This window comes from Perognathus longimembris, chromosome 2, assembly GCF_023159225.1.
Source record: "Perognathus longimembris pacificus isolate PPM17 chromosome 2, ASM2315922v1, whole genome shotgun sequence".
NCBI lineage: Eukaryota > Metazoa > Chordata > Mammalia > Rodentia > Heteromyidae > Perognathus > Perognathus longimembris.
In genome coordinates this window covers 13,068,455-13,140,543 of record NC_063162.1, presented here as the reverse complement: position 1 = coordinate 13,140,543, position 72,089 = coordinate 13,068,455, and the positions used below count along the sequence as shown (strand labels likewise).

General features: G+C 37.6%; 2 protein-coding genes and 1 long non-coding RNA gene across 4 annotated transcripts in view; 1 reads left to right on the top strand and 2 right to left on the bottom strand.

Annotated features, from left to right (window-relative positions):
- The window catches only part of Dclre1a (DNA cross-link repair 1A), a 16,371-nt gene extending 1,731 nt beyond the window's left edge, over positions 1 to 14,640 (bottom strand). The window contains exons 1-8 of one of the 2 annotated variants that reach the window (XM_048338212.1): positions 14,021 to 14,640; positions 10,897 to 12,555; positions 8,853 to 8,986; positions 7,825 to 7,943; positions 6,353 to 6,493; positions 4,530 to 4,675; positions 3,603 to 3,757; positions 1 to 34 (exon numbers count right to left, since the gene is read on the bottom strand). The exon at positions 1 to 34 is cut by the window's left edge and continues 108 nt beyond it. In XM_048338212.1, the coding sequence (XP_048194169.1) occupies positions 1 to 34; positions 3,603 to 3,757; positions 4,530 to 4,675; positions 6,353 to 6,493; positions 7,825 to 7,943; positions 8,853 to 8,986; positions 10,897 to 12,555; positions 14,021 to 14,486 (2,854 nt within the window). In that variant the 5' untranslated portion in view covers positions 14,487 to 14,640. Of the gene's footprint in view, positions 35 to 3,602; positions 3,758 to 4,529; positions 4,676 to 6,352; positions 6,494 to 7,824; positions 7,944 to 8,852; positions 8,987 to 10,896; positions 12,556 to 14,020 lie in introns of those variants that run through there. The other variant, XR_007209852.1, reaches the window with a different exon arrangement.
- Positions 14,641 to 16,381: 1,741 nt separating this feature from the next.
- On the top strand, positions 16,382 to 65,129 carry Nhlrc2 (NHL repeat containing 2). Its single transcript, XM_048338211.1, has 11 exons — positions 16,382 to 16,624; positions 19,906 to 20,058; positions 31,354 to 31,809; positions 33,188 to 33,309; positions 39,184 to 39,313; positions 53,647 to 53,746; positions 57,099 to 57,330; positions 57,878 to 58,000; positions 58,779 to 58,988; positions 59,984 to 60,203; positions 62,765 to 65,129. Exons 1-11 carry the CDS (start codon positions 16,447 to 16,449, stop codon positions 63,019 to 63,021), a joined length of 2,181 nt encoding a protein of 726 aa, XP_048194168.1. The 5' UTR covers positions 16,382 to 16,446; the 3' UTR covers positions 63,022 to 65,129.
- LOC125346042 lies at positions 44,982 to 46,287 on the bottom strand. Its single transcript, XR_007209851.1, has 2 exons — positions 45,972 to 46,287; positions 44,982 to 45,446 (listed from the first exon to the last, which is right to left on the bottom strand). It is a non-coding gene; the product is annotated as an uncharacterized LOC125346042 (long non-coding RNA).
- Positions 65,130 to 72,089: the final 6,960 nt, after the last annotated feature.

Below are 72,089 nucleotides of genomic sequence, written 5' to 3'. Positions count from 1 at the left end.
TCCCACCACATTTCTTTAAATGACTTTGTAAACCCTGTTGAATAAAAATAGCATAACAATTTAACCGTCAGTGGGGATGGGTTATGTGGAATTAAGTGTAGTGATTAAAGATGTTACAGTGGTACAACATGGGGATTCTTCACGTGGTTAGATTAGCTTGCCAAGCTTGTAAAGAAATAAAAATCATTGAATAAAGTACATAAAATCTTCTCTCCTTTTTTTTATCTAAACAAGCTTAGGGACTGTCTGAGAAGAAGTATGAGGAAGCAACTCTGAACAAAATTGCTATGTGTAAACAAGCTATTAATAAAATATTTATAAAACCCCCACTCCAAATCCTGCTACATAGGGACACTAATAATAACAACAGTAAATAATCATCAGTGCAAACTTATGCCGAGAATACAGACGGAGCAGAGAGAAGACAGAAACAGTTTTATAAGAGTTGCAGTATACTCAACACAGACATAGGCTGTTAGGACAAATGATTCTTTTCAGGTGTTTAGTCTTGTCATCTTTTAAATGATTGGTTTTCAAACTCTTCATGCCATTACAATTGGAAGTAACACATTCTTCTTATAAATTGTGACTAGACCCTCTCCATCTAGGGGTCACTTTCCACCTCAGCTATTTGGAAGGAGATTGGGAGAATCTTAGTCCAAGACCAGATCCATTAGTTAGTGAGATCTCCTTTCAACAAACAAGCCTGACATGGTGACAGTAAACACCTGCTCCAAGTATGTGTGAAGCCTTTGAAATACTATTATAATTATTGTCATTCATTCTATCTAGTTCATTCCAACGTCATAGATGTGATTTGAGATTGTCTTCAACCTCTGATTTAGATCAGTTGAATGTGCTAAAACATTATAACATTGTTAACCTAGATAATTATTTGAATCACCATTTCTTTCTGTTTATTGGTAATCCACTTAGTTATCCAGTTTGTGGAAAGAAATGGTTTTGTCATCTTAACAGAATTCTTTTTCAGATTCAAAAGCTATTCTGGTTAGTAAAAATCAGTCTAAATTACTAGCCTAAAAATATTCACAATGAACATTTCTAGATCCTTAAAACAAATGAGTTCTTAAATAACTTGAGTTACAGTTACCTGAACGTATAATTCTTGCCTGACTTTGGGTAGACATTTCATATGCCTGGAACCATACAATGTGGAGCCTTTTGAGTGTGGTCTTTCACCTGGTGGAATGTTCTCAAGATTCATTCATAGTGTAGCATGTACTAGAACTTCATCTGTTTATAATTGATCAATATTGTTTCACTGATCTATCAAATTTTATTTAATCACTCACTATTTGATTGGCACTTTTGCTATTATAGATAAAGCATCTATGAACACAGTTCTGTGGAGGCAGATGCTTTCAACTGTATGGGCAGGCCTAGAATATACCCAGGACTGGAATTACCAAACTTTTTCCAATGTAGGGACACTATTGTCCAATCCCACTAGCCAAGAGCGAGGGTCCAGATCTCTCCATGTCCTGGTGTTTTGTTCCTTATTATAGTGATTCTTGAAGATGCCAAGCCAAGGTTTTGATTAGCTTCTTGGTGGTACTAATGAAGTACCCTTGTGCATACCTACTGGACATGGCTATACCTTCATTGCTTAGCTCTCTGCCATCTGGGCCCTTCCTACATCACTTCACTGACACAACTCTTGCATGTCCACCAAAGGTGCTGAATTTGTCCCATTACCTTTCTTCTTTCTTTGATTGCTCTGAGTTATGTTACACTTTTGCACACCTTCTGCTTTCTACAACACATGACTCTTCTACAAACTATGTTAGTAGAAAAAAACTGTAAAAAAATAATAGTGTTATGCTCACCCTCCTGAGGAAAAGGAAGTTCATTCTTAGGACTGATTAATCAACATCTCATTAGTGTTCACTTGAATTAGATGCCTCCCAAATTTAAAATATGTTAACAAATCTGGCTTGAACACTTCTGGACAAAACTATGGTGTGAGTGTGTCTGAAATTTTTATGGATTACATACACAAGTAATAGGTAAGAAAAATTTTCACCTCAATCTCATGAAGTAAGGAGTAGCTATACCAGAGAGAATTTCCATTAATGTTTTAAGATTTAAGAAATATACCTAAAATATTCATTTTCTTTATTCACTATGTTGTTATTACTAAGACACAGTAATCAGTATCCTATTTTGAAAGACTTCATAAAAGTCACTTCATAAGGCCAGCCAACCCTAGCTACCCAAGAGGAATAGACTGTTAGGTTCAAGGTATCAAGACTTACATTTCAACAAATAAGTTGAGTGTGGTAGATCATGCCTGTAATCCCAGCTACAAGGGAGGCAAAGGTAGGCAGAGTGCAGCCCACAGCTGTCCCTGGCAAATATTAGACTTTATCCAATAAAATAAAATAAAATAAATACATAAAGCAAAAGAAATAGTGTAGTTACAATACAAAAATGACAGCCAAAGTAACAATACCTTTCCTTGTGTTTTATTTTCTAAATCAAAGTTAATCCACAGCTCTCATATATTCCATTGGCAGGTATCAAAATGTTAGTATATGGAATAAACTGTAGTGATTAAATCTGAGGAATAACTCTAACCACAGTGACATATCCCACTTCCTATATCATGCGTATTTTAGTTTGTAACTTGGCCTTAATGTCAGAATTTTTTGTCACGATGAACTTTCACAACTCCATTTAACCCTAGGAAGTAAATTTTCAACATATGCCGACCTTTAGAAGCTTAACGTTAAAACATAATAGATGTCAGGAGCTGGTGGCTCATGCCTATAATCCTAGCTACTGAGGATCATAGTTTGAAGCCAGACTTGGCAGGAAGGTCTGTGAGACTCTTATTTCCAAAAACAACTCAGAAAAAGCCAGAAGTGGCGCTGTGGCTCCAGTAGTAGAGTGCTAGCCTTGAGCACAAAGAGGCTAGGGGACAGTGCCCAGGCCCTGAGGTCAAGCCCCAGGACCAAAAAAAAAAAAAAAAAAAAAAAAAAAAGAAAGGAAAAAAAAGACTCAAAGAAAAGTGAGAACTTGGGATTCTCTACTCATTTCTCCCTTCATCAGAAGGATCTAGAAAATGATCCTGAAATAGGTTTGGATGAGCACATAGCTGTATACTTTTCCATTTTGTTCCTTCCCATATGCTAGTTCTTTAGTTCTGACACTCCTGAAGGGCAGAGTTACATAAACTAAAAAATATCTAAAAGCAAAAGGTCCCTTGAAAAATTTTGTAGGGCAAGGTTTTTTTTTGTTTGTTTGTTTTTGACAGTCCTGGGCCTTGAACTCAGGGCCTGAGTACTGTCCTGGCTTCTTTTTGCTCAAGGCTAGCAGTCTGCCACTTGAGCCACAACACCACTTCTGGCCATATTCTATGTATGTGGTGCTGAGGAATCGAACCCAGGGCTTCATGTTTACAAGGCAAGCACTCTTGCCACTAGGCCATATTCCCAGCCTTGTAGGGCAGGTTTTCCTGTAGGTGAATCTACTATCATTTCATTCCTAGATGTTCACTGCAGGTCAGATGGGACTCCAGGTCACCATCATCAGGTTACCTTTTCTGGGTCACCCTAAGGTCACGTCTCCTAGATGCTCACCTTAATATTAATTTGCATCATTGGGAGAAGGTGGACAGAAGAGGCGCACATGTCCATAGTGATGACAGAATTAATTTCTGGTATGTTGAGGCACTTCAGTGTTCTGTATTTTTCTTGGGACATGCCCACTTTTGAGCCTAAAACGTCAGCAATGGCTGTATGCAAAGAAACAGGTTAAACATTATGTAAATCAGGTAAAATTACAACTTTTAAAAAAAAAAAACAGTTACTACTTAACCCAATTTTAAAATACAAATTCACTCAATAAAATTAAATTAAACACATTCATATTTTTACTGTAACATAGACAAATGTGTAGATTGTTTTGTTGGTTAGCTGTGTGGATAAAACTGAGAAATTTGAATAATTTTTTTAAAGCCTATTGTTTAAAATGGTAGAAGATGGATGGACAGGGATAGAAGGAGGAAAGGAACTAGACCTCGCTATATCACTTCATATTTGAATACATTTTACGTAATGTGACCATACTGGCCACAGTGAAAAGAAGGCACTCTAGAAGCACAGTACAGTACTAGGTAATTCTGGTAATGTATGCAGGTGTCACTGAGCAACAACTGTCACCCCTGTTCCCTGAAAAAATCAACTGATGGTTATCCTAGAAGAATGGTGCAAGACAATCATGCATTAGTCAGCCTCCAAAGTTCAAGTAACAATGTGGCATGGACATTTGCTTATAAACATCTCATAGACACAAAGGCCATAATAAACACACTTATCAAATGTTTCCATAAAATTAAGCCTTTTACAGTTGAAACGAATCAAATGTTGTCAAGTGTGCCTTCAACTTTAAAGGTCATAGTGGATCATTTCAGGAAATGATTATCAATAGAGACTGAAAAGGCTTTATGCAAAAAGAATATGATCTTTATAATATATTAATGTAAATTAGATACGGCCACCACCCACCTAGGAAGACTTTCTCTTTTCCGATGCAGTAGGTGCCACAGACAACAAGAACACGTGGGTTTAGAGTTACAGCCTCAAAGGCAGTGTTGATGGCAAACTGGATAACCTCCTGCTGAGATGGAAAGGTGTATTCTGGGCTGCAATATCTGTAGTAAGGAAACGCAGTGTGTCATAAACGAACAAGAGGCTACAGACTTCTTTGGGTGCTATTTTAGCAAATTACATAGAGCAGCAGTACAATGTGCTAAAACTACAGCAGTTACCTCCTTTAGTGGTATTCAAATACCTGTAACTGGTATTGTTGATTTATGATAAATTTTCAATTTATATTTCTTTTATTGGTCTCAAACTCCTGAGTTTTTTTCCTTCCAAGAATACTCTCAGCCAGGTAGCTATTTTACCTATGGATTATAAACTTATATATGTATATATATATGCATATACACACATACACACATGTATATACACATTTATAATTGCTTTCTTTGTCAGTCGTGGGGCTTGAACTCTGGGCCTGGGGGATGTCCCTGAGCTCTTCAGCTCAAGGCTAGTGGCACTGTGGCTCAAGTGCCACTTCCTATACATTCATATATATGTATATATACATATATATATTTAAATCCCAATCACTATCAAAGAAAACACTTACTGATGGAGACTACATTTGAACTACCGAATTTTCATTTAATCAAAAATCAAAATAAGAAAGTAATAATGAACTTAATGCATTTCCAGTTGAACCCTTAAGATTCACAGTGTTGATGTCATCTCTTCTTCCACACACACAGAGGAACATGTATTATTTCAGGAATATCACAAATGAAAAAAAAAACAACCAGTAGAAGTTTGACCCTCGGATACTACCTATCTATGTGTTGAAATGAAAAATAAATACTACTTCCTTGAAATGGACTAAATTACAAACACCAAATAAGCATATTTTCTTCTAGTTTTCAAAACTGTTTTTGTTAATGAGATACCTGAAAAGTGGGGAAATTGTTTTTTGCTTGTAAAAATCCCACAGATATTTATAACTGTATCTTCAGAATGGAACTATGTATCAAGTTTTCTTAAAAAATGTATTTTCCCAATTTTCTATACTTAGAACATGCACTAAAGAAGGGAAAAATGAGTTATCATGAAAACACTGGATGTGGGGGAAACCAGCTTTTACTACTGTATACCAACCAAACTAAATTTGCCTTTGAAAAGGTGGCTATTTGCCACCCTCTCAAATTTGGCAAATTGACTATTAAAAAAATAGTGAATATAACTGACTTCTAATAATTACTTTTAACATATATCATACTGTATATCAAAAATCTAGACAAATGTTATCTTTCAATTATACCTTAATAAAGCTGAGGAAAAATATGTATATATGCATGCAATTAAATACTAGTATTTAATTACATACTTAATTAGATATGTATTAGATATTAGACATTTAATTAATATTTAATACATGCATACTTTGGAAAAATAATCTAAAGGGTGTGCTCCTAAATTTGCCCCCAATGTTTTCTTCTTTTCAATAACAGTATCCTTCTATAAGTCTTCAAATTGAAATTTTCAAAAATAATTAAAAAATAAGCTGTAGTCTGTTAAAACATATGGTCATTGTAATTGCCCTTTAGCAAATATTTTTTTCAAACAGTATTCTTCTGATAAATGGCCTTAAAAAATAGTTGGCAAGAGGCCATCATTCTAATTACCTAAGCAAATGCTTAAGTTATTCCTAAAACTCAGAGCAAACACCATGTGGAGAGCAGGGAGCCCTGGAAGGGAGCATTAGAAAGGAGCACTGTGGTGCACTCACTTACGTGGTGTCTAGGTACAGCGTGTGCACTCGGTGGGCAGCAAGGAGAGAGCGCTCCATACTGGGATCCGCCCTGAAGTCTCCAGTGTGCAACACAACAGCACCATTAGGAAGGCAGAAAAGGATCATGACCGCACCTGGACAACTGAATGCAATATTGAAGAGGAATATTTGTTACATAGACAAAGCACCTGAGGCAGGATACTTACTTCATTGCTGACAAGGTAATACTTCATTAGTGGACCACAGTACACAGCCTGTACTAGTGCAAATGAAATGCTTCAACTCGAGGAAATTTACATCATTAAAGAGCTCATGTGCAGGAAGAAGACTCCCTCACCAAGTATGAATTGCTAAAACCCTTCACATTCCCCAAAAGTCAGATATGAGCATTGAAATGAGAGCCTTTGTTCAACTACTTAAAGATGATAATAATAATAAATAACAACGACAACAATAACTGACTCTTTGTATGCCTGATGCATAGACTTCCTCAGGGAGTTCATGCCAAGTGTGTGATCTATGGTGAGTACCCTCAAAAAGTTAACTTAAAAAAAATCAGAACTCAAATTGGCAATCAAAAAAGAAATCGTGGCTAGGTGCTGCTAGCTCACATCTTTAATCCTACTCAGGAGGCTGAGATCTGAGGGTCATAGTTCATGAAGATCTGGGCAGACACATCCATAAGATTCTTAATCTCCAATGAACCAGCAAAGAGGCACAGTGGAGATGTGGCTTGAGTAGTTGAGCTCTAGCCTTGAGTATAAAAAGCTGAGTGAGAGCTAGAGGCCCTGAGTTCAAGCCCCAGTATTGGCACAAGGTAAAAAAAAAATAGCACCAAAACCAGCACACAAAACTGTAAATAAAACAAAAGAAAGTGTATTGGCCTGGATTTAAGGAAAACTAAACGTAGCCTTACTTCTTTCTTAATGGACTAATGTCCCAGAAAGAAGTCTAGCTGTTAGCTGTGTTTTGCCAACATGAATGGTGAGAAGGAAAGGAGGGAAGAGAAGAGAAACCATTTCCAAGAAAAAAATCTTACAAATCTTTAACATCCAAACCTTAAGAATTTAGTTTAGAGGTGGGGGTGGGGAGCACAGGCCCATTCACTAAGTGAATATCTAAACTAAGTGAATATCTACTCCAGCCTGGAGGCTGTTAACTTGTATTAAAACATTAATGAACATGGCAAAAGACTATCTTTTGAGGAACAGTAGCATTAACAAAAGTAGTCTTAAAAAATGAAATGGAGTCCCATATGTCAAGGGTAGAAGTTTAAACTAGATATTAAGTGGGTTGGATAACAGAGAATTCTCATCTCTAGTTCTACAATTGGGCACATTCTTTCTTCCGAAAGTGAAAACATGGTATATTCAAGTTTCGAGAAATTAATTCTGAGGATGTTTCTTAACCATGCCAATGTGTTTTCTTCTAGAATATTTTTAAATGGGCTATTAAGGCAACTTGAACACTCACTGATTGGCATCAAGCAAAACAACTTTGATGTTGTTCACTGTACATTCGGTATCCATTGGCAGTGAATGGATATATTGTTCTTGCACGTGAAGCTTGTTCTTCAACAAATTGCCAGTTACCTGCAAGACAGGATGTATTTACTTACTGATAAAGTAAACACTAAGGGAGCACTATGTTTTATATCCAGTTTAAAACCACAACATCTGGAAGTGGTGCTGTGGCTCAAAGTGGTACAGTGCTAGCCTTAAGCGAAAAAGCTCAGGGACAGTACCCAGGCCCTAAATTCAAGCCCCATCACTGACAAAAAATAAAATAAATAAGTAAATAAAACCATAGCATCTTACTATCTCTGTTTTCCCACTTTGATTACATGTAAGCAAGCCCCTTACACCTAAAATAACAGGTCACTCCCCTACTTGAACACCGTCGGTCTCCCCTTCACCTGCTGACTAGCTTTTCACATATGAAAAGCTCATCCTTCCCAACCAGAGGCACAAAATTTTAGTCGTCTGGCCTTTGTCCACTGCTGTAGGATTTATGTCCTGGAGTCTCTGTGTTCTTGCCATTCTAAGACTGAGTTAGACATAATTCCTAGATGCCTACACAAACTGTCTAGAACCTTCTTTCTTCTGCTTGGCTATGGATACAGACACCTACATTCTAGTGTGGGTTGTGTGCTGGGTAAGGTGGCTTGGACCTGTAATTCCAGCTAATTAGAAGGCAGAGATCAAGGAAGACTACTACAAAGCAAAAGTTAGCAAGACTCATCTCAAACAATAAGCTGGGTAAGGTGGCATGTCCCATTGTCCCAGCTATGTGGGAGGGATAAGTATATAACAGAATGTGAAATATACTTTTTAAAAGCTGGACTATTAACATCTGGTTTTAGAATTTACATGAGGAACCAATTTTCTCATACCTTCCCTAGTAGAATGATATGACTAACAGTCTTCTCTTTTTTTAAAAAAACCAAATTGCTTAGAAATTCACAGAATTCTACATAGTCAGAATTTAAGACTGAAACTTACCTCACTACAGTAGATTGGATAAGTGAAGCTTTTAGACAGCCCAGCATAATGGTCAGAATGGAAATGTGTGAGGAAGTAGGCTGTGCATCCTTCAATCAGACCATACTGAAAGGCATCAACTGTGAAGCCAGTACCTGCAATGAAATGCCACCAGAGCATAACGAGCAAGTTAACAGAGTCCTGGCTGGATGACACTGAGCCTCAATCTCTCATGTCTTCGAATTCTATCTATCTAAATTTAACTAAAGATGAGAATGAGTCCTGTAAAATTTCTATTAAGTATCCCAGTATAGAGAATTCCTTTTTGTGAATACCTTGCAAAAATAAATATAAAAAGACACTAAGCTAAAATCAATTACTTTGGTTTCACTTAATACCTTCGTGATACTTGCATAGTACCTAAAACATCAACAGTAAAATAGTTTAGGACCACTAAATTTAGATCCAGAAATTCTCAATGGGGGGAATATTTACATACTTCCTAACAGACCAAAATGGTTCAGTCAAAATAATCTTGCATTTCATAAAAGTATTTGCCTTTCAAAGAGTCAGAATGAAGTAAGACATAAACAACAGTGCTTGAATTTCACTTCAGGGTATAAGAAAAGAGAGTGAAAAGAAGAAAATAAAATGTTTTAAAAAATCTCCCTAAAGAGAAAGTGCTAGCTGCTCAGTTACGTAATCCTAGCAACTCAGGAGCCTGAGATCCGCAGGACTGTGGGCAGAAAGTTCCTTAGGCTCTATTTCCAATTGACCAACAAAAACCCAAGGGCAGGAGACGCGGCTCAAGTGGTAGAGTGCCAGTCTAGAAAGCACCAGGCCTTGAGTTTAAATCCCAATAATGCAGAATTTAAAAAAAAATCTACCTAGAGAAGCAATAATAAAAAAAAAAAGTTCACAAAGTCTTTCACAATGTGTTCATGAAAGATATAAATATCTAAGTGCTGACAGGCATAATGCAAGTAACTAAACATAACACCAGAACTCTGTTGAGTCTATCAATAATTGGAACACTTGTTTTAGGCACTTAACAGTATAAAACAGTTAATCACAATAATTATTGAATAAAAAATGCTACTTTCTATGTAAGCATTTGGAAATTATGGATCTATAAATTGATAAAGCACTTTGACAAAAAAAAAATCTTTTGAAATCAAGTCTATTTTGCCCGCTTTATTCTTCTCAAAAGAGTTTTTGGTCTCTTGAGCAATAAAATTCATTTCACTACAAATTTTTCTATAAACTCATCTGTGAAGGCATGAGAAATTACAAGAGGAAAAGGCACAAAAACCCAGTTCTAATGTTAAAAATATTCTGATAAATATTATGATATGTACACCTTGTCATATTTTCCTTCTTTGAACTATTTAGTACTTTGTCTTTCCTTCTTTCCTTCCTTCCTTCCTTCCTTCCTTCCTTCCTTCTTTCTTTTCTTTCTTGGCAATACTGGAGTTTGAACACAGCCTTAGAGTACCACTTAATCTCTCCCTCCCTCTCCACCACCACACTTTTTGGGGGTATTTTGAAGATAAAAGTCTCTAAGTTTTATACTTTTTACTTCCCCAATAAATCCATCTTTTTAATTGAAAAAAAAAAGTAAGTTTCTACCTACGCTGGTTTCAAATTGTGATCCTACAGATAGGATGAATAGCTAGAATTAAAGATATGAGCCACCAGTACCTGGTTAATACTTTATATTTCTCATAAGCATTGAAGCACTAACTTTTACTGTAGTTAGGGATGACCTTTTTTCTGCTGCAGTAAGCTGTATCCCAATTGCTAGTCTTTGAGTAGTCTATAATATCTACTTAACAGGTGACTTTTGTCCAGAATATGGTTAACAAGTTTTCTAAGAAAGGTGCAAAGAATGAAAACTAAAGTAAGTAAAAACAGACAAAGCAACACATTAGAGGCTCATGAAAAGAAAAAAAAAAGCATAGATAGTACTAAGGACTGTTTCATGAATACACCCTTGAATAGTAGATACAGAGCTAAGATACATTATGTCTTTGTTGGTTCACTGGGCATTGATATTTCAACTTACCAGGTATTTTCTTATAGAATGGACAAGCCCTTTTTCTTAGCTCTCCAGTACCAGATAAGTCTGGAATTCTCACATTCCTTCTTTGTGGCCTGCCACAGGCTGATTTCACAAAGACTCTGTCTGCATTTGAATGGACTGCTCCAGCTTCAGTTCTGCTACTAAGGTGACCCCATCTCTTTTGATGAGCTCCTTCCTGGGGTGAATGTGACTTTTTATGTCTCTTTCTTCGCCGAGGTGATCTCTCCCCAGAGAGTTCCATGGAGGGCTGACTCTTACTTAAGTTCTTTGCATCAAATTCTAAGTCACTTAAAGATTTTTCTGCTTTCCTCTTGCACTGCCCGGACCTCTTTTCGTGAGGACTTACACCTAGACTCGTGTCTGTCCCTTTTAATGCACTTTCCCTGGGCAATTTTTCCTCTTTTCTTCTGGGTGGAAGTCCAAAGTACACACCTATGTCCATCTGCTTCATTACTTTGGTAGAAGGCTGGCTTGCATGGCACTTAGGAGCAGAGGGTGATGTTTGGAAACAAGACTTAGTGGGTGTACTAGAATATTTTTCTGTATTTAAAGCTTTACCATCTAGCATACCCTTTGAGGCCTTTCTGTAGACACATGCTGATTTGGCACTGTTCTTACTTGGTAGTTCTCTAGCTTGCCTTTGGGTTGGATGGTCTCCCTGGCTTCTGAAAGGTTTTGATGTCTTTCTCTTAAGTAATGGCAAAGAAACTTGATTATACACAGCTGATTCTTCAACTACTTGCTTCTGTTTATCTGGTTGAGATGTGTGAAACTGTGGCTCATTAGGGTATGTGTTAGCTGTTTGATAGTTAAGAGGAAGCTGTCCTCTTAATGCAGGTGCAAACAACAAAAAATAATCATCAGTGCACGTGGATTCATTGTGTGGAATACTGCTCTCAGACTGGGAGGTGAGCTGAGATGAAGCACTTAGAACACTGCAGTTATACAATTCTTCACTATACTCATCTTGAGTTGGGAAGAGATTCATTTGGGAGCAGCTCTCTTCTGGGTCCTTCAGGGAGGAACCAGGCAGACTTTCCAAGTCAGCAGAGCTGCTGTCATCCTCAAGGCTGCCATCTTTAGAGCTTTCAGTAGAAAATAGCTCCTGCTGTGACTCATCCAGCTTTTCATATACATCATAAGTTTCTTCATCACTTTGAAGTGGAGAATAGGAGATTTCGCAGCTGTCAAAGGCATTTTCTGGCAGTGACAAGCTTGTGCGTCTTGTGCTGCTTTGGTTGTCCACTTCTTCCTCCGTACTCAGAGGCAAAGCAACGCCTACCAGTTTGTCTTTCTTAAATTCTGGAAACTGTGGAACCTGTGGTGGTGTTTTAGAATTTGCGGATAAAGAAATCTTTTGATTACTGTCAGTTAGAAGCTGAGACCTTTTTGGACACTGGGATATCAATAAAGAACCATTGGAAACATTTCCTAAGTTCCCAGTTTGCTTTGGATGCTGAGACCATCTTTCTTCAAGGTTACAAACGAAGCCAGGCTTTGTCTCACAGATATTCCCACTTGATGCAGGTGACACAATGAGAAAAGGCTCCTTGCTATCCCTCTTTTGAGCAAGCAGGAAGTGGGTGTATTTCTTATAATGAGACGGAAATGTCGAAGTACACAAAAAACCATCAGGGCACTCTGGAAATTTCAGTGAAGGAAAGAAAAAGAGTATTACAAGATCATCTTTGATAAACTTAGCACTATAACTTAGCCTGCAGGTGGAAAACTATTCGTTTTCCCTGGAGGACTTTTAACACTAGCAATTGCTAACTGCACAATCAAAATACCAGCATTAAAATACCAACACTTTCCGGGGTCCCTGAGCCTCACACCTGTAATCCTGCTTTCTTAGCAGGCTCAAATTGGCGGGTGACAGTTCCAGGCCAGCCCAGTTAGAAAAGTTTTCAAGATGCTTTTGCAATAATGAGCTAGATGTGGTAACACATACCTATTATTCTAACTACCTGGAGGTCTGACACAGATAGATCTCCGGACTGAAACTAGGCTGGAAGCAAGACCCTATATCAGAAAGAATGAGCAAAAATCAAAGCTGGAGGTATGGCTTAGCAACAGTGTGCCTCTGCTTAAGAAAGTGCAAGTCCTGAGTTCAAAGACCCCATACTGCCAGAAAAAAGAAATATTAACACCTAATCCAAAATGTTTTTACAAGCTACTAACTCTCACCTTAAAGCAAAATACTTTTACATCATCTTTTTTTTTTTTTTCTGGCGGGTACTGGGGCTTGAAAACAGGGAGTGGAGCTTGTACATTGCTTTTTCCCTTAAAGCTGCTGCTCTACCAATTGAGCAACACCTCCACTTTTGGCTTTTTGTTGGTTAATTGGAGGTAAGACTCTTATGGACTTTTCTGCCTAGTCTGACTTCAAACTAAAATCCTCAGATCTCAGCCTAAGGTTTCAGGTAGAGCTACCTGGCACCTGGCTATTCTCTCAAAAAAAACCCAAAACAACTTTAAACCAAAACAACTTTGGAGACCTCAAGTATATTTATTGTAATTCAGTCTCCATATGGGCTATGTAGATTTTCTCCATGTTAAATATAACATTTACTTTTAAAGATAAAAGAATAGTAGATAATAGAAATTTAGCATTACTTCTGTAATTTGGCACATTTTTATTATGAGAATCTTAAATCATCTAAGATTCCGTCCTGTGGACTAACATGTTGAGCAGAACACAACCATATTTAGAAACCAAAATGATTTATACTTTTCTACACAGTTCCAGAAAAAGTTCACAAGCTGAGAAAATTATTAAACTTTTAAGAACTCTTATCTCTAAAATGTCAATACCACCAACCTTATATGGTGATTGTGAGGATATATAAAAAGACTGAAGGTACTTAGCAAACTAAAAGGCTCAATGCACATGAATTTTTTTTTAAACTGAGATGTTTAGTAACATTTTTGAAAAAATAAAATGCATCAAAAGTACTTTCAGGTTTACAACTTTCTTTCTAAGCACAGTACTGACTAGAATGTCTCACTTTGGCTGCTTACCTTGAGTTACCGTGAATTGAGAATTGAGATGGTTGAGCGAATGCTGGCTTTTCAGATTAGGAATTTAGCATTTCTATAATCTTACCTATGTCAGAGACTGGTGGAGAATTCAAACATTCAAAAACGTGCCACTGAGGTGTCTGTCCTAGCAAAGAGGAGAAAGGCATCTGGCAGTTTGGACAGTATCCATCATAAACTGGTCGTATCTTTGGGGACACGTGTTTGTTCTTGTGAGTCTTACAGTGCCTGCGTGGAGTACTCTGTTTGTCTTGGGACTGCTGGAGACCATCTCTACAACTTGAATTCTGAGGAGAAGCTGGGGAAGTCTGACAACCTGTTTCCCCAAGGCACATGCCACGGTCCTTCGTTTTCTCTTCGTTCTCTGGGGATCTTTTTTTGCTTCCTTTGCAATTTGATTGGTATTTTCCATCTGTCCCGTTTTCAGTAGCCTTTGGAATATTTTCTGAGCACTTATCTGGATGCACTGATTTGGGTTTTCTTTTTGATTTATATTCCCAGATGTCTTCTTCTGAAAATGTGTCTTCTAACATGGCAAAATGATTTCAGCACTCACAAAACACTGGTCATTACTAAGAGTCCATTTCTTTCTTTTTTTTTTTTTTTTTTTACTCTGTGTGTGTGTATGGGGGGGCCTATCTGTGTGTATGATTCTGGAACTTGAACTCAGGACCTGAGCACTGTTCCTTAGATTTGTTTTTTTTGCTCAAGTCTACCACTCTACCACTTAAACCACAGCTCCCCTTCCAGTTTTTAGTAGTTAACTGGAGAAAAGTGTCTCATAGACATTCTTTCCTGAGCTGGCTTCAAATCCCCACCCTCAGATCTCAGCCTCCTGAATAGCTAGGATTAAAGGCATGAACTACAGGTGCCAGGCTAACGATTTTTTTTTAATAGAATTATTTTGCTGGGGAAGGAAAAAAAGCAACAACAACATGCCAAACTAACAACAATAACAAAAAACCCACCCCATTAACTGGAAGGCAATTTAAAGCACTGGTTATGAATACAGGGGAAAACTACAACCCTTACATTGGACAACACCTGCTGTTCCATTTATAAGACAATAAAACTAAGAGACCTTCTCACCAAAGTAGTATTTGTAAGGTTTTCTACTGTGGATACTACTTCATTAAGTCATCTGCTCTTTTCCAAGAACTGGTTCATAAAGCAAATGAAAAATGGCTTAAAAACTAAACACTAATGTGTGGTGCAAGGTCAACAACTTTATCCTCAGAGGAAGCTCTGGGTAGCTGTCAGGATGTCCGAGTCAAGGAATCTTTGTCTGAATCATTCACAAATCTCTTCAGAGTCCCTAGGCGATTGGCTCATTGCTCCAAACACCAGCCCTTGACCTCGGTTTACTTGAAAATTTAGTCGCACCATAATCAAAGTTGTGATTCACAAAAACCCTAATAGGCCTGATCCGTGACTTTCAACAACTTTAGTTTCCAGGTCAGTCCAGAATCTTCCTCCAGCAGTAGGCACAAGCCCTGCACGGGGAACAAAGTTCAAACACGTGAAGTGGTGCTGGCATTGGGGTCACCCCTGGTCCTCCAGCCCCCAGGGGCCCTGTGTCCAGAAGACGGTCAGCCTTTCTCCCCGGCCTCCATGGTGAAGCCACAGGCCCAACGCCTCCCTCCAGAAGGCTCTCTCTGGGTTTGGGGGAAGGGGGAGGGGGGTGTTCAACACCTTCTAGAGACTGAGCACAGTCATCTCCACAGGCCCCTTCGGGACCCGCAGGCCCGCCCCCCAAGGCCCCTGGCGGCACCGCAGCTGCAGCTGCATCCGCCCGCCGGGCTCCCCGCGCCCTCTGCTCCTCGCCTGGCTGCCAGTGTATCCGCGCCCGCACTTTCAGCGCCGTCAGGGGCACCCAACGCCCTACCCGTGAGCAAATCAAAGCCACTGGCCAGCCCTTCCCAACTTAAAAAAAAACAAACAAAAAAACCCTTCTCGTTCAAGCCGTACCCCAACTTTCGCCTTTACCTCTCCTGTCTTGGCGGGAATCGCCTACTGATAAGATAGCCGTGTCGAATCGGCCGATGCCACTATAATAGTGTGATCTTAAATTTTTTTTCCCCCATTTCCTAGTGTGCCCTTCTACGTCCTAGGATTTATTTTCTGTTTATTTTTTGCTCTTAAAATTTCCCAGTTTCCCGTGCGGAAGGGGTCGGACTGGGTCCCTCCGCACGGCCCCCACGGCCTCGGCCCTGTCGAATCTGGCGACCCGGATGTGCAGACGCTGCCGCGGCGGCGGCGGCCTGGAAGGGGCGGGGCAGGGCGGGCTGGACGGGCGTTTGATTACGCGCCCGGGAACTGCCGCCGTTGGACTAGGCAATCCGAACGCTCACGGAGGGGAGGGGTGAGGAGGGGAGGAGGAGAACGCCGCTGGGGTGGAGTGCGGCCAGGGGCGGTGCGGGGTGCGGTGCGAGCGCCGCTCGGTAGCGGAAGGGCCCCGAGCGAGCGCGTCCCGTCCGCCAGGCCCCGGAAGCCATGGCGGCCCCCGGCGCGCGCGGCGCCGGCCTGTCGGGCCTGCTGCCCGCGCAGACCCCGCTCGAGTACGCCCTGCTGGACGCCGTCACCCAGCAGGAGAAGGTCGACCTGGTCTACCAGTATCTGCAGAAGGTGGACGGCTGGGAGCAGGACCTGGCGGTGCCCGAGTTTCCGGAAGGTGAGGGGCGGGCGTCGGGTGTGTGTGTGTGGGGGGGCGGGGTAGCCCGGGGCCTCCCCCCCATCCCCGCTTCCTGAGGGGGCGCGGCCGGCGCTGACCGCGCGCCGCCGTCCGTCCCCCGGGGTCCCCGCGGGGCCCGCCCCCTGCGGTGGGTTTCCGCGAGGCGGAGTCCCGCCCGCGCCGGACGTCCAGAGCCCGGTGATTGATTGACGTGGCCGCGTCTCCTGCGTCCTCCGGCCGCCCGTCGGCTTTCACCCTGCCCTGTACGACTCTGCCATTGTAAACACAGCCGGGCGCGTCATCCCAGCCCTCCCTACCCGCAGCAAGTGAGGGGCTCTTACAGTTGGGGAAACTGAGGCACCGGGTTGTGTATCTTTTTAAACGACCTGCCCAGCAAAATAACTGCCGGCGTCGGATTGCAGACCGCAGACCCCAGGTTTGCTGCTTCCCCAGGCACTTCTGCAATTCAAAGTTGTGAAACTTGTGTGGCTTCCCGCCCCCCCCCCCCCCCCGGCTTCGAGTTGGAATCGGTTATGTAGCGTATTACAAGGGTTTGCATTCTGTGCTGTTGTGAGCCTTGGGAACATGAGGGGAATCGATACTCCCAGCAGTGCGGTTTGAAATGAAACCGTACTTTCCCTTGTTTAGTTGGGAGTGGCATTGTTTTAGCCTGCCGGGGGTGTTGGCATTTGTCCTGGCCTGACACTGAAACCCATGTATACTTAATGGGTTGGTTGTGGTGGGGTTGGGTTATCTCATGGGAGGTGTATCAGAACCTGACAACAGAGGCTTGGGTGTCTTTCTAGGCCTTTTGTACTCACCTTGAGAAGGGCTTCTTTTTTTTTTTTTCCATTATGATCGATTCTTAGAAAAGAATTAGATACAGGAACACTTACCCCACCCAGGAAACTTCAAAATGTTTCGAATATAAGTGCTTTGTAAACTGGTAATTACCTATCCCAAGTTACAGACAAGCTGGCTACCAGCTAGAATTTGAGGGAGTGTTCTTATTTTCTAGGCTTGTTTGTATTTACAATGAGTGTATCGTATTTTATTACCATGACTTTTGATCCCTGTAACTTTTAAGTCCTGCCACTCATCAGGCTTTGTGTTTGATATGTCTGATATTCTGCTAGACCTGATTATTAGGGACAGAATGCTAAAAATGAACAAAGCATACAGTAACTGAGATAATTAGATTTATGATTTCTTGATTATAGTTTATTGATAAACCAAGAAAATCTCCCTCCCCCCTTTTTTAAAAGAAGAAATAAGTTTGTGGGAGGCCGTGCTTTATACTGGATGGAGCCAGGCAGATCTGGGATTAAATCCTTGTTACTTCTTTTGTTATCGCTATGATTTTTAGCAAGTAACATAACCTGTTTCCTAGCCCCTCAACCTAAGTTGCCCTTGATGGTTTAGAGAAAAGTCATAGAAGACAGATTTATAAATAGTGTCTTGCTATTAGGATGTGAAATATGCATTAACTGGTAGGTATTATGTACTTTTGTATCATCACTTGATCTGGCATATAGTTAACAGTGTTGTCAAAATAGATAATTAAGAACTCACTGTATCCTGAAGTCACCAGTTGGGATTATTTGGTAAAAAGCTAATTCTATTTAAGGCCCCCCCCCCCCGAATTCTGTTTTAGTAACTCCAGTTTCTGTTATTAGTTGTTAATACATCAGTCCTCATTTATGTGTGGTTTCAGTTAAATGGCTAACTAGTCTGAAAATAGTAGGTGGAAAATTCTAGAAAGAAAATTCTAGAAAGAATTGAGCACAGTTCTAGGAGTGTGATGGAATCCCATAGTCCCCACTGTGACCTGCCCTAGAAATGAGTCATTCCTTTTTGTCCGGTGACATGAATCACCCCTCCCAGCATGCTGGTACTTCCTATGCTAGTCATTGAGTTAGTTACTCCATAGTTGCTGGGACATCCAGCAACTCCAGCAACGTCCAGTGTAGTCCTACCAATGGATCGGTGAGCCCTCAGGATACTTCATGATGGTCCCAAAGCTCAAGAGTGATGATACTGGCAAAGAGTCACAATACTTCCTTTAAGTGAAAAAAGAAGTTCCCCACTCTGTAAAGAGGGGGAAAAAAATCACATGCTGAGGTTCCTAAGATATGTAGTAAGAATGAACCTTTTTCCATCAGATTGTGAAGAAGAAAAAAATTCATGTCCTTCAAGTCGGATAGGGCCACAATGCATGGTAAGTAATTATATTATATGGAGAAGATATAAATCAGACAGTTCAGCTCTGGTGCAGTTTTAGGAATTGCTGAGCATCTTAGGATGTGTACCCCAGAGGTTGTATATTTACTCCTCTGCCCAACTGTGGCTTTCAGTCACTATAAAATATTTCCAGATATCTGTATCACAATATAATTACTAGTGTAGTAGCTAAAATTACTTATATAAGCAACAAACTTACTATCTTGATTTCTCAAATTGGTGAAATACATTTGATATTAATTTAACAGAATCTTCTGTGTTAAAATTTTGGATCATAGGTAATTTTAAATTCTAATTTAGGAAAGTACAGATTAATGAGATCCTGTTTTTCTTTGAAGAGAAAGGAGCGTTTGACCATCAATATTAAAGTTGCTTCTGACTTCTCATTTAAAAATGCTTTGTTTTGTATTTAGGGTCTCATTCAACTCCAGAACATTTCAGCCTCTCCTGAGCCTGTCTGATGCATTTTGTAGGCTTCTATGTACATACATTTTGCTCCTTTTTTGATGTCTAGTCATTTCTCCGCTATTTTTAAGCCTGACCTTTATTGTCAGTACCCTAATTAAATATGCATTTAGATCCTTTTGATATTTGGTATTCTCCCATATTTTAACTATGATTTTACCTCCCTCAGAGATGGTTACACTATTTCTGGAAGAATTCAGTAGCTTTTTTTCTTCTACATTTGCAGACTGCTTTGTAATAGCTTTTCCATCCTCAACCTCTTACTCCCCATACCAGGTCCTGTTCCCGCTTCTTCTCTCCCCTCTGGGAGCTTTCAGTCTCTGCCTTCTTGATTTCTTCCTTAAATCACAAATACACATTTTGTTACAGCTACGAAAATATTTCCTGTCCTCTACTTCTCAGGTTTATTGATAGAAAAAAGTGGTTCAACTGCTATAGACTTTAGATTGTGTTATATTTTAAAGTGTTTTGACCATTTGGTCTTAGTCTTGGTCACATTTCAATGAAAAATTTTACATGAATCATATCTTTGTTGTTTTCTTTAACCATTGTAATTATTTTTTTGTACATTTCAGGCTTAGAGTGGCTGAACACAGAAGAGCCCATTTCTGTCTACAGAGACCTATGTGGAAAAGTGGTCGTCCTTGATTTCTTCACCTACTGCTGCATAAACTGTATTCACCTATTGCCTGATCTCCACGCCTTAGAACAAACATATTCTGACCAAGGTATCTGCTCTTTGACTCCTGTCCCACAGACTGTCCTGGCAAGCACTGGAAGGGTGCCTGACACATTTGCTCATAGGAGAGTGGACATTTGGCAAGACTTCAGTGACTCAAGAAGTAATCTCTAATCTGTGAATTAAGGGCTCCGTGTCCTCAGTTTTCACTCTTTTGTGTTTTTGAGACAGGGTCTACACTGTAGCCCAAGCTGGCATCAAACTCCTGATTCCCCTGCCTGGCCACCCAAGTGCATTTCCACACTTGACTTTCATGTGCCTCCTCATGAATGGTTAAAGTTACTGATAAATGGTTTCCCTAAGAACCAGAATTTAGGATTTCGTTTATCTCTGAGGATTAGGACAGAAATTACTTTTTCATGATTAGGTTATTTTAAAAGGTATTTGTTGTTGTTGTTGTTTTAAGATGTCTAGGCTTATCTACATTTGTTCTACCAAAAAAAAAAAGAGGAGAAATCTCTGACCCTAATTTTATGCTCTTTTCACTGTGACATAAAGGTTTAAAGTTCTTATTAAGAAATGTGATTAGGTTTCCATTAACATGGAATGACATGAACTACAGTGGAATGCAAACAATTATAACATAATTTCTCTTTGACCCTGCTTCATTAAAAAATGATTTATTACAGTTAACATTTTCCAAAGCACATTAGGAATTCCTCTTAACAGCACTAAAGATCTTGAAGATGGAAGAGATTATACTTACTACTTGCTGGAAAAGTTTGAAAAGCTATCAGATTCTTTTTTTTTTCCTGTTTACTTCTTTCTAAATACAGCATGGGAGTAAGTGTAGTTGAAGAAACAGTTCCCTTTAGTTTAAAAGAATTGAAGCTGTTTCTAAGAGTGGATAAAAGGAGATAGGACCACTGTGTGAGTCTAAAGATGGAAATAGAATACATAGACAAAGACAAGAGTATCATACAATTTAGTTCAAAAAGACTGTTAAAATAAAAAATGCAAATTAAACTTTAGATGCTTTTGGATTATACTAGATTGTATCTTAAAATTACCAATCAAAAGATTTATCAGGAATTCATATATTCTTAATGTCAAAAATATTCCCAATAAAAAATTCATATTTTTCAAAACTCATCTCTCTAGATTTAAGAAGTATGAGTATTTTCTTCTCTAGGTTTCAAATGTCTGTTTTTTACTTAGGCTAGCACATTTATGAAACTTATATGTATAACTGCTAAGGAAATATGTAACAAATTTGAATACAAAGCACTAACTCAGCCAGGCGCCAGTGCCTCATGCCTGTAATCCTACCTACTTAGGAGGCTGAGATCTAAAGATCCCAGTTCAAATCCACCTCAGGCAAGAAAGTCTGTGAGACTCTTATCTCCAATTAACCATCATAAAAGCTGGAAATGGAGCAGTGACTTAAATGGTAGAGTGCTAGCTCAAGGACAGTGCCCAGGCCCTCAGTTCAATTCCTAGGACCAGCACGAAAGAAAAAGCACTAACTCATATTAGAAAAGATTTCTCAGAGAGACCTAGAGAATTAAGGCAGAAATGGAAAAATGAGTGGGTACAGCTAGAAATGAAAACAGGCTGGATGGATACTCCTGGCAGAGGAAGGGTCAAGTAAACAGGCATAGAAACCCAGTGAGTAGGATTCTTGCTCCAGGAACAGGTCAGTGTTTGAATGTGGCAAGATAAGGGTTTACAGTAAGAGAGAAAGTAGACAAAGGTGGTCAGGAGAGGACAGTGTTACTAAGAGCATCATGTATCATTTTTAATAATTTAGACTTTTTCTTCCATTTCAGATGTGGAAATGTTTTTTTGTTGTTTGTTTGGGGAAGGAGACATAATAAGATTGGGTTTCAGAAAGGTACTGTACACCAGGTTAACCATTTTCTTACCTATGAGCACGCCTACATGACTTAATTTAATTGGCAAACCCCACACCTGAAGCAAAATTACTCACATCTGCCAGTGGGCCCTTGCAATCCCCTGCCATTGTAATCACCATTCATTGAGAAGTAAAATGCTCTGTAAGTAAAAAGAGGATTCTGGAAAGATGGAAAATAAGCAGTAGGACTATGACTAGTAAAGCAGAAAGGTTTTGTATTAATAAAATTGCATTACAACAATAAGATACAACATTATGAACTCTTGTTAATAAAACACAAAGTAAAAAATTAACAGCATTGAAAGAGAAATAAGCAATTCTAAGCAGTAGTAGAATGAGTCTATACCCCATTCTCAATCATGAATAAAATACTCAGGAAATAAGGAACTTGAACAATAGGAAGCCTTACAGGCATGATCAGACTCCCTAACAGCATCAGGATATATTCTTTTTTCAAATGAATATAGTACATTTTCCAGGATACATCATATGTTAAGCCACAAATTAACTCTCAATAAATGTTACAAGATAGATGATATATGAAGGATCTTTCCAGATTGTACTGGCATAAAGGTAGAAATCAGTACTAGAAGGAAAGCTAAAAAATTTGTGGAAATTAAACTTGCTCTTTGAAAATCTAGTGAACCAAAGGAGAACCCATACGGGAAATTAGAAAATGCTTAGAGATGAATGAAAATTTATGGCACACAGAGGCATTGTTACGGTGGGATTTATAAATGTTGATATCAAAAAAAATTCAAATTAGCATCCTAACTTAAATGTAAGGAACTAGAAAACCCAAAGTTAACACAGAATGAAATAATAAATACTTGAGCAGAAAGAAATAATCAATAATAGAAAAATAATACAGGCTGAAAAGCCTTGAGAAGCCTAGCTAGATGAACTAAGCTAAAATAAAAACTCCCATTACTAAAATCAGGAACCAAAGTAGGGAAGTTACTGTTAATTCTGTAGAAATAAAACGAACTATAAGAGCAATATGAGCAGTTGCATGTCTAGACATTGGAGAACTGAGGTGAGACTGATAAATTTCTAAAACCACAAAGCCTACCAAGAGTAAGCCATGAAGAAATAGAAACTCTGAACAGACATGTTTAATGGTATTATTTACAAGAGCTAAGACATGGGAGCAGCTGTGCTGTCCACTAATGAATGAGTGATATGGAAAATGTGGTATGTGCACATGTGGAAAAGGAAGAATGTTTTGACAACCCTGAAAATGTCATGCTAATTGATACAAGCCAATTATAAAAAAAAAACCCAACATATACTGTATACAAGTCCTCTTATAAGAGGTATTTAGAATGGTCAGAATCCTAGAAAAAGCCAGTAGTGTAGCCATAGTTACAGAGAGTGGGGACTGGGGACGTATAAGTATATTTTTAGTTTTGTAGGATGACAGATCCTGGAGGTGGATGGGGGTGATGACTGGACAATGTGAACATATTTAGTATTCCATACTGTACACGTGAAAATGCTTAACACAGCCACTTTTATGGAAAACCCTGAAGAACACAATAATGAGGCTTCACCTGCTTTTAAAATGAATACTGTAAGGTCATATTTGTTCCTGGAGGTGGGTAGGGTCTGAGGTGTTAAGTCAGTACAAAATTCTGCAGACTTGTGAGAGCCATTTGTTAAGTATATGGAATTTGAGTATGAGCCAATTATAAGGTTAACATCAGCCCTAGTGGGGAGTATTTTCATTGTGGCTAGCAACAAATGCTACAAGCCAGGGGAGTTTTAAAAATTGATTTTTTATATTACTGAAATCAAAGAGCTAGCTTATTAGCATACCGTTGAGAGCGCTCATTTGTTCAAGTGATCCCATATACTGAGAGACTACCTCGTTTTTCTGCAGGTGGTTGTTAGACTATTGTTTGTGGAATGCATTTTTAAGCCTTGAAAAAAATACTCTTATAATTTCAGTGTTATAACTTCAGAGAAGGAAGTAGTACTATGGCTCAAAGTGATAGACTACTAACCTTAAGCAAAAGAGTTCAAGGACAGCACCTAGGCCCTGAGTTCAAGCCCCACAACTACCACCACCACCACCACCAAAAAAATAAATAAATAAATAAATAAATAAATAAAACCCCCCTAAACATTACTGCAATAATATGCTACAACATGAAAATCCTGGTAACTTAAAAGCTGTTTGTGTAATGAGAAGATAGGTCAATTCATATGCACAAAAGGAGACATACCTGAGACATTACATGAAAGTTAAATTTGCTTTCTTGTAGCTGTCTCCTTTTACTAATCTGATACGTTTCAGAACATATCTGGAGCAGTGCTTTTTATGTTCTTAAAGTCAGCAGTATACCTGAATTCTTTGGAATATTCAGTTCATTTTACCATAAGTCAAAAGGCCTCAACTGAAGGAAGAATTGATTGTTATTTCAAAATACCTTGAAAGAGTGTCAAAAACCTATTTTCTTCCCTCTGTTACCAGATGTAAGTTGTGATTTTCAGTAGTGACCAGGAACACACAGAAAATGCTAATGTCAAAGAATTTTAAAGCAATGCTTAATAGTAATAAGGTATTTTGATGTTTCCACATTAAAAAATTGTTATTATAAAGGTGATGCACAGAGGGGCTACAGTTACACAAGTCAGGTAAAGAGTACTTTTTGACAATGTCACCTCTTCCTGCACTGTCTCCCTCCCATCCCACCCACAGGTTGTATAGTTCGTTCTCAACATGGTGTGTACAGTGTATTTGTTTACCTTTGTCCCTCCATTTTTGTGCCTCCCTTTACACTCCCAAGGACATATGAACAAACATACAGAACAAAAAGGAAAGAAAACAAAAACAACAAAACAAAAAGAAAAAGCCTTCTTTTCATTTTCTGGAATTAACATTTTTTTTTTTTAAAAACAAACCCTAGGTTTAGTATGTATTTATGTTAAGCTGAGTAAGTCCCATGGTGTCTTTTTTCCATTTGTCCTAGGTTGTTACTAATTTAGTACATAATTATATTAAACTGAGTAAGTCCCTTGATGTCTTCCCCCTCTTTTCTACTTAAGAGTTTCTAAATTTTTTAAAGCTTATTTATACTATATGTTAATGGTATATTATATGGTACCCAAATTTAGCTCAATGGCTATTATCTAAAAAAAGCATTCGCATTTAATGAGAAAACATTTATTAGGAAAACTGTGTGTATTTAACATGTGATTGTTAGGTATATATTGATGTATAACAAAATCTGACTTACTGATTAAATACTAATATTGTGTAGTATGTGCTTTTTTCCTGTTTTATACTTTATTAAAAACTAAAAGAATACGCTCAATTTTATTATGAAACAGTGATTTAATACATACTTTTGCTTTGTGTTAGAGTTTCCATTGTGATACAATTCAGTAATTCATTAGGACTCAGTATTCCATGAAGAGTTGTACTCATGGCCATAGTATTGTGCAGACAAACACTATGGAAGGAAAAGGATGGCTGCCGTTAAAACCAGGGGAAACTGAGGACAAGATCCCAGAGTCCTGTCTCAGTGGAGCCACACAGGACACATTTAATTCTCCCATCTGTGACAGCACCTGTGAGCTGTTGCCAGCCAGGGAACCTTATTAGAGGCTCAGTTCCATGGGATTTCATTTGGGGGTAGTAACATGGACAGCTTCTTGATGGCCATGTTGTCAAGTTCCTGACTTCTACAAGGAAATAGGCAATGAGCCATTCTTACCATTTCTCAGTGTGGTAGGAAGTTTCCCCCAGTTTTTGTACCCAGATACCAGGCAAGAGCCAATACTACATACAGACCGGTCTTTCAGTCAGTCAGGCCGGCTGAGCTAATTCTTTTGTATATACTTTATATTATTTTCTAGCATTCTATTATCTTACATTCTTAAATAGTTTAAAAAAGTCCTATGAAAATATTGGCCAATTTATGGCATATTTCGTAGGGATTTTAGACAGGCATTAGCCTGTCGATTTTTATTGCCCTTTGAATTTGCTTCTGATACCTACTTCAATTTAATGTTCAGTGACTTTGATCCTATCCATTTTTCTACTGTTCCTACTATGAAAAGGAGCTTCCTACTTCTCTTTCTGCTCCATTCCTCATGCCCAAGCCATTGTGGTCTCACCGGCTTTCCCACAGTTCATCCATGTCATCACTGTTTTTGCTGTTAAAACTGTGAGCCATAACTCCATGCCTGCATTTAGAACTCAGAGTATCTTAGTCTCCCATTGTTTTTAATGTCTAAGAATGTCTCAAGTATTTTATATCCCTGTATGTTTACCTACTAGATTATTAAAGAATTATTCTTTCTATTGTAGTGGACCCAATTGGGATCAATTATAATAGAGTCTAATTGTATACCTTTCTGAAAAACATTTGAAGCTTTTTGACATTTTAGAAGCAATTACAATTTGGAATATGGTTTCTTTTTCCTTTCCTACCTTCTTTCCTGTCTTCCTTCTCTCTTCTTTTCTTCCGTGGTTTAGTTCTGATCTTTGTTTTGGAAATAAGTTCCCACAGAGAAGAATCTTATACATGAATATTTATTACATATGCTTAGCACAAAGCAAAATAATTTAGAAAAAAATCAGTATTATTAAAACTACTAAAATTAAGATTCTTAAGACAAAAAAAATGAGAGGAGTAGATATTTTGCAGTTGTCTTTGTGATATATCACTGCAGCTAAGATGATGGTTTTGGTAGTGGTTGTAGTGATGATAGGCAGATAGATAAGAGGTAGTCAGTAGACTATATGATGATGATGTATATTCATAGATAAGTAGATAGGTGTAAGTAAATGTATATATTTCTCTAGTATTCATATCCTATCCATTCTGTATATACCTTATTCTCTAGAATTTTCCTGATATGCTAGTATCTCAGCTACATACAAAACATTTCCAGTTCTTATGGCTCTAATTGTGTAATTGTGTTAGCTAAAGCCCCCCTCTTGTTGGATAGTAATGAGAATGGCAGCAGATGCCTTTTTCTTGTTCCTTGTTATACTGGAAGTGCAGCTTCTGTTCCTCTATTAAGCAAAAGGTTGGTTTTAGTACTGTTACAAGTATTTAATCAATTCACAATGAAAACAACATATTGCTTTAGTCAATTACAAACAGAGTTTAAAAAAGCAACAATAATAAAGGAATGAATCTATTTCCAGGTAAGGAAAATGGTGACCACCTAATTTTGTATCTCTCTAGTGGCCTTCTCCAAACATAAAAATAACTGCGAGAGCAAATAAAACCACACTTGACCTTGCATTTCACAATACTAGGAGACAGAATATTACATGGCCTTTATTCCACATGTAACTGGAGAATAAACAAAATTTCAATTAAAAGTCCTACTACCTTAGGTCTGTGGGTGCTAAGAATAGGGACAGAAAGCCTCAGAGGCTCCAGGAGGAAAGAATGGTTGGAGGACTTAGGGTGCTTTGCCCCAGAAAGAGAACCCCCCTCCCCACCCAGTACAAGGTTTACAGTACCCTGCACAGACGTAGATTTACTACGTCATAGTACCAAATATTAGCAGATTAAGGGCTAAAAATAGAAATCTCAGAGAAGCACTGCTTTTGGGAGATGATTCTGTGGTTTCCCTTGAAGCCAGGCCCCTAAGGGATAGAAGGAAGTAATAGGAAAGGGTCCAGCAGAAACAAAAGAGAAAGACCCACCAACCCTTGGCTCCCAGGATGCTATCCCTAAATGTAGGTGCACCGTAAAAAGAACTGTCAGAAGAGGGCGCTCTCAAACTAGGAACCCTGCCCATAAAATGAAGAGGAGTAGAGCAGATCCCATCCATTATAAAGCTCCTGTAAAAAGCATACATGAAAACTCTCACTTAGGACCACAGTAGCTCAACAGCTATCTGCATATGACCATATGAAAAGATGCATTTCAAAATGAACTCCAAGAAATGGAAATGAGGGTTTTTTGGTTGTTGTACTGCTTGCAGTTACTTCTTTTTTCTTTTCCCTTTGGTTTATTCCTTGATGTCACTGTTTTTATTTCTGTACCCTTTGTCTTGTATCTGATTTAATTTAATCTGATTTGGGGAAAGGAAGGGAATCATTGAAACAGTGAGACAAAGGGTGAACCAATTCAACAGTGATACTCATTAGATACTATGTTAGAAATGAACTTTACAACTTGGGAAGAGAGTGGGAAAAAATGAGGGGGGTAACACTGTTAAAGAAATGCACTTATTATCTAGTTACTAACTTACTAACATACTAACTGTAACCCCTTACTAACTGTAACCCCTCTTTATACCACCTTTACAATAAAACTTAAAAAAAACAACAAAAAAATTTCACTTAAACAGTGACAAAATTGACCAGACAACAGCACGGTGTAACACAGTGCTTCTTACTGGATAAAATGTCTTCAGACAGCATTTAGGAATAATGAAAATCAACTTGAATCAAAAATTGAAAGATCTAGATTAAAAAGGAGGGGAAAAATGTGTTGTTTCAACTCCAGAAAGAAACAGAAAAACAAGTTCAAATTTTTATTAGCAATTAAAAATGAATTACTAGATGCTCAGGGGATAATAAATTAATCTGGAATATAATAAGGGACAGTTGAAACAAAGCAGAGTTCGGGAAAACCTTGAGAAACTGAGCTAAGAAGTAAAAAGGTATAGGGAGAAAATGATTGCACTGCCAGACAGGCAAAGGAGGTCCAACATAAAACTACTTGGATACTTCCAGAAAATCAGAACTACCGACCAAAACTAATGTCTGAAATTAACACCCTTCCCCCCACCAAAAAAAAGTTGAAAATGAGAACAACTTGAATCCACATATTGAAAGGGCATATTGAGTACTAGGGAAAATTAGCTCAAATAAAACGGTTATAGTTCAAACTGAAAAAAAAGACCTTGAGACCTCCAGACAAATAGATGTCAAGTAGACTTCACAAATAACATAGAAGGCAGCCAACAATAGTATTTCAGGGGTCTAAAGACATGCAAATCAGGGCTATCACAACCAATCATTTGTCCATCAATGCCTATGAAAAACAGTTAGTCCAAGAACTCAGAAAATACTGTTAAGTGTACCTTTCTGATTAGGAGAGCTTCATCATGTGGAATGGCTAGGAAACTGCCCCTGAGTGTTGAAGACTTCATATACATAGTCATCTGACTAGGGCCCAAATGAGGATGGGATAGTTTGTGTATTAGTACCGATTTGATCTTATTTGGCATATGTTGGCCCTGAATTCTGTAATTTTATATCATTAGCCAAATTTTGGAAATTTGGACATTATTCAGATATTTATTCTACTTCAGTTTCTTTCTCTTCACCAGGGATCTCATTTACACTGTAGCAGTCTAGATTGTTCCACAGGTGCTTGATGTTGTGCTCATTTCATTCATTCAGTCTCCTCTTTCTCTGTGTTCTTTAGCTTGGGTAATTTCTCCTGCCCTACCTAAAGGGTTCTTTGATCTCTGTGGTCTTTTTGCCATTGAGTTCATTCAGTGAATTGATTTCAAATGTTTGTTTTTAGTTTTAAGGTTTTAATTTTTATTTTTAGTGGTCACCATTCTTCTGTTTATGTTTCCTATCTTTTCATTTACTTCATATAAGTATTTTCCTTTACTATGAAGCACAGTTACAGTTGCTGTAGTCTTTGCCAAGTAAAATGTGTTCTGGGTTTTGTCAGATGTCTTTTGATTGTGGTGTTTCTTTTCTTTGATAATAAGTTATACTACCTTGCTCTATGAGTGAGTTTTGATTTGTTTACTGGACAGTGAAATGTTCTTTATGTAGACTTGGGGTTCTGTCATAGTTCAGTAGAGAATGTTGATAGCTTTGTGTCAGTAGACATTCAAATGAGAAGTTCTCCTCATCTTCCATTATCTGTCTCTCCTGTTAACTCAGTCATTCAGTTTCCAGTTGTCTAAGCATTTGTTACATGTTTTTTTGGGTTGTCTCATGTATGGCATTTATAGGTTGAGCTAATAACTTGGTGAGTGGTGAACTCCTAAGTGGAGAATGGCCTTTTCCTCACTTTCCAGCTTCCCTGGCTCTGTGGGCTACCAGTGCAGTTGGAATCTTAGCTAACTGCTTGACAGTAGGACACAACTAGGGGGACAGAAGGTTCAGCTGGAACCCTTCCATCACACGGGAGGATTTTCTCAGTTTGACCCTGCTATAATTTACCTGCTTTTGTGTATTTTTCTTAGCCCTCAAATGGTAGTGTGGTTTTATTTGATCTTCATGCTGATTGAGTTGTTTGATATATTTGGTATATTTATAGGTTTATTTGAATTTATTACTTCTACTACATTGGTAGTAGTATTGAGCTTTTCATTTGAACCTAGCCAACCACTTCTCAATTTTTAACTTTTCTTTGTTTTTCTAAAGTAGTTTGGGATATGAACCCAGACCCTTGCCCTTAACTAGGTAGGCTCTCTACCACTAAAACCTCCAGCCCTTTTTGAGCTTTTGTTATTTTTCAGATAAGGTCACTTTCTTGCCCACACTTACTCTTGAATTATAATCCTTCTACTTATGCCTTCTTCAGAGTTGGGATAATGGGAATACATCACTAATTCCAGCTTGTTTGTAGAGATGGGGGTATTGCTATTTGTTTGTTTGGGCCTCAAAGTACAATCCTTTTGATCTCTGCCTCCTAAAAAACTGGAATTATAAGCATTAGCTACCATACCCAGCTACCTTCTTGAAATAAGGTATTGGTTGTTTTTAACTTTTTCCCGGTTCTATCCACAAGTATGTTTGTTCTAAGAACTATATGATGGGAATTTTAAATAAATTGAAGACTATGGGAACATAGATTATAGTCATTTTGTTCATCTCTGGTGTAAGTCTTAGGTCAGAAAATTTAAGAGAATACTATGACAATAAATACTCAAAAACAAAATGCAGTCATATTCACTTTGAATTTCCAAGTGATTTATTGAAGGCTGAAAAAAATTGTAGCATCTTCATTAGACAGTACGCTTTCACTGCATATGTGGCTCAAGTGGTAGAACCTCTGCCTAGCAAGCTTAAATCCTGAGTTCATACCTCACTACCACCAAAATAGACAACAGACTTTATTTATTATTATTTTTTCTTTTTTGGTGATGCTATGGGTCAGACCCAGGGCCTTGCATGTCCTAGTCAAGCCTTCTACTACGAGCTACATTCATAGCCCTTAGACTATATTTTTAAATAGCTCTTTCTACTGAAAGGCATAAGTTATAATTCTGCAATAGCATATGAACTTGAGCAAATATTTTTATTTAGAAACCAAGATTGTCATGCAGTTGACATTTTTTAAGTTAACTTATATGTGTGTTTTAATGCAGTTGAAGATACTAATGTAGTTCTATTCTTGTTCAATCTATGGACTTTATTAATAACCCCAAATTTAATGCATAGTATTTCATACTATGTAACATATATTCTTCCCCTTTCAGATGGTCTTCTGGTTGTTGGTGTTCACTCAGCTAAGTTTCCAAATGAAAAAGTCCTGGAAAACATTAAGAGTGCTGTTCTCCGGTACAACATCACCCACCCTGTGGTTAATGATGCAGATGCCAGCCTTTGGCAAGAACTGGAAGTTTCCTGTTGGCCAACTCTGGTCATTCTTGGACCCCGTGGAAACATGTTATTTTCTTTGATTGGAGAGGGACACAAAGATAAATTGTTTTTATATACTTCAATAGCACTAAAGTATTACAAAGACAAGGGGCAGATCAGAGATAAGAAGATTGGAATAAGACTCTACAAAGACACTTTGCCACCATCACCTTTGCTGTTCCCTGGCAAAGTAGCAGTAGACAATGCATCCAATCGACTGGTCATAGCAGATACTGGACACCACAGAATTCTGGTCGTTTTGAAGAATGGCCAAATTCAGCACAGTATTGGAGGTAATGTTTGCTTCTAATTGTGCTATCCAACATGTTTTGCAATTTAAAAGTAGTTGAGGTAAATATAGAGAGGTGATTTGCATTGACCTGTAAACTGTATTATAGAATTATTTTGTTATTTAATATGTAGTATCTGAACTCTTCAAAAAACAACAAAAATGCCACAAAGCTTCTTGTCAAAATGGAGGCAATCATTAAGTTTTGTAGTTTTAAAATCTGTCAGTATGTCTCATCTCATTTCCTAAAAAATTGTTATATTTACTGCCTTATGAAAAAATATATATATATATTTGGATTTTAATTTCTTTTTCCTTTATGCTTGCTTGGAAGGAAATTTAATGCTTAATCCATGCTTCCAATTCCTTCTACAAAAGGAAAACTACGGTATGAAGAACTTGCCCATACCATCAGGGGAGGAGAGGGAGAGCTGAGTTAAGCCAAGTCTTGTTGGCCTCTTGCATTTATGTCCTTATAAGAGACTACCTTGTAACCCTCGTACTAATATCTAGGACACTAGAAGTAGAATTCTGCAAAGCAGTTAGTGACTGCTGGCTGACTTTTCCTCGGGTCATGAAAGTAACAGTTTTATGTCTGTTGTGTTATACTCTGTATGATTGAAGCTACAGCCAGAAAGGAAGCTATAGCAAGAAAGGAGGTAGACGGTACCATTTAGACCAGAATGACTCTATCTTTCTTAAAGTATGTATGAGATATGGTATGACAAATACAATAGATATTGTATGACAAAGTGAATTCATAGGTAGGAAGGAGTCTTAATCTGATGACTTTTCTTGTTCCTTTTTTGGTGGAGGTAGGTGGGGGAGTAGAGCTGAGGATCCAACACAGGCCCTTGGACATGCCAGGCAAGCCTCTACAGCACTGAGCTGCATCCTCAGCCTGGCTTGGGCTTCTTGAATCAAGAAATGTTAGGCTGTTTCTCAGATCTAGGATTGTATGCAACACTCTTAAGTATATGTATTTTTCTAGGGCAAGAATATATAATTTCCTTTTTTTAATCAAAGGAGCTTGTCTCCCAAAATCATTAAAATCATTTCATATAGATGCTATAAGATTTAAATTATTTTTAAATTTCTAGTCCGTGTAACAAGTAATTAAAGTACTTTTAAAATTGTTTGCTTCTGATAAGTGCTACTGAAATACTCTAGTAACTATTGTAATGTAAGCTCTGTCATTACTACAATTTGCTCTTGAGAAAAACATATTTTGAGAAGTATTTTAATGATTAATACTGAGCAAGCAATATCATGTTATTTAATTACAAAAAAATCTCAGCATTAAGTATAGACTTTATTTTTACTTTGGAGGGGTTTACAATCACTTTTAAGGGACAATGTCTCATGTCTATCTTGTCTTTTAGGACCTAATCCTGGAAGAAAAGATGGGATATTTTCAGAATCATCTTTTAACTCTCCACAGGGGGTAGCCATGGTGGACAACATTATATATGTGGCAGACACTGAAAACCACCTTATAAGAAAGGTAATTTTTCATTTTAAGATAAAGTTTTAACACTTCCAATCAATAAAACCCTGATAGGTATGTGCTACTTTAAATGTTAGAAGTTAAACAGCATTGCTTAAATATGTCAAAGTGTCCTTTTTCAGCTTCTATGCAGAGGTACCTGCTTTAGTTTTAATTCTTAAGTATCTTTGCTTTTGTCTTTGGTTTGTATGTTGTTGCCACAGAAGAAAAACCTATTAAGTTCTCTTTTTATCCTTTGTCTTAAAGTCATATGACTGATTCCCCAGTCTGCTCATTCTGAGATATCATCCTAGCCACTAGTTTACAGAGTAATCCTTTTTCCTTTCTTGTTAAATTTTCTCAAATATAGAAAAAGATATATATATATATATATATATTTCTACCTCCAACTCTTATGTTTTGGCTGGAAATATTTACTAGCCAACTAACTAATGTAAAATTGATGTCACCTTGTTAAAAGTTGTATATTTTCTTGTTTAAAAAATATCAATTCAGGGATGGGAATATGGCCTAGTGGCAACAGTGGGTATACATGAAGTTCTGGGTTTGATTCCCTAGCACCACATATATAGAAAATGGCCGGAAGTGGTTCTGTGGCTCACGTGGCAGAGTCCTAGCCTTGAGCAAAGAGAAGCCAGGGACAGTGCTCAGGCCCTGAGTCCAAGCCTCAGGACTGGCAAAAAAAAAAAATCAATTCATATATAAAGGTGAAAATTTCTCCTAGCCATCAATTCCAGTTTGTATATGTATATAATGGGTTTTTTTTGCAAGTTTCCTTTTAATTCCATATTAGCCACATGAATGACATGATAGCATATTCCATTGTTTAATCATTCCCTGCCAATAGTAATATTGGCTATAATCCATTGATCTTTAAGGTGCTACAGGGAAAATAAATAATCAAGTTCCTCTAACACATCCTATAGAATAAATATGTTATTTCAAATACTTCCTTGCTTTTCTGTTTCTTTGAGAATCGACATTTATTCTCATTTTCATTTCTAACAATGTCACCTAATATGCGTGTAGTACCAAGTACATACATAAAAGTATAATATACACTGCATTATGAGTCTCCAGGAAGGCAAAAATGTTTTCTTTACTGCTGAAATTCTAGCATCTAGAATAGAGACTGGCTTATGGAAGGTGTTCAGTAGATATTTGTTAAATGAACTGATGAACAAATAATATCTAATGAAACACATATTCCTACTAATAAAAACAGACATTATGTGCTTGTATCTTAAAGTCTTGGGCTCTCTCACATATTGTTAAGAATATTAGTGTAGGGACTTACTTAAGCATTGATCTTCATAGGACTGAGACTTCCTTTACAGAAAAGTGATTTTTATTGTTGTTATTAAGCCTCCAAAAAGCAGTTTTTTCTTTTGGGAGTTACTTTTGTGCTACATTGGAACGTTACAGACATTCAACTGTGTACTGAAGTAATAAGATAACTAGCCTTCAGTCTTCTCTTGAATGTGCTTGTCCTCTTTAGTTCTCCTGCTTTAGAACTTAATGGGCTTTGGAGTATTGGCCACAAGGCTGCATTTTTATTCTCATACATTTTAGTAGTACTGGCGTAATTACAACTTTAGGTTTCCTAAGTTGTTCTATATTATATTACTCACAAATGTTCTTCATCGTATATAGCTCCAATTTCTCTACATCCTCACCACCACTTGTTATTTCCCTTTCTTTTTCTTTATTCTACTTTTACTTCTTTCTACTGTGTATGAACTGACATTTCACTGTGAATTTGATGCATTTCTGTGATGACTGAAAATGTCAAGAGTTACCAATTGTGTCTCTTCTTTTGAGAAGGGTTTGTTGAGATTTTTCACCTTTTTTTTTTAAATTGAGTTATTGGTCTTTTTAACAACTGAGTTTCAGGAAATCTTTATGTATTCTCAGTAGAAGTTCTTTACCAGATCATTTACAGGTATTTTTTTTTTAACATTTGTTGAATTGTCTTCTTATCCTTTGAAACTAGACAAAAGTTTTAAATTTTGATGATGAATTTGTCTACGTTTTCTTTTGTTGCTTAAGCTTTTGGTGTTATATATAACAATTCATTGCCAAATCCAAGTCACAAAGATATAAATGTGTTTTCTTCTAAAAGCTTTATAGTTATGATTTATATGTAAGTCTTTTCATATCTAAAAAAGTCTTTCAATTTTTTTTTGGCCAGTCCTGGGGCTTGGACTCAGGGCCTGAGCACTGTCCCTGGCTTCATTTTGCTCAAAGCTAGCACTCTGCCACTTGAGCCATAGCGCCACTTCTGGCCGTTTTCTGTATATGTGGTGCTGGGGAATTGAACCCAGGGCCTCATATATATGAGGCAAGCACTCTTGCCACTAGGCCATATCCCCAGCCCTCTTTCAATCTTTTAAAGTCGATTTTCAAATGTGGTGTGAGGTAAAGACCCACTTTGTCCTTATATATGTATATCCACCTAGCCCAGAAGTATTTATTGAATGTAGTATTTGTTTCCATTGAGTCTTGGCAACCTTGTTGAACAGATGTATGTGTTTATTTCTGTCTTCAGGCTAGTACCATATGATTTCAAATGTTTTAGCTTTTATTCAATTTTTAAATCAAAACGTATATTTGCCTTTCCATTTTTTTCTTTTCCAAGATTGTTTTGGCTATACTGTATCCCTTGCAACTCTGTATAATTTTTGGATCGACTTTTTCATTTGTGCAGAAAGCCATGGTTGTTTCTTATGTAGAAACAAATTCTTTTTGAGTTTTAAACTTCTTTTATTATATTGCTGGCTAGGACCTCTGTTGATTTTAAGCATTAGTAGTAATGGGCTAGGGGTAGCTTGTCATGCCTATAATCTTAAAGGAAATGTGTGTACATTTTCTCTAAAAATGTAATATTTTCTGTAATTTTGGGAAATAAAATATTAATTGAAATTGAAATAGTTATATATTTTGCCCTTGATCAATGTGATGACTATTAGTAGACCATTGATATTGAGCCATCATTGCATTCTTAGAGTAAACTTTACTTAGTTATTAATTTTTTTAGAAAATCAAGTTGGATTTGATTATCTAAAACTATATGCAATATTTTAGTAGGCATGCTCATAAATTAAATGACTCTAATTTATTGTACTCTGTCCATCTACTTTTAGAATCAAGGTCGTGTTAACCTCATCAAGTCATCAGCTTTATTCTTTTTCTATATTTTGTAATAATTTGCCTAACAAAATAGCTGGATTTGAACACTTCCTAGAACTCCCTTGTCCCTTGAGCCTGGTGCTTTTTAAAGATGTGGTCTGTGATTTTCATATTTTTTTATAATACAGTTTTTAAATTGAGATATATTTCAAGGCCCAACCCAAACTGCCTATTGTATCAACACCAAGTGGATTCATTAAGAATACAGATAAGGGCTGGGGATATAGCCTAGTGGCAAGAGTGCCTGCCTCGGATACACGAGGCCCTAGGTTCGATTCCCCAGCACCACATATACAGAAAACGGCCAGAAGCGGTGCTGTGGCTCAAGTGGCAGAGTGCTAGCCTTGAGCGGGAAGAAGCCAGGGACAGTGCTCAGGCCCTGAGTCCAAGGCCCAGGACTGGCCAAAAAAAAAAAAAAAAAAAAGAATACAGATAAGGTTAAACTGATGATCTTTTTTTTATAGTCTCAGGAGATTGTAGAGCAGTTACTAAAGAAATAATGCAACAAGGTATCACTAAAAGAAATGAGTGTATTTTATTGTAGCAACAATAAAGGTCAGAACCTTACATTTGTTTCAAATAGGAAAAAATGTGGAACCATATATACTTATTTGTGATAAATCAAGGAGTTTGGAATGGAAATTAATATTTCAATATGATAAAGGGCATCTACACAAAGCAAGTAGCTCCATTTCATGCTCACAATTGGGAACAATTGTACTGACAGTCCTAGTGAGTGGAATGTTTGTCTTTATTTTACAGGGACATGTCATGTATACAGAAAACTGTAGGGAAGCAATGAAACAGTTATTCTCAAGTTTAGGAATGAATATAGGAAGGTTGCAGAAAAAAAGCCCCTTACTACAAGATTGCAGATATTTTTATATACTAGTAGCAGTCATTTGGGAAATGAAACTTAGAAATCTAGTCTATGGTAGCAGCAAAACCTAAAATATTTATAACAAAGTTAACATTCAGGTGAGCTTCCTATATAGTCTGCCTTTTGTATATAGCTCCATATAAAGTCTACCTTTTTTTTTTTTTTTTTTTTGCCAGTCCTGGGCCTTGGACTCAGGGCCTGAGTACTGTCCCTGGCTTCTTTTTGCTCAAAGCTAGCACTCTACCACTTGAGCCACAGTGCCACCTCCAGCTTTTTATATATATATGGTGCTGAGGAATCAAACCCAGGGCTTTGTGTATGCGAGGTGAACACTTTACCACTAGGCCATATTCCCAGCTCCTGTAGTCTGCCTTCTGTATATACAGATTCCATATCTGGATGACACACATATTTTTCTTGCCATTAATCTCTATAAACAGTAAAGCAGGATAACTATTTACATAGCATTTATGTTGTGTTAGGTATTTAAGTAATCTAGACATGATTTAAGGTATATAAGAGAATGTTCATAGACTACAACTACTTGATGCCATTTTATATAAGGGTCTTGAACATCCTTGGGTTATAATATCTATAGAGACATCCTGGAACCAGCCCTTCATAGATTCTAAAGTATTTTAAATTATAAGATTTATTGCTCAGAAAATTTAATATTAGTTATTAATATAAAGTACTACATAGGATTAGTATTAAAGGCTCAACAGTAAGATGTCATTTCTTTCCAAATTGATTAAGGGACTAGTGTCTGATATATAGAGATTCTTACAACTGAAAAATGAAAAGACAACCTTCAGTAGATGACCGAAGATTTGAACGCATTTCTCCAAAGAATACATAAGGATGACCACAAACACATAAAAAGTGTTGGACATCGTAAGTTAAGAAGGACTTGTAGGTTAAATGCAGTGGTAAGCTGGGCATCATGGTGTATACCTGTAGCCCCAGCACTAGGGAGGATGAGATGGGAGGATCACTGAAGCCCACAAGTTTTGAAATCAGCATGGCCAATATAGTAAGACCCTGTCTTAAGGAAAAACAAAAACAACACACCACAATGATGTTTTCCACTGGTGTTTGTGATTCACTTTAAAATGAATAGAATATAAACAGAATAGTTGAATAAAAGAAGTGATACATCAAGTAGAAATGAAATGCTGATAGAATTTTACTATTGCAAAATTCTTTATATTTTGTATATGTGTGCTTGAAAATTTTCATAATGAAATATTAGGAAAAAGTTCTCCCAAGATTAAAAAGTAGGACCTGTCACTTTCGGTAGAATGCGTTATTTATTTATTTTTTTTAGATTGTGAAAATTAGAATCTGTGTGATAACAAAGAACTGTCTAGGTTCATATCTCAGATCTTGACTTACTAATGGGATCTTGGGAAAACTACTCAAGTTATTTTTTGAGTCAAAACCATAGCATATTAAGTCCTACGTGTCAGTTGCTAGCTGAGAATAACTGAAACATGCACCTTTAATTTTAAGAAACATGTTTTTTTTCTTTCAATATACTTTCTAGTTAAGGTGAGGTCAGCAGTAGTTGTGGTGCGAGGTGTGCAGCAGGTGGGTGTGCAGGGGGAGATAGGAAATGGGGGAATGGGTGGGAGGGGAAGTAACAGTGACTGATAGTGATCACTTAAGTAACAATCCCCTATCGTTAATTAACCTTCTTATTAAGTAGTATGCTATAAATAATGCTTAGGTTTTATTGCAGTTCTTTACATACCAAAGAAAAATAAAAAATAATATGTGGTGCATCCATTAAATTTTTGCAGATTGACCTAAATGCTGAGAGAGTGAGCACTGTAGCTGGTGTTGGAATTCAAGGTACAGATAAAGAAGGGGGAGCCGAAGGAGTACAGCAACCCATTAGCTCCCCTTGGGATGTCGTTGTTGGAACACTGGGTATGTAAACACTTACTGTTAACCTTTGCTTTTAAAAAGTAAGACTTTAAAAATTTTGTCCAAAAAGAAATGTACTTGTTTCCTGACTTATATAACTAAAACTGCTATGTACATCATGTTTATCACCTTTATAATAACAGTTGTTTTTTTTAAGGCTTTAAAAATGTTCTTGAGCAAGGTGTGGTAGCTCACTCTGATAATTCTAGCTACTCAGGAGGCAGAGAACAGTAGGATCTTAGTTCCAGGCCAACCCAGGCAAAAACATTACAAGACTCTGCCTCAGCCAATAAAAAAAAACACTGGGTATAGTATTGCACATTTATTATCCCAGCTACATGGGAAGTGTAACTAGGAGGACTGCAATCCAAGGCAGCCTCAATTAATTATTAATTGAGACTCTTTTCAAAAAATAAAGTAAGAAGGGCTGTGGATGTTGTACAAATGGCAGCGTATTTGACTAGCGAGCACAGAGCCCTGAGTTCAGCACCCCGGTACTGCCAAAACAAACAAAAACATCCTGAGATACTCATTTGGCTATTTGGGCTAAATATATTGCTAATTTTCTTATTTATTTGTATTTGTGGGTTAGTTTGTTAATTATAGAACATATATACAATACTTACTGTACTTGATATATGAAAGAGTATAATTTTCCTCTAAAGCTTTTTTCATTTGAGCTGCATCTTCTAGTCAATGTAGTGGTTGTTATCCTTAAATTCAAAGGTAGGTAATTTTAGAATCTTGAAAGATTATTTATGAACTATATTAACTAAGAGTGCTTTTACTCTAGTTAAAAAAATCAAGAAATCAAAGAGAAAGCTGTTTTTAATTTTTTAAATGTTTTGTATAGTATTAATATATTTTCTTTTGAGCAATTAAAAAATTTTATGGGCTGGGAGTGTGGCTTAGTGGTAGAGTGCTTGTGTAGCATGCATGAAGCCCTTGGTTCAATTCCTCAGTACCACATAACAGTAAAAGCCAGAAGTGGTTCTGTTGCTCAAGGGGTAGAGTGTAAAGCTTGAACAAAAGAAGCTTAGAAACAATGCCAAGGCCCTGAGTTCAAGCCCCAGGACCAGCCAAAAAAAAAAAAAAATCACACTAATGCATTAGGCAAATATTGATAATGCACATTATCTTTGTTATCATATTGACTAAATGAAAACCAGAGTACTTTCATTAGTATTTTCATTTCCCCAGCAATAGTGAGATGGGCTGTGTATGTGGCTTCAGTCTGACAAATGAATCAAGAAGTAGAGTACATTGACAGTGAAATTTTCAATGGATTCATGTGCTCTTAGTATATTTAAAGATAATTCAGTTTCCACTTGAGATAATTTTCCCTTATGGTTTCAATTTGGTTATAATTCAAAGACCTTTTTCTGTGTGACTTTTATAAAGCTATTAACATTAATAAAATAAGTGAGTGCAATTCTGATTAATATGTTTAACTTGAATATTTTATGCAAAGACCTTACTTTTTCTATTGTGACTTTTATAAAGATATTAACATTCATAAAATGAGTGAATTTCTAGCAAATATGTTTAACTCAGATGTTTTATTTAGGTTATTTTTGAGAAATATATTTTTGGAATCTGTGTTCTAAACAATAATGAATTGTTTGTGTGGCTCATGAAAGGAGTCGTGTAGTGGAACTTCAGGTCCAGACAATAGGGAATATACATACAGAATTCAAATGTAATAATACAGCAGTTAAAACCCAGTGTCCTTTTTATTACCATTCAGCAATTCTAAACAATTTCCGATTTTTCTATGTGTATGCCTGTATTGAGACTTGAACTCAGGGCCTCACACTCTTCCTTTGCTTTTGCTGCTCAAGACTAGTGCTCTACTGCTACAGTGAGTTCCAGTTTTGAGGTTTTAGAGGGGTTTTTGGTGGTTATTTAGACATAAGAGTCAGATTTTTCTGCCTGGACTGTCGTCTAGCCCCATCTGCTGAGTAGCTTGGATTACAGGTATTGAGCTAACCAACATCTCGCCACTGTCAGAATTTTAATCCCCTCCAGGAGTTATACCACTGAGCTATTAGGACATAAATCTCTAGGATGGAAAGAGTTAGAAAAATAACTGTCAGTACCATGGTCCAAGTGGATGGGAATTCCTGCTTTGGTATGTTATCATTTCTGAAGGGGAGATGAGATTCTGCACGTAAAATGTCAAACCCCGCCCCCCGTGATTTATAGGCAGTCAAATATATAGCAATATAGTCACAGATATTTGCATTTTGCCACATTGTATCCACTATATCTATTAGCAGTTGCCACAGTCATATTACATAGAAATCATCTCAAAACTCATCCAGTCACAAGCCTCTATTTCCTGCTTACAGCAAATGGAGACCAAGCCAGCCTGAGCTTGAGTCCAGATCTGGTCCATGTGGTACTCATTGTCTATAACATAGTCTTCTCTTGACAAAAGACTGAAGCACACAAGGGCAAGCACCATTATATACCACACTTTTGCTCATGGCATGTCTCCTTACCTACAGTTATTAAAACAAGTTTTATAGCCAGGAACTTGTGGTTCATGCCTGTAATCTTTGCTACTTAGGAGGCAGAGATCTGAGGATTGAGGTTCAAAGCCAACCTGGGCAGGAAAGTCAGTGAGACTCTTCACTTCAATTAACCACCAAAAAGCTATAAGTGGAGCTGTGGCTCAAGTGGTGGAACACTAGCCTTGAGCAAAAAAGCTCAGGGACAGGACTCAGGCCCTGACTTCAAGCCCCAAGACTGACCTTTTTAAAAAAAAAAAAAAAAAGTCTTCTGAGCAAGTGTAGTCACAGGGCTGAGATGTGCAGTTTGCCTATAGGAGGCCACAGCAAAAAATGTGGACACAGAATGGTTCTTCACCTGTCACTTACATCACAATCTTCATTGCTTTGTAGAATGTATTTGGTTAAATTCTATTTATTTAGTGAGCAAAGAACACTTAAGATTTTTCTGCAAGCTAATTTTTTTTCCAATCATACCTTATGACATAGAATCTCTAGTTGTTTATCTTCATATTAACAGTGCATCCATTGCTCGCCAGGGAAAATCCTTACTTTATTGACAAGTACTCTTAACAAGTTCCAACTCAAGTAAGTGCTATGAAGGCTTACATCTTTATTAAGTTCAGTTTTCAAGAAGGCAAGTCCTGATTCAACTTAACAGATGATCCTTCTGCATTTAATTTAGAACTGAATATATCTTCACTTCAGGTACTTGGCAAGAGAAATACTATTGATTGCACTTAAGCTTAGAACCTTGCAGAATGCTGCCTAAGAGAAAATGGGTTTCAAGCACTGCCTGGAGGACCTTAAGTTACAGTGGTCATGCTAACTCAAGAGTGTTAAATCTTTCTTTGCCTAGGCATTGTAAAATATGGTGATCATTGCAAAATACCTATAAATGTCGTGATATTTCCAGAAATTCTAGTTACAATTGTGAAGGATTGTTTAGCTTCTCATATTTTCAAAGTAGTATGATACCTTAAAACATTTTAAGAATGAGGACTTTAAAGAAGATCAGGTGTACGTGGTTTTCAGATGATGTTTATAAGCTTACACAACTGTGCATTACTTAATGAAACTTTACATAATGTCTTTCTGTTCCTGCATATTTAATTTAAGATTACACAGTTTAAAAAATATTAGGTAAAGAGAATAAGGAGTTATAAGGAGAAACCCACAGCTGAACGTATATGCTTGACCAAGGGCCCGAGCTTAATAAGCAGTTTTCCTCAAGGAGAGATTAAGAAAGGTACTTGAGGGGCTGGGGATATGGCCTAGTGGCAAGAGTGCTTGCCTCATATACATGAGGCCCTGGGTTCAATTCCCCAGCACCACATATACAGAAAACAGCCAGAAGTGGCGCTGTAGCTCAAGTGGCGCAGAGTGCTAGCCTTGAGCAAAAAGAAGCCAGGGACAGTGTTCAGGCCCTGAGTCCAAGCCCCAGGACAGGCCAAAAAAAAAAAAAAAAAAGAAAGTTACTTGAAATACTTCTGACTATTTAACATACATGTGTAATTTGTAAATATGTATGTATGTATCTTAAATAATATCTGTATATTTAGCTTAGTTTTTCATGACAGTGATAAAGGCATAAAATAGCATAAAGTGTTTTTTAAATGAATTTCATCACTTTTCCATTGTCACTTTAGATATGATCAGAACTTTTCCATACCCTAAAATTAATGACTAGCTATGGTAAATTAATTTCTTAGCAGATGTTTCGCTATATCTCTGTAATGTGGATGAAGTCTGTGTTGACTCCACTGATGCCAGATGGTAACCTGAAAACTGTTTTATGATAAAGGGCAGGACCCCTACTAGTCTCTAAGCACGTTGCATGCTACCTGATTTAGAAACCTTCGCAGAAAAGATAGTGTGCCTGAATCCCATTAACCTCTCATGGTCCTTTAATCAGCATTTTCCTTAGTATAAATTGAACTTTTGTTATACAACTTTAATGGTTGAAATCTATCTAGTTTGCTAGTCAGTCTACTGTGTTAGTGCTTAGATAGTATGTATGCTCTGTTACTGCTACAAAATGCCATTAAAATACTGTTTGCTTTCAAAATAATCAGATGATGCAGAAATTTTTGAAGTGATAAATTTTATGTAATATAATCAGAGCATTTTTATTTTGGAAGAGTTGTTCAACTTTTATGTCTGAAATTTGAGAGACTATAATATCTTGTCCCATTGGCTTGGTGCTGATCAGGTCTTAATGAGGTATAATTCACATAAAGCAAATTTTGTCCTTATTAAGTGGATAGTCCTATGGGTTTTTGATCTAATATTCTCATCAGTCTTTCTACCATCACCATACCATACCAGCTACTGGCAGCAGTGGTCTAATGCTATTCTTTAGTAGTCTTTATGTCTGGCCTTTTGCTCAGACATTTACTCTTTTTTAAAATCATGAACAGTCCACTTGAATGTCTATGTACTTTGCCTTTTCAAACAACTGATGGGCATTTGAGATGAATACAGTAAAGCCTCAATGAACCTTTTTATGTGTGTGCATGTATTTGTAACAAGTGTAAGGAAAGGAGAGTGGGAGATAATAATGTCTGTTACTTCTCCTGGGCAAATGCCTAGGAATGAAATTAATTGCCAAATTGTTTTCCAGAGTGCCTGTTTTCTTAGTTTCAAGTATGTGTCTGGAACCATTGTTTCTGCCTGAAGAACTTTTTCTGAAATATCTTTTAATCCAAGTCTGTTAGCATGATTTCTCTGATCTTTTTCTTTATTTTTAAGGATAATTTTGCTTCATACATAAGTCTAGATTGATATTTTTTTTCTTTTAATACTTTAGGATGTCACTCCATTATCTTATGGCTTGCATAGTTTTCCTCAGAGAGGTGTAGTTTACTTTTACTTTTGTCCTTGCTTGTTGCTTTATAAGTAAGATATGTTTTTCTTCTACTTTAAGGCTTTATCTTTGGATTTTAGAAGTTCAGGAATTATCCAACCTGAAGTTCTTGAGTCTGTGCTTTGGTGTCCATTATCTTCAAGAAACTCATAATGATTCTGTTTTTCAGGTATTTTTTCCCGCCTTCCTATTTTCTTTGTAGTACTTCAGGTACTCATATGAATTTCTCTGATATTATATCAAGGCATTCTTTGTGTGTGTGTGTGTGTGTGTGTGTGTGTGTGTGTGTGTGTGTGTTAATTTGGTAATTCCTCTATCTTCAAGGCCACCAATTCTTTTCTTAGTTATGTCTAGCTGGCTGATGAGTCTGTTGAAGGAATTCTTCATCTTCAATACCCTGCCTTTTAAAAAAAAAGTTTCTATTTTACTCATTTTTATAGTTTATTTCTACTGAAATTTCCCACCTATTTAGATATATTGTCTACCTTTTATTGTCTAGTCTTTTATGTGGTCGACAGTTATTTCAAGTCTGAGTCCAGTAGTTCTAAGTTTCAAGTCATGTCTGAGTCCAGTTCAATTGATTCCTTTGGCTACTTAAAAATGCATGTTTTCTTGCTTTTGTGTTTGACTTCTCATTGTTTACATGAGGCTGAGAGAGCAGTATTTGGGCCATTATTGTTGGGGGTTATGTCACTTTTTCAGAAACTATAGTGGTATGGGCTGTACTATTACTTTTGCTAAGGACAGTGCACCATACCTGTTGGGGCATCAGCTTGGCAGGTCCTAAGAGACCGCCCCTTTCTCCCGCCCTGGGGCTGCCTGGCTGTTAGCCACGCCTACCCCCTTCTGGGCTGGTACCGGAAGAGGTAGCAAACCAGCCTGCCTCCTGTCTCGGAGCAAGCACATGTGTGTCAAAATGGCGCTGACTGGAGCCAGGGGGGAATGGTCCTATGGGCTGTGATCTCCGCCTCTGGGGGAAGTTCCGTGACATCACTGTGATGGACAGCTCATCAGCCTATTGCTAGTATCCAGTTAGTCCCTCCCCTTCCTGCCACCATTACTGTCATATAAACCTTTCCCTTGAGTAAAACTGGTGGGAGTTCCAGAAGCTCACCCCCGAGACTCCCGCGTGTGTCCCGTGTTGTTCTTTAAGTGTGCGAGGGGAGGAGGGTCATCTCGCAACTGCACACCGCCAAGGTTTGCACATTGGGCCGCACTCCAGCTTTCCGTCCAGCGGGATGGGGCGGAACTCGTGCGAGGGTGAAAAGGGTCCCAACAATACCCAGCTTTCCAATTCCTGCAGCTGGGCTGCTATTGCAGTATGGTATAGCTTCAGGCCTGTGTGCTTGAAGGTTATCTCAGTGGCCCCTGGCTTCCCCCAGTGCCCCACAGAGCCCCACACTGGTTCCTCCTCTTCATGCTTGCAGCTTCCCCAGTTACACTGCTGTTGTTAGGTTGCACTGGACCTGCTTTGGGTATGGGGCTGTTCTTGTTGTTCTGGTCCAGCTTCAGTTCCGTCTTGAGCAGGTCATGACTGATCAGGCACTGAGGACAGGAGAAAGGGAGCATTTTCATTGTCTCCATCCCTCTTTGCTGGTAACTGTAGTCTGCCTTGTCTGACTCCTATGGACACATCTTGCTTTCCCCTCAGAATTCTACTTGAGCTCTAAGGGTCTTTGGCAGAAGGCAGCGTCTTGCCCTCACTGGCATCAAGTTTTCTCCTCTGCATTCCCCCAGCTATAATTGGTCTTTTCCTGTGCCCTGGGATGACACTTTGCTGCTTTTCTCCTGAGACTTGAGGCTTTGCTTCATAGGAGCTGTAGAAGCTGTGGAAACAAATCTGTTTACACTACAGAGGATTTCATAGAGGCTGGCAAGAGGGTGCTGGTTACAGCTGCTTAAAATGACGCAGAAATTTGAAGAGCTGAATTTGGTGACTTTCACATTTCATTATTTTATTTCTGTTATTCAAACAATTTCTCTAATCTTTATTGAAAACTATGAGATACTTTATGTTTAAAAATACATATTCTTACTACCTTCCAGCTTTTGGCATCGTCTGTCTTTTTAAAATTATATTTATTCATGACTGTTGAAAGTCATTAATACTAAGTACACTCCTAATTTAAAATTGAAATGTTTGAAATTACCACATTCTCGTTGGAAGGAAAGAAAGAAATACCCATATTCAGTAATGGAACTATGTGCTTAAGATTCCAACTCCAGAATGAAGAGCATAAATTATTAACATGATGCCTATTAGTTTCATAGGCATCAGAAATGCCAAGTCACCTTGCTGTTTTCCTTTTTTAAGTTCTTATTTTGTTCGAAAAAAAACCCCAAAACAAAACAAAACAGCTTCTTCAGCCTTTAATGAAATAAACTACCAGGCAGGGTGAAAATTCCATGCAAGGTAGGATTGCCTGGTGCTAGGCCATGGGCTCCTGAGCCAGACCTCCTGAGGCTCCAAGTTCTAGTAGTTGTGTGAGTTTAGACAAACTTCTTATTTGTGCCTCAGTTTCCTCACCAGTGGGACAGTTACAAGTAGTGTCTATCTCAAGGACTGAGAATTAAGAGATGATAGTGCTTACTGCCTCAAAAGTACTGGGTTTGCTGTTAATCTTTTTTTTTTTAACCTTTTGTTAGAAAGTCACAGAGAAATGCCAATGATCTGAACCAAACCTAACCCAGACAGGCTGGGAACTGGAAGATGTACTTTTAGATTATCCAGCCATAGACTACTTGGTAAGGGCACCAAGACAAAGGCAGATGGGTTTGATTACCTCAGCTTTACAACCTGCATTAGAAAGCTTTAGGTACATGTCTGATCACACGTGAAGAAGCAGTTTGGTTACATACACCAGAGCTAAGTGCCTAAGTCAGAGGCAGAAGGGAGGAAGATGAAAGGCCAGTCAGGGAACTGGACAGAGAACAAGCTCATTTTAGGTCCTTTCATTCTCACCAGAACACTAAGAATCTGGAGTCGGATTTACTGATATTCCAGATATAGTTGTGTGAATGTTCGCAGACTATTTAATCTCCTTGAATTTGTTCCTTTATAAAATGAAAGTGATGGTAAGACTTCTCAGACTTCTTAAGTTAAAGGAAATAATTCATTTACAGTACTTGGCACCATGCCTCTAACATAGCAAGTGTTCTAGATGATTACCGTAATATTACCATCATCATCATCGTAAGTGGATACTTAGAAACTCAATCTTGCTAGAGCTTCAGCTTCTGTACTCTTTTTTCATTGCTTTTGTTTCTAAAGGAAAATATATAAATAGGAACCAAGACAAAACAGGTGCTCACACTTCATCAGTGCAAGGTCTTTGTGTACATAAAAAAAAAAAAAAAAAAAAAAACCCTGGCTGAGCTAGCCCGAGCTGGGGAGGCCACACTTGAGTTTCAGTCCAGTATGTTCAGGCAACATTCCAGCAGCGCTCTCCTTTACCAAGGCAGAGTCTCTGAAAGCTCTTAAGGCTTGGCTTTCCTGGGGTTTTCTTTCTTCCCTCCTTTCCCTTTCCTTTTCTTTTTCTTTCTTTTCCATTCTTTCCTTTTTCCTACCCTTACATCTCTTGACTCCTTTTCTGGCTGTATTTGTTTGAGGCAGGGTTTTACTTGAATTTAAGTCTAAAATTACCGTGACTCATCCTTCTGAGTGCTGGGATTACAGGCATATGCTAACAGCCTCAGTCTTCTGAGGCAAGGACACTCCTGTCAATGAGAGAGTGTGTTCTCAGTGGGGAACAGGTAGAGACCAGGTAGGTAGGAAGTGATCCTTGCAGTAATCTCTGATAGCTTAGATCAGGGGTGGAGGTGGTACAAAATGGCAGGTTCTGGATCTGTTTTGAATAAGAAAACAACAGGATTTATTGACCGATCCTGTGTGACCTGTGAGGGGGAAAGGTAAGGATGATGATCCTGGATGTTTCTTCCAAGAACAGAACATGGGTCTCTCGCTACAGTCTATGCCAGATTCTTGGTGAAGGGACGTGTACATGCTCACTAGATACACCCTTAGGTGCTTGATGTCTTTTAGTGAGACTGTGAAGGTTTGATTCTATTTGTTTGCTGGTATACAAACAGATTTTTTTTTTTTTTTTGGCCAGTCCTGGGCCTTGGACTCAGGGCCTGAGCACTGTCCCTGGCTTCTTCCCGCTCAAGGCTAGCACTCTGCCACTTAAGCCACAGCGCCGCTTCTGGCCGTTTTCTGTATATGTGGTGCTGGAGAATCGAACCTAGGGCCTCGTGTATCCGAGGCAGGCACTCTTGCCACTAGGCTATATCCCCAGCCCCAGATTTTTCTTTTTAATTTAACAACTTGCCTAAATTCACTCATGAATTCTAGTGAGTTCTGTTAAACTTTAAAGATTTTCTGTGTACCTAGTCATGTCATCTGCTAATGACTGGAGTTTTATTTCTAATCTTTCCCTTTTTGCTTTTTATTCCTACTTGGTTATACAAGCCAGCTCCTCCATCTGAAGCTAGACAGAGATAGAAGTGTTGCTAGGAGGTGTGTTCACCTCATTTCTGTTCACAGGAGGAAAGTTTGCGGGATTTCACTGCTAAGCATGGTGCTTGCCATAGATTTTCTGAAAGTATTTTTTTATCAGATTAAATAAGATGTCTGCTGATCCTAGTTTGCTAAGTTTTTATCACGCTTGGAAGCATGATAAAAGAAGTTAGAAGACTTTATTTTAGAGTTGTTTATAATAATCATATAAAGAATTTTGCAGGACTGTATTACCATGCAAAATACTATTCATGAACTATCTGAAGATACATTTAGGATGATACTCCATTCTCCTTGTTTTAGAGGATATGGCACAAGTTTGACATTTATAGCAGACTTCCTTGATTAGATGTATCATTCGTAGTGAAACTGCATTATTAGCTCCCCAAGCCCAAAGCACTGGAGTCCCAGTGGCCTGGCCACTTGTACCTGTATGCCAATGAAGTCATGCTGAAGGGCCAAGAAAAGAAGTTTATTACCTTGGAGCCATGGGAAGACAGCCTTTCATCCCAACTTCAGGGGTACATATTGGCTTCCAGTTAAATAGAGAGGAATGTAGTCAGGTAGTGAGAAAGGTATCCATGGTTAAAACACTCTGAAGTCACAAGTATAGCTCACTCTTTATCCTTCAAGGAATACTGGGAAACTGTTATCCCTTTATTACTGGAATAGAAAGGAGCAAGGTGGTCTCTTGAGTTTTGAGCTGTTTTCCTTAAGATGATAAGAAGAAGGTCGTGCCTGTTTGAGGGGCTGGTTACCTTCCACAAAAGATGTTTCTCACTCAGTATTCTTTCCTCTTCAAAACAAGGTGATTACAAAAGGACTGAAGCAGAGAAGAATAATTCAGATCAAAGGGCACACACCCAAAGTTGGGGGACTTTACTTAATACATAGGATCCAGCAAAAGCTTCTTAAGTTATCTCTTACACTAGTATCAGCAAATACTGAATCATTAGCATAATCATTAGCATAGTAATAACAAAATAAGGAAAGTGTCCAGAAGAAAGTTTACTTACTCAATAAATGTTCTTCGCACACCTGCTATATGTTATGCACTATTTTAGTTGCTGATAATAGAACTGTGAATAAAGCAAAGCTGCTGACCTTGTAGATGAACTTAACAGACAAAAGTGGTAAGTATATAACATGTAGGATAACAACAGATCTATGAAGAAAAAATAAGGCAAGGTAGGGGTTAAAAATTCCGTAAAGGAGGATACTCATAGAGGAGGAGCACAAAGGCACAATGCTTATATGCCTCTGATCATATAAAACGATACTTATCAAAATGAACTTCAGGACATGGAATGAAGGTTTTCTCTTTTTGTTTTCTTTTTCTTTTTGTCTTGTTTGTTAATCTGTCTTTGGAAAGGTAAGGGGACTACAGAAATGGAGGGATAAAGGGTGAACAAATGTAGCAGTGGTATTTATTGGACACTATCTTGAAAAATGAACTATACAATTTGTGGGTGAGCATGGAATGGAAAAACTGGTAGAGAGCAAGGAAATGGGGTGACATTGTCGAAAGAGAAATGTACTCTTTACCTGACTTATGTAACTGTAACCCCTCTGTACATTATATTAACAACTAAAAAAAATTAAAGATGGAGTGTGTGTACGTGTGTGTGTGTGTGTGTGTGTGTGTGTGCTAGATAAAGAGAGCAGGACAAAAGGCTGATTGGAGATGCTAATAGACACTACGATGTGGAGGATGAGTGCCCTAGGAAGAGGAAGCACTCTTGATCTCGAGTTCAAAAACAGCAAGTGTCACTTAGCACCTACCACATGCCACTGGCATACTAGGTGCTTTACTTATCTTGCCTTATACATTCCTTCAATAATTTTTTGAAATAGGCCACAATCTTCTCATTTGACAGTTGGGGAAACTGAGTCACAAATGAATAAATGATGTAATCATGTCCAGAACCATCTGGTTCTGCAACCAAGGAATTGGAAAAAGGAGCTTCTAGTTGCCCTTTTTATTTAGTTGTCTGTTGTACGACCATAGAATCATTTCATAGAGAAGTGGAAGAACTGAGCAGTGGATGTAAAGCATAATCATTTATAGTTCTTCATGTAATACTCTAAAAATATTACTGAATAGGGGCTGGGGATATGGCCTATTGGCAAGAGTGCTTGCCTCCCATACATGAAGCCCTGGGTTCGATTCCCTAGCACCACATATATAGAAAGTGGCCAGAAGTGGCGCTGTGGCTCAAGTGGCAGAGTGCTAGCCTTGAGCAAAAAGAAGCCAGGGACAGTGCTCAGGCCCCGAGTCCAAGGCCCAGGACTGGCAAACAAACAAACAAACAACAACAACTATATATATATATGTATATATACATATATACACATACACATGTCTCTACACATATGTATATAAATGTATACATGTATATATGTATATGTATATACATGTATATATATACATATATATAACTGAATAAATTCTGGCTCTAGAATGTTATGAGTAGAAAACATTCCAAATTGTGTTAAAATTAGTAAGCATGGTTAGTTTTATGCCTTTTATTTACACTACTTAGTGAAGTGTTGTCTTTTGTCTTGTTTGGTTGGCCATTTCCTTAGCTAATAATACCATTGTCTAAACAGGAACATAAACTCGTTTTCATTGTGGAATGAAAAAGCATTTATAATCTTGGCTTTATGGTGGATTTAACACAAATAAACAACTGTAAACTGAGTGCTTTGTTAGCGATCATCTGTAGTAGTACACTCATTGTTAATGCCTACTATAAGATTAATAAATTTATGTGAAAAAATGGTTATACTTTTTATCCCCAGTGCCATCTATCAAGCGCTGTTCTGCATATAGATATATTTTACTCTCCTAATAAAACATACTACAAAATTCAGATCCACATTCATAAAATAATGATTATGGCTGACATTTGAGTGTGGCTGTCTCTCAGTGTTATTTCCAGTGCTTCACATGCTTTGAACCTTTCATTTGAAAGTCATTATATCTAAAATAATGGGATATTTTATTAATTTAGATGTCCTAGTCATTCTAAGAGAAGCAGTGTATAACCCTAGAATAGCTGAAGGAGCAATGCAGTATGTTAAAAATTAATTGTGGAAAGCTTTTGATCTAGTTTTTAAGGTCCTTAAGCAGAGACTGAGTTCCCAGAATAGATGGACACCAGTGTCACTTTCAGTACAATCAGATCTGAGTATGAAAAAGAACATGAGGAGAATTGCTTCTCTTCGGATGTTACTGGATAGCGATGATGAAGCCAGGGAGAGAAATACCACAGTTAAGGGCAGAGACTTTCTGTTGGCCTGCCTGGCTCGGAGCAGATCCTTTATTTGCTAGCTCTGTGAATTTGGCACATCACAAACCTCTCCAGGCCTCTGTTTATTCATCTGTAATTTAGACCTCCTAATAGTAACCAGTTCTTGGGCTGTTGAAAAAATTGCCAGAAATCTCTTAAGTGCTTGGCACATAGCAGCTAAAGTTACTTGCAAACTAACATCATTGTGGGGTTTTGGTGTTAAATTAATATACAATTAAGAGTAACACCAGTTACAGAGAGAGGGGAAAAAATTCCTTCGGGACACAACTATTTGAAGTAAAAGGAGGTGAAAATAAACTAGCCCCACTAAGATATTGCCTTTAGTATAAATTAAAATATCTCCTAAATGTCTTCTAAAATAAAATAAGTATTTTACCAATACAAATAATTTAAGAAATAAAGCTTTGTTGCATTGTAATAAGTTGTAACATCCTCCAATCTAAAAAACAGAAAATTACTTATTTTAATAATCAGTTATATGATATTTTATTCTTAATTGTTTGCATGTCAGCTAATCTCTCTTTTTTTTAAGTTTCACATACAATTAGCCAATGGATTTTTAACTAGCTATTCTGATTTGTCTCTGAGTCCCAAATCTAATACTGAAATGGAAATATGCTTCCCATGAACACTTAGAAGATTTCATTCTTTTGTGGAAACTGGCAGAGTTTCGTTAGAGAGTGTCAGCTTATTTCTCCTGTCACATAAAATAAGAAATCAAATAGTCATAAACATTCTATCCAGAGCTGCAGAGATTGAGAGTACTTGCAGCTATGGATGTAGCTCAGTGCTATGAAATTGTTTAGCTTCTGCTAATCCCCCAGTTTTTGTCCCCAGCATTTAAAACAACAAAAACAACAACAACAACAAAACCTTGGGCTTTTTGCTAAGGAGATACACTAGGTTCCCTGTACATATTTTTTGAATTATCACCCTGTGTACCATTTGAAGAAAAGAGGGAAACTGGTTATAAAATTGTTGCAGGTAAAATTCAAATCTAAGGGAAAAAAGTCCTCTCACTAAGAGAACAGAAAACCCATTTTCATGTTTTTCTATCATATGATTTATGAACTTACAGGTCCTGCCTCTGGATTTAGGTTTGGTAATTACTGCTTACCTTTCTACAGGTTCCGAGGACCAGAGAAATGATGTTCTGTGGATAGCCATGGCAGGCTCCCATCAGATATGGGCACTCCTCCTGGCCTCTGGCAGACTGCCAAAGAAAAAGTAAGTGACAGCATCTCTGCGCCACCTGCCCCCATGGGGTTCACAGAGCTACTTTCCAGGCCCACCCTCACAACACCCACGGTACTCACCAGGATGTGCCAGATTGTGCCTCCATAACAAGCAGCCTGGATGCTCAGTGGCTTAGAACAAGGCCTTTTCGTGCTCACTACATACCTTCACTGGGGAGCAGTGCTCTGCCACCCACTCTTAGGAGCCCTGCCAGGCCAGCCATCCTGGCAGTGAGGGAAGAGGAGGTGGTGAGTCACTCGCTAGCTCCTGGAGCTTCTGCTCAAAGTGACACATGTTGCTTCTACTCCTATTTTATCAGACACAGTAAAGTTCTGTCTTGCTGAGCACTCAAAAAGAGAACTGGAAATACTTGGTGGGCCCTACTCTTCCTATATAGTTGAAGTATCTGCAGTTGTTCCTTCAAATAGTTGAGTACCACATAGTAGAGTGCATACTACTCGGGTTTTGTAGTCAGGCCTGAGCTTGAATCCCAGTTCTGCCACATATCTCTGTGCGCAACAGCATAGGCCTTTAAAGCTCAGTGTCTTCTTTCACGTTACCTTCCTGGTTTGGATGAGAATTAATACTCCATGTGAAGAGCTCAGCACGAGGCTTTGCACACACAGGATTCATAGAAAGTGAAAAGGTAGTATCTACATCGTCTCCTGTCTGCTCCAAAGAGCCTTTGCCCCCTCACTCTCCAGCCAGACTGAACCACACTCTTCTCTGAGGCTTCACATGAAGTCACTTCACTGCACTATATTTTTCTCAGCCTCCATTTTGCCCCATTTATTTTTGTGGCCTCTATATGTACTACAGTATCGGCTACATAATTGGAGCTCAGTAAATACTTCCAGTATAAGTGAATGAATGAAAACCATAGGCTAGATCAGCACAGGTCAGATCAGCATAGAAAGTAAGTGCTGCTTATCTTAATTATCTTTACCAACAGAAAGGTGCCATTGTGTCAGGTATTCCAATAGTGTGTATGTGTATGTGCGTGCATGTGTGCATATGTGTGTGTGTGTTGCTTTGGAATGCATTTGTGTAAATGTTCTATAACATTCAATCATGCACCTAAAATATTAAAAATACTATGTGCTAGACACTGTGCTACGCATTAGGGGTGAAATTTACTAATTAGGGATAGATTAAGATGAAAACGTGGTTGCTCCTCACAGTGGACTTACAGAGGATGAATCAGCTCTGCATACAGTTAACAAGTACCATATGGAAAGAGAGTCACTACAATAGTCCTTTAAATTGAAGTTTTTATCAGTAAGATTTCAGGTGCCTGAGAAGACTTTTTGGAAGAGGCATATAAAGCTGAGACCTGGTGAAGAGAAAAACAAAAAAGGTTTTCCAGGCAAGAGCTAACACTAGTGATGCCTGTGGAAGTCAGCTCTTAGAGTGTCTTGTGAGCTCTTTTAAGAGATTCAGACACCTTGTAATACACTTTAAGCTAGGAAGTGACATGATTGGATCTGTCTTTTTGAAAGAATCTTGACAGCATTAAGAGTGGAACAAGACTGGAGACTGAGCTAGCACTGAGGTGGCTATAGCTGACTTCTAGGCAAGTGATGATGATAGTCAGCAACTATGTGGTTACCAATAACCGTGTATGAGGTGTGATCATAAACAGCAAACAGAAGCAGCAGAGCTTGCCAGAATATGCTGTTCTGTGGCTGACTGTTTTGGACATAAATGGTCAAGGGCTGCCTAAATTTCCTAATAAGTAGAGTTGTCATTCTTGTTTATAATAGGAAAATGGTCACTCGGATTATATTGACCTGCTTCTTGATTTTAAGGATGTATTATCTTTATTTAGTACTGATCTTCAGGTGATAATAACCCCCTAATGTTTTACAAGTTACTGTTTCTCCTCTATTTAATGAACGCCTTTTTAAATGTGTTAAGACTCCTTATACCATTACCTCTCAAGTTATTAGCTATTACATGTTTTCTCTGGCTAGCTCTTTGTTGCACGTTCCTTGAAAATGGCTGTGCTTTACACATTTTGAATCCCTTTGCTTCCATCCCCTGCTTCTTGGCCTGACTTAGCTTTGGGAACATACCAACCCACAGTGGTGGTCATTGTAGACTTTTACACGTTGTGCCATGCATGGAATATGTATAGTCCCCCATTTTTCATTCAAAATCACCTTCTTCCTTTTCTCCTGCACTCACTACCACGTGTTCTTTATTATCCCTGGCCTAAATGTAGAATCCTAGGTAAAACATATATTTCCTGCATGACCAAAGGAGCCATTGCTGTAACCATAGACATCTTTTTCATTTGAATTTTTTGTCTTTTTTAGTCCGTCTGGGTAGCCCACCCAGGCTGTGCTGGAACTCACTATGTCATCCAGACTGGTTGTGAACTGAATATGCTCCAGCCTCAACTTCCAAGGGCTAGGATTGTAGGTGTGCATCACTACCCCTGGATTTGGAATAGTCATTTCTTGGAGGCGGGGGGGGGGGGCGGGAAATGCTGTAATCCTTAATGTTTATTTAGCAGCTCGCTTTAAGAATCCTAAAACTATAAATCATGTTTCACTGTTCTTTGGTGTACAGAGTGATATTACCTCTGGTTTTTATTTTATTTTTATTTGTTATTATAAAGGTGATGTTCAGAGGGGTTACAGTTATATAAGTCAGGTAGAGTACATTTCTTTTTAGACAGTGTCACCCCTTTACCTTGATTTCTCCAGGTTTTCCTTCCCATCCCCACCCACAAGTTGTAAAGTTCATTTTCAGCATGGAGTAGTCCTTTAAACAGACATTCCCTTATTGATTTTTGTACAGTTGATTAGTCAGTTCAGCATAGTCATCTCTTGTAGTTTTCTTAACATAGTAATGCCTGACCTGGCTATCTTATGAAAACTATTTTTTTATCTCATTTGTTAGTCTCTACTTACAAGAACAAAAGACATTTTTAATGAAAACTTAAGCCTTAACTACACCTTACTTTATCAAGATCTAGGTAATCTTTTTAGTTTCCTTTTGGAACCTAATATTATATACAGCTAAGAATTTAAAGGATGACTAAAACTGCTTTATCAGTGATCTGATCATTGTTATCATTCTAATCCTCTCTGTGTTCTCTGTCCTGCTCCTGAGTGCAGTTTCAGTTGTGTATATGTTGAGGAAAAGTAGGCAGGTCACAGTGTCTTAACAAGATAGACAATGGAAAAGTATCATGAATGCTGGCTGGCAGTTTAACTGGGCCATGATCACTAGTTTTCTGCTTTCTTTTTTTAAATAATGCTTTTGCCATTGGCTTGATTACTTCCATGCATTTATTTATAACCAAGTTGGACACAATATGCCACTTGTCTTCCAGTGAACTAAAAAAAGGAGCCTGCCTGAGGTTTGCAGGGAGTGGAAATGAAGAGAATCGAAACAACGCCTATCCTCACAAGGCAGGTTTTGCCCAGCCTTCAGGTCTTTCTCTGGCCTCTGAAGACCCCTGGAGCTGCCTCTTCGTAGCAGACAGCGAGAGCAGCACAGTGAGAACCGTCTCACTGAAAGATGGAGCTGTGAAGCACCTCGTAGGAGGAGAGAGAGATCCCATGGTAAAGAAAGTCACTTTCATGCAGTATGCCAGGCACTGGCCAAACTAGCATTTTCCTGAATTGTGGAAAGTTAATGAAATGTAGGAGAGATCAACCTTGAGCTACCCATGAGTAAACTAGAAGTCAAATCAGCAGAGGTATGAATATAGAGAATCACAAAACCATCTTAAGGTAAACTAACTTCACGTGATTGTTGATAGTTGTTAAGGGCTCAGGGAGAAAGAAAGGTTAAAGTGTTTATTTTGAGAGGGAAGGAAAATACATTAGGTATTTAGCAGTGGTTTGGAAAGACCATCAATCCCCTGCTTGCATGTGGTACTGTGGTGAATAAAACAATAAAGCCCCCCACCCCGCGCAACTTGCTCAGGCTTAAAATTCTATCACTCCTTTTTAGTCTGCACAAAGTAGCCTTCCCTATGTATGTAAAAATCACAACTGTCCCCCTTTGACTTTAATGATGCAACTATCTTAATTTGTACTTTCTATCATTACAAAGCACTGAAAAAATTTGATAACTGCTATTTCTTTTTCTTTAAAAAAATTAAAGAATTTATTTGCTTTTGGTGATGTTGATGGAGTAGGCATCAGTGCAAAGCTTCAGCATCCTCTTGGGGTGGCATGGGACAAGAAGAGGAATGTCCTTTATGTGGCAGACTCCTATAATCACAAGGTGAGTCCTGACAGAATTTATAATACCTTGCTTTTCGTCCATGGGACTTAATATGTGGAAGTCTGTGCACCTCCTACAAGTGCCACTCTAAAATACAGAAAGAAGTCACAGTCCTCGGCAACTGTGCAGCTTGTTCTGTGCCCTGGGCCCTTTTTTTGCCAAGATGTTATGATAGTATCTGAGCTAGTTCCAGGAGCTAAGGCCAAGACCTGTACATTCTAACCCATCAGTAACACCTAACAGATGAGTATCTTGAGTTGTTCCATAGTTGCAGTGCCTGGTAGAAAATAATTCTCTTTTTTAATCTATGTATTTGTTTCGAGTCTTACTGCATTTTCTTTTCCACAAAAATCAGTGTATGAGCAACCATCAATTTAGTATGGTTGAAATATAACTGCAGATTGTGAAGTTTTAACAAAGGTACAAATCCTCTGGCAATCTAGGTGTTCATGCAAAGGTCATTGTGAATGTGTATTCTATTGTGAAGAAAAATGATAAAGTCATTTTTTAATTTCAGGAATAATTTCATCCAAGAAGGCTCCAAGAAAACATTGAATAACCAAAAAAAACATTTTATAGTTTTGTTCTCATGAAATATTTCTCTCTAGGGTGTGTAATTTAAATGTTTGACATTTCAAGAAAAACCTACTGGTTTTTTGAGGTTTCTTGAGAATGATAGTGGCAGCCGAGAATTCTGTCTAGTTTTCTTTGTATTATAGCTTCTATCCTACAAACATGAAATTGACCTTCCATTATAAAATGTTTTATTCCTCTGTAGATTAAAGTTGTGGACCCCAAAACAAAAACCTGTACAACCTTAGCAGGGACTGGAGACACTAGTACTGTCAACAGTTCTAGTTTTACTGAGTCAACTTTTAATGAACCAGGAGGCTTGTGTATTGGAGAGAATGGTCGACTGTTATATGTAGCAGACACCAATAATCATCAAATTAAAGTAATGGATTTAGAAACAAAGACAATTTCCATGGTAAGTTGCCTTTGAACATAAGCTAAAGGGTGTGGTTTTAAGAATGATTCTAAAGTCCTCAAGTAATTACAAGCAGTTTTCTCCATAGTGAAACTGACACACATAGGAAGAGTAGTAAGTGGGTTCCTCCATTGTGTTCTTTGAGTGTGAGAGCAGAAGGCCTGTTTTGAGGATCTCCCATTACTCTTAAAATAAGTATTCCATCTGTGCAGAGAAACTGTGAAAGTTGGAGAGAATTCCATCAACCTTCAAGAAAAAAAGAGGGCTCAGATCTGCTTTTGAGCTTATAGATACACTGACACATACCATATATGTGTGTCCTGTGGATTGGGTTGTTTATTCAGTGATATTTAGCAGATCGGGTAATCTCTGTGCACATTACCAAATCATCTTCAGAGGAACCTTTACAAGCCATTTTTCACATGATGTGAAAAATAATATTGGGAGAAATTTAAGCCATCAATTTAAAAAAAATATATCAACATGGTCTCTAATAGACTTTTCAAAGAATTCTCTTATAAGCTACCCCCTAATGTATCAAACTTACCTGAAGAAAGAAAGGAAATTTCTTTTCTAAAATTGTAGTTGCTTGCCAAAGTCTGTTTTACAATTAAAAAATACAGGTTATGATCGTACGTTTCATTTCTCTTTATGTAGATGTCAGTGTAACATGAAAATCTTCTTATACTTGGTAATTATAAGAGAATATGTATTATTTCTGTCCACTGCCTTTAAATTCATAACATTTTGCTTTGATTTCCTAATGTCTATATATACTGGATAATTAGCTCTGTCTCCTTTATTTATTGATCTGTTTATTGAGGTGAACTTTTTTCGGTATAAAATAATTTGGAGGGCATTTAGGTAAACACATTCTAGTTCAAATTAGAATGGCAATTAGTGTTACTGATGGTTTTAATTTATCTCTGAAGTCTAAAAATAGGCTCTTTTCCTCTCAATTTCTGTAAAGTACAACACATTTTCTGATTTCCTAGCTTCCCATCTTCCCATCTGACCATGCTGTGGTAGATGGCCCATTCCTGGTAGAAAAGCCGAAGACAGTTCCCAAACTGCCAAAGTCTGCCCCGAGCATCGGGCTCTCCCCAGTAGCTGCACGTCCTGGCCAGACCCTCGAGTTCAAGCTCAGCCTAGACCTCCCGTCAGGAACAAAGCTGACTGAAGGAGTTCCCAGTTGCTGGTTTCTAACAGCTGAAGGTAGGAGGATCTAGTTGCAGAAACAAATATGTAGTAAGTTCTTGATGTCCAATTTGATTTTCTCTCTCATTTGTTATGTGCTATTTTTACTCTGTAATTGGGCAAGATTTGAGAGAAATTATGTGGGGGAAAAAAATGAATCTGGGTCTAACCTTACTTTGGCAGTTTCCTTTAGTCTTTGAGATTTTTTTCCTCCATTTTGTTAAAGAATAGAATAACTGAAAGCTACATTTTAGTTGTTAGCAGCATGGTTTCTTGGAATATGGGTTTGCCTAGATCTCTCCCCTTATCCTAACCTAGTTTTTGTTGCCAAAAATCCTCTTAAAGTTAAAAAGTCTGAAATAGAGAAAGTGGAACCTTCTCCATTGTAATTCTTTCTCTATAACTCTTCCTTCCAACACCTTTTTTCAGTCCTTCCTTTCATATGTGTGCCTCAGAGTGGGAACTAGCTCCTTATTTCACTAGTTGATCATACTGTTTTCAAATATCTGTGTAACAGTGGGTAGCAGTTCTGAAGAAGGGGTAGCAGTGGTCCAGGAATGTGTGACATAGGACTTCTTGTCTCCAGTGTTCCTCCTCTGTCCTAGTCTCCCACGCTCTTTCACACGTCCTCAGTCTTCCACTTCCTCCCCAGCTCCTTCTCCCTCGTATTCTCTCACACACTTTGTCATATATTACCCAGATCATGGTCCCCATGGCTTCTTGCCTTCATATGTTCTCAGGGCAGAAGACACTGTCCACTCAGTGTCCAAAATGAGAGGACGCAGAGGTCTTAGGTAGACCGGCAGGTTGGAGTTTGGGAGGGTGGCTGTGGGATGACTAACCCCTCAGATCCCCACAGACAGAGAGGGCTGATCAGAACTCAGATAGCTAGAGATTGTTTTGTAGACAGACCTGGGCTACTCCACAGCCCTCTGTGAACTCAGAGCAAGTCCTAGATGCCAGCTTAGCAGTTATGTCTCTCTCTGTAAGTCCGCAGGTAGTGCACGGGTTAAACATTAATGCATTGATTTTTTTTTAAAAATAGGATATTAATAAACTAATATCAAGGGGATATAAAATACAAATAGTGTTAAAGTGAAAAGCATAAGAGAACCACTGGCATATTGTGGTTCCAAAAATCTTGTGTGGTATGCATGAAAAACACCTGGAGAAGTGTTTTCTGTGTTTTATTTCTAGATTTGAATATTTGAAATAACATAGTTTACTTTCCTCACTTGACTTAAAATTTTAAGTTTGCTACTCGTCTTTCTTATAAAATCAAAGATTAAGTAAAATATACTCCTTAGTTCAGAAATAAGCAAAGTAATAAAAAGAATTTTATAAGAATTGTTCAGGAACTCCTTTATGAAAACTTGGCACTTAACTCTCAGATTCTCGCATTTGTCATCTTTTTCTCAGTGTTATCATTCAGTCAGGTGAATACTAGCAGCATTAAACTGAAGCACATGCAAAGAGGGCTGGGCAGCTTACATTTATTAGTTGTTTACTGGATATTTGTTAAGCCATATAGCCAATCCCTATATTTAAGTCTGGGAAGAGTTTTATGTATTAAAATGAGATGGACAAACTGTCTTGGTTTTTATATTGCTTAAATTCAGAAATTGCACATGCAGTGTTGTCTGTTTTTAAACAAATCTATAGGGTGCTTTTTTTAAGTCTTACTCTTGGGTATTTCATAATTCATCATTATCTAAAATAGCAAGTCAACAATGCGGCTGAGCACAGTGGTGCAAGCCCATAACAACCCTAACACTCTGGAGGTACAAACCAGAGTGAAGCCAACTTGAGCTACACAGAAAGATCTTATCTTTAAAAAAAAAAAAAAAAAAAAAAAGCCAGGCACTATAGCTGGAGACCTATAATCCTAGATTCTCAAGACGCTTAGATCTGAAGATCATGGTGCCAAGGCAGCTGGGACATAAAGTCTGTGAGACTCTTATCTCCAATTAACCAGAAAGCTTGGAGTTAGAGATGTGGCCCAAGTGGTAGAGCAGCATCAGCTTTGAGCAAAGAAGCCAAAAGGGAGTACAAGGCTCTGAGTTCAGGCCCCACTACTGGCGCGCACACACACACACACACGCACACACACACACACGTCACTGTAGAGTTGTACAAATTGTTGTATTCCCTAGATAAAGGTTACTTTGTAATTTGCATATCATATGCCTGAAAATTTTTATCTGTTTGGTAGAAATTCTCTATGATTTCCTATGTCCTAGGTTTGTTTATACATCTTAATGGGGTTCATTGTTTAACCGTGAATATTATGGATCTTGAGCTTTATTTGAAATATTCAGTTTTATTTCAATAGAAATAAGTTTATGTTTTATTTTGCAGTATTTAAACAAATTTTTGTAAGAATTAGATCATCGATGTGGAAATTTCTCTGGGGTGGTCATTATATCTTAGTCCCATGTCTGTCCTACAGAGCACAGAGCCTAGGTACGCAGAAGCTTTTTGCAAAAAATGGTTGAATGGATCTTGTCTTCCTAAGATTTTTTCCAGTTTCCTGACTGATTTCTTAAACCATCTTGGTAATTTAATTTTCCATTTTCTAGGCAGCGAGTGGCTTCTTCAAGGACAGATACCATCCGGAGACATAGAGAACCTTTCTAATCAACCAACAATTCTGCTGCCAATTCCTGGTGATTGCTTGTCACTTGAAGCCGTGATATCTATCAGTGTGTTTCTTTATTACTGTAGTGAAGACAGCAGTGCATGCATGATGAAAGGGATTTTGTTTAGTCAGCCTTTACAAATAACTGATACACAACCAGGTTGTGCAGCTCCAGTGGAGCTCAGGTATGTATTTTAGTAAGCCGGCTAGCAACCCCTCACCACTGTCCCTTCCACAGTCCTTACCACTGTCACTTCTGCACCTAGATTCTATGGTATCATTCCTCAGTTTCAGCAGCTAATACTAAAATAAAGCTATGTTCCTTATTATTTATTATAAACCAATTTCTTCTTTCCAGCTCTCTACTAGTCTAAGCTGCTGACCATTATTTAAATCATGATACTGTAATCTTTGCCACTATTTGGTACAAGACTGAAGGCCACAGTATAATAAAAGAATATTATCAGAAGACAATTTGCAGTAAACACTGGTAATAACACCAGGTATTATTATGCCTGGTATAATACATGCTAGAACTAACTTTTCTACCTTTATTAGTAGCAGTCAGCATACTTGTGTATATAAATTTTACAGTAACTTTAAATAGACCTAGGCTGTGTCCATGTTTATATAAAGACACCTGCCATTCAGTGCATAAGGTCTGTTTTAAGCCAAGGGAAAAAAAAAAGGTATTTTCATTACAGTAGAAGCTTAAGTAGTGTGAAGGTGGTTACACGTGATTTTTATCTTCTCCTGTGACTTTCTCACTTGAGATATTTTTCAAAGAGATTTGATCTATTTTTATTGTAAATTATTTGCTTAAATATCACTTTAACATATAATACTTATTATATGTTAATAATTATTAATGCCTTATAACTGTATAAAGGAAAAGTTGAACATATACTCTCCAAGGGCATATAGACCCACTTCTTTACCTAGATTTTCTAGTTTGTTTGTTTCTGAATGAACACATTCTTACCAGGTAATGAATGAATCCCAGAAATGTATTTACTTTCAACAAGAAGGGACTTGGGATACATTACTCTCTGTGATAAAGAACTGAATTTGATATAAACATGTATTTATGTTGTTTGGGAAACTCACATTTCACTTCTAAGAATTAAATGCAAGTTTGTTGGGTTTTGGTTTCTGTGGTTCTAATATTCAAACTGTAAATTACAATCATTTATAGTACTGCTTCCAGAAATCACATTTAAAGTTTTAGATTGCAGTTTTCAATGTAAAGCCTTTTCATGCAGTTAACAGATATATACATAATATGCTCTTTAACAAATTAAGGCAAGTGATCAGCTAACTTTTTTGGGTTTTTTTTTTTAACTGCAGAGGAAACAGCCACTGAAGATATTAGAAGGGTATTATTAGCAGCAGCAGTAGCATAATTTATCATCTTTGTAGCTATTTAAAAGCCTAGTTTTGTTTTCCTAAAACTGATCCAACATGTTTGTGATTTGATCAGTTTTACAAGATTTAAAAACATCAGGTGAACCATGTTTGCTTATTCAATAAATATTTATAGACAATATGGTATAATAGGCTTCCCCTCTTTCAAAAAAGAGTGCTGAGCTTGAAGTGTAATGTTTTAAGCACCATTGTCTGTCCATTTATTATACAATTTTGAAACATAGTATTTGCTTATTAGGTTACCTAAATATCTGAATTTTCTTGTTAGGTTAGCTAAATTTTTACTTTAAGGTTAGTTAAATCTCTAAAGAGAATGTATTGCTAGTGACTTTGATTTAATTAGTAACTTGCTAAAGATGTATTTTTTTAATGTGTAAATGTAAAATGAAAAGGAATTCTTTAAAAATTACACATAATGACCTCACAAATCTTTTCCTAACACAAACCAAAAAATAACACTCTGTAATCAAAGGATGCATAATACCAATTTTCTTTTTTTATGGAGAATCGGCCTTAGTTACGCTTTAATCTCATGTGACTTTTGTGCTTCACAGTTGGACAGGATGAGACTATTTCGGCTCAAGCATTTCCTGTTTAAGGACATAGCTTCTTTCTCTAAGAGAAGCATATATAGTTTTCACTTAGCAATGTGGAAATAACTAATAATTTATATTTAACATAATACAAAAACACACAGTATGTTATTGTATATTTTCATATGCACTAAAAATACAAGTACACCTTTTAGAAATTATTAATTTTTCTCTTTTTGTAGGTAGAGTTTTGTTATTTTTAAGGCAGTACTTGGTTTTATGAATTTAGTTTTATTTGATATTCTTACTGCCAATGGGCATTGCTTTTTACATTAAAAGATATTGTGTGTAATAAATTACTGTGATTTTGAATAAATCACGCTGAAGCAATATAAATAGGTTCCTAGGATTTATGACTAACATAAACTTCTTACATAAGAGGAAGCTCTAGAAAGTTTATTTTAAAACTTCTTGATCCATGTCTGCCTTCTGTTTTCTACAAGGATTTTTTATTTACTTTTACTTTTCTTATTGCATTAATTATGCCCATTGACAGTTTAAATGGAGTACGATTTCAGTGTAAGTCACCTTAATTAAAATTCATTGAGGTGACATTGTGCACATTCTAACATACCTGAAGTTATAAGTCTTTGCCCTAAGCTACTCTGCTTTTATATCCCTAGTTTTTCCTGTCTGTGAGAGAACTTCACAATGAAATCGTTTTTAATTTTTACTCGGGATTGATATTACCACCATAAAAGTTTTGCTTATCTTGCATCTTCTGTCTTAAGCAAATATTTAACCTAATTACAAAAGAAAACTTTGCAGCTTAATAACCTATAAGTCTAACTTTGGCAAAATTCAGTGACTAGGAAAAAGTGTTTCCTTTTAACAGTTAGGTTTAGGCCTTCCAAAAGCTGTAAATCTTGCTTAGCAAGGCAAATACCAGTTTACTAATGTGGACCGTGTGCACGCCGATCATCAGGAAGCATTCATGTATGTTTCTTTTGTGGCCAGTCTCCTTTTCAGCTAATACTACTGAGATAAGTTATACCTTGATTGTATTTTACTAAGGTTGCAAAAGCTGGGAAGATAATGAAAATCCATAGCTATGACATAATAACTGCCTTTCCTACTAACAAAGTTTACTGTAAATTTATATCTGTCAACTAAAAACACTTCCATTTTAGCCATTTTCCTTGACATTGTGTTTAAGAATGATCGATCCTAGGGGCTGCTGGAGAATACATCCTTAGTATGTACAATACCTACCATCAGTCTCCCCATACACACACACCCCTCCAAAATATTTTTAAAGGGTAACCAAAAGTTAAACTTCATAGAGCACATTCCCATCAAAATATTTGTAGGGGGAATTATGTTCATAATGGTTCTTCAGAATGATGAGTTATTGATGCATTTATTTTTATTTCATTCAACTTTTCTGTATTTTTTCAGTGGTCATTGTTTTATTTCTAAAATCAGAAAAGTGCTGTAATTGCTTTTTCTACTTTTTTATTCTGAAGATACTTTGAAGTCTTGATCTGCCAGTTCTGTTTGTGCAGGTATGAGACCTGGTGAAGATGGGGTAGAATCAATCATTACCGTCTTTTTTGCTGGTGTGTTCCTTTGCAGTGCATTGTTGGAGTAAGAACAGGGACATTTCAGGAACTTAGGTTCTCATTCTTGCAGACAGGACCACTGTACTGCCCTATGGGGTTGTGTGAAAAATCGTTCACACAGCATTTAGTAATTCACGAGCTTGCTGCTTGTCAGCTTAAGTAATGATAGCAATAATTCATGACCACAGACACAGGGCTTCACATTTCCACCACAGATGCAGTCTGTAAAGGAAAATATTTCTATTTCATATCTTATTATCTAACTACTTAATATATTAAGCTCCATAGATCAAGGAGAAGAAAAAGATACTTTTATAGTAAAATGTATTACTGCTTCATAAACTCTTATTGTTTATATGAGGAAGCATATCTCCAGCTGTATTAAAGTTTTTTTTGAGTACTTCTAGAAGTATGAGCATTGAATGTGCATCCAAAAGGATTTCAACACACACCATCCCTCAACCTGTGCTCAGCGTCTACCAAACAGATTCAAGAAGGTGGTGCTATCCTGTTTTGGCAGTGTTAGCTCCATTGGGCTTCAGATTATCTGCATAACCATATGTCCATTTAGTGCGGATAAGGAAATGAGTTTGGGATGTTGGTGATGTATCTGAAGATCAGCAAAGCTCCCAGGATAATACCTCATACCTAACAGGGCCTGTTGCCGGCAGGTACTCAGAGTAGTCATGTGACTCAGATGGACAGTGAATGGCAGATCTTTCATTCCGACATGGATCTTCTAAATCCTGGCTCACCTACAATATAGAGTGAAAAGAAGTTGCTTCTAGGGATACTTCAGTTTTCAAGTAAAGGGGTAAGAATAACACTACATTATTGAGTTCCTACTGCTTGCCAGGATTCTTGTAAGCAATTACATCAGCATAATCAAGGTCACCTGTTTAGGAAGACTTTCTGGATGAGAGTCTGTTTAACCACCTGCTGTATTGCCTCTCAAACAGAAATCTTTCATAGCTTCTTAGTATAACCACTTATCAGTGCAAAGAACTCCCAGAACTCTAGTAATGATTGCATTTGTAATTTAAGATCTAATTATATGGCATTTCATTATAGCTTCATATCATCCAAGCCTTGGAATGGTCTGTATAATTGTTTACCAAAGGATTCTATGTGCCTGTGCTCCTCTCCCTTAATTTCCAACATCCATGGTTTTCCTCAGCAGATGGATGTATTAGAGAAATAGCAGTGTTAATTCCAACAGTGCTGTCCCAGTTGGTCTTCAAATGATAATTAAGACCTCATCATAAAGACTAATAACAAGAATCCTTGGCACAAAACTGTTTCAGACTCTGAGAAGCATATTCATATTTTAGAAAATTTGTTTTGCTAGCAAAAGTGAACTCTAGAAATAGAGTATTTTCTGCTTTCTTGCTTCATAAATTCTACTGATATGTAGTCCACCCCACAGTGACTCAAATGTATGCTGTGCTTTTGCAGTTAAGTCTTGTCAGGATAGGGTCATTCTACCAGTCTAGCATTACCACCATTAAAAGGAATGGAGCAAGGAGCTGCAGAACAGTGACTGTGGTTTGTGATCATCCTGGTGCAGTTGCAAACTTCTTATTGAATACTTTGCTCTTTAAGTAATATTATGGTTCTTTAAGGAGTTTATAAATTTTATTATAAAATCCTCAAGGAAATATGCACCACCTTTGGAAAATCATAGTACTAGCAGACTTCAAAAGCAGAATTCACCATTAACCACCAAGACTGCATTTCCCACATTGTTTATTTAAATGAGGACTCAGCACTGACCACACAGAATTTTGTGCTGAACAATTAAACAGTTTGCTTTTTTTTTTCTCATTTCCTTACAAAGGGATAATATATAAAGAAGAGTAGTAGAGTTCGAGGCTTGTACTACTCCACGTCCAATAAACCTTGGCTTGTTTGTGGCTAACTCCGAGGTTTAGACGGTGCCTGGGGCTTGTAGGCAGCTGGTCAGGTGCCCAGGAGCCGAGGCAGCGCCTCTGACTCCCAGTGGACTGATTTAGTTTAATCATTTCCAAAGGTTAGAGTTGAAAAGCTAAAAGCCTAGACACTTGTTATGGAATGTTTGCCTCGTTATAGTTACTCATTGTTCGGTGTGTCCTCCTCTTTCCTGGCATGCGGCTCTCAAGTGTACCTAAGGACATTTTGTTCTGTCAGAAGCCTTGCAACCAAAGGGAAAGTATTGCAGGCATTTCCAGATGCACTTCCCCGTGCCACCAGTCTTGAATTAAAAGAAGTACCACATAAGCACAAACTAGCATTGCACAGCCTCACACCAAAGTGTTCTTTCAACCATCAGGGCTTGGTGTAAATCCTCTCCTCCTTAAACAGCAACTTATAGGCCTGGGTAAGAAATAGAGTTAAGTAAAATCACCATGGATTTTTCTAAAATTTAAAGTCAAAACTATGAATAGTCCAGACAAACATAATTTACTCCTGTTTAACATTCTTGGTTTTATGTTTCCATTGGAAATCAAGTGAAAGGAGTGCTCAGGGCTAAGAAATGAAAGACAGTGAGCTCTTAGGTTTGTACACGCCTGCTTTTATTAAGCAGGACTTTTGTTATCCTTTCTTTACCTAACTCTGCTATGCTTGTGAGAAAATATTTGAGATAAATAAGACAAAACATTCAGTCAGAAAATTATGCTTAATGAAGGGTTAAAAATAGACATGTTCCTAATGCTGCCACGGAACTATCTTCTATTTTTAAATGTTATAGACATTATTCTTAGTCTTAGCAGAGTCATTAGACAGATGCTGCTTCTATTAAGTTGAAATGTATTGTGATTACACACCTGTGATACTCAACACTGAAGTCTAGCTGCACAGAATACACTACCATCTCCACACCTCGGTTTCCCTCCAGATATTGTACTTTCTGTAGCATTTTGATGAGGATCTTGCTTACACAGATAACCACAACAGAGGGAAATGTTGTCATTATGGTCAATATTTTCCTAGAATTCCTATAGTATCCCAGTTTTCAAATGAGAACAATACTCTCTCTGGCTTCAAATTGACTTCTCCAATTGGCAGGGGTGGGGGTGGGGTAAGACCTCCCTAGTTACATTTTTACATTAGGTTAATTTAAACAAAAAGTTTGAAATTGCCATTAGAGTATACATTGAGAGCCAGTTTAGAGATCTTACAATTGCTGTCATTACATTACACTAGCTGTGGACAATTCAGAATTTGCTGTGTAATTGAGATTTATGTATATTTCAAATGACAGTATTTCTTAGGTAAATTATATAGAGACTTAGTCTTTTTCCCATCTTTTGTGTGGAAAAAGTCTGTGGTTTTATTTCTGAGACTAAAGTTGGTCTGCTCTGTTGACTTCATACCTATCATTCCAAAGGTTTGCTTATATTTATTTTTTCTTCAGTAATTAAAAGTACAAAGAAAATCCTATTTACAAGTTCAGATATTGCTATTTCTAGACATGGTGTAATTCTAAAAGAACTTGTGCTTTTTAAGTGTTTAATGTAGATGGATTAATATATTTTTACACAACACTGAATTTCTGCATTTGCTTCAAGACTGTTCTCAAGAGTTTCTTTTTCAAGTGCATATTTTACAGTGGCCTTTACCAACTCAAAAAGAAGTGTAATACCTATGATTGTAGAAAGCAGGAATGTGTTTATACTGTACATGGAAACCTAATGCCTCTTTTCTAAAGCTTTGTACTTTTTCATGAAATAGATTAAATATTTTCTCTCTAAAGTCATGTTTCTGTTTCTAATATGCTTTCTTTTTAAGTATATCATAAGATAACTTTACTACTTACAAATCTGATTTACTTGAACTTTCAAGGAAGTAGAGAACATGATGTTTAGCTTAAAAAAAAACTTCAAAGCCTTCAGAAGTAATCATACAGTCATACAGATTTTTAAAAGTTACATTGGAAAGGACAATCTATTCAATAGTATTGGGAAATTTGGGGAAAAGACAATTAGATATCTACTTGAGGGCTGGGACTATGGCCTAGTGGCAAGAGTGCTTGTCTCCCATACATGAAACCCTGGGTTCAATTCCCCAGCACCACATATATAGAAAATGGCCAGAAGTGGCGCTGTGGCTCAAGTGGCAGAGTGCTAACCTTGAGCAAAAAGAAGCCAGGGACAGTGCTCAGGCCCTGAGTCCAAGCCCCAGGACTGGCAAAAAAAAACCCAGCAAAAAACAAAAACCACCCAAAAACAGATATGTACCTGATAGTGCACATGCAGGATTTAAAGAGAATCCGTGGTTTAGCATAAAAATAAAATGACAAAAAAAAAAGCAACCCAGAAAGTGGAGAACATAGTGTTAGGGTTGACTGTGGTGTGCCTGAAACTGACCCAAACCTTAAAGCAAATGAATGGAATGACTGATGTGTATGGCTATATAAAAATGTAAGTATGTATATGGCAAAAGAGAATAGAAATAGAAGGTCAAAAGGAAATGACAAGCTCAAAAATATTCTTAAAACGTGTGTTTTAGCACCATTGAAATTAGTGAAGGGTGTTTGTGTGTATTTGACCAGTTGCAATTTCTGCTCCCATTTTATAACCTCAAAGTCAATTTCAAATCATCTTAGGATCTTCTTTTAATCAGCATACATTACTTGTATAAGCAGATTTCATTGTGACATTTCCATACATGCATACAATGTTCCATGTCAACCTCACTAATCAAATTTTACTAATATGTTGAACAAATTTTTATTTCAGCATCTAAGAAAGGTTAACAGTGTTGCTCTATGAAGTGTCTGTCATTGACTCCTCTTACAGAAGAATCACTGAATTGTCATCGTCAGAGTAAAAGGACATTAAGGAAAAGACTTTTGTAAACCTGCCAACGTGAGGAATGTGTTTAGGATCTTAGTTTGCAAAGATTCATCCCACTGAATAATATATCTCTGTGTAAATGGATATGGTTCTATAGTTAGCATTTCATTTGAAATGTCTCCACAACCAAGTCCCTTATTGGAGGAGACAAGATAAGGAGTGTAAATATTTGAAGTATAGTTTATCTCCCCATCCTGGAAGGAGAGAAAACAATAGCTTACCCATGTTTAGGAAGCTGATAGGACCTCAAAATGCAAACATAGCGATGACTGGTGGGGCTGTTTACCCATTCCTCTTCTTAGGAGTGATGTAGAAAGGAAGGAGGAAAAAACAGCTGCTTTTATTTAATTTTCTAGAGGAAGAACATAAATAATTACCTACATGACCAGAAACCTTATTTGGGTTTCCTGAACCTTGGTATTTCAACATGCTTTAGGGATAGGCTTGATGTTTGTCCTGTGTGTTAAAGTTATAGGCGAAAGCTACAGCACTAACGTCATAATTTGTGCTAATATAGTTTCTGTCCAATTCTGTCACAATCAGTGAGGTGATAGAAAATCTACATTTAAGTGACTCATGAAGTTAACCAAGAAATCTTACAGATAGATAAGGATCCCAGATTGTTTTAAAATGCTGTTTTGCAAATTCTACAGGAAATGCATTCAATAACAACCCTACCAGGATTATTCCTGTGTGAGATCTGTATACCCGGGTCTGCATTGTAAGCATTCCACTGGTTTTGTTTATTTTTCTGTCGTCATTCGGTGCACATATATCTTTGCTCTTTATAACCCTGACCTTATGTTGTCTGTTAACCATTGCATACTTAAACACCAGATTCAGTATTAATT

Bases quoted from the DNA above. Each gene is read 5' to 3' on its own strand.
- Nhlrc2 (XM_048338211.1), top strand. From the start codon at position 16,447: ATGGCGGCCCCCGGCGCGCGCGGCGCCGGCCTGTCGGGCCTGCTGCCC. The intron at 57,331-57,877 runs GTAAAGAAAGTC...AAAAAATTAAAG, and splicing joins GAGGAGAGAGAGATCCCATG to AATTTATTTGCTTTTGGTGA. The intron at 58,001-58,778 runs GTGAGTCCTGAC...ATTCCTCTGTAG, and splicing joins CAGACTCCTATAATCACAAG to ATTAAAGTTGTGGACCCCAA.